This window comes from Littorina saxatilis, linkage group LG15 (assembly GCF_037325665.1).
Source record: "Littorina saxatilis isolate snail1 linkage group LG15, US_GU_Lsax_2.0, whole genome shotgun sequence".
Classification (NCBI taxonomy): Eukaryota; Metazoa; Mollusca; class Gastropoda; order Littorinimorpha; family Littorinidae; genus Littorina; species Littorina saxatilis.
Window position 1 is genome coordinate 24558054 of NC_090259.1, and position 72089 is coordinate 24630142.

Below are 72089 nucleotides of genomic sequence, written 5' to 3' on the forward strand. Positions count from 1 at the left end.
GAAATCTGAAAAAGCAAGGTCCTAAAAAAGAAGTAGTCTTAAATGTTGGGGTCTTAAAAGGGTGGTTCCACTGTTTTCAGTATTGAGTGTGTTCCAAGTACAACAACAAAGTACGGCGAACAAAACTGAAGTATTAATTTTCTTGAGATGAGGCATTTCATTGAGACGGTGTGCTTTTCAAGCACGGTTTGTTGGAGTAAGAAGGGCGACTATTTCTTAACCATTTTTGAGAAAAGAGGGACCAGTGTTTAGGCAGTGCATGATCATCAGGTATTTAAATATATATATATATATATTGTGTACTAATTCATTTTTGGAATTTTTATGACACGTTCATGTGAGTTTGTTCTCATGTCCGCAAGATAGGCAATATGAAAGGCATTATTGACAACACACAAAAGAACGTTATCACATCAATCAGATCATATATAAAATACATGTCTTATTGTGTACATAAATGTATATTTGTTGTTGATAATCAGAGTGTTTTTCCACTGTGATTCGTTGTATTTTACCAACCTTGACATTTATATTGTACAGCTGATATATTATAATATTTTTTTTTATTGTGTAAGCACAATAAATTGCCACGTCAGAGATAACTGTCAGGGTTTTGTGTACTACAAACTGAAGCAAACACCATACTGTTGCCTGACGCTGTCTCTGCATTTACATTTCATTACATTATTGTATACTCTTCATTATAGAGGTTGTGGGGAGAACGTCCAAGAAATAACGACGGAATCGAGACAAAAATCGTATTATTTTTCCCAGTCTCAGACTGCGTGCGTTACACCCGTTAAGAACCCCAACGGAACGGCGCCCTGGGGGACAAATTGGTATCACTTACCGATGTTTATATCATAATAATAATGCTGATGATGGGGATGATGATGATGATGATTGACGACGACGACGATGATGATGATGATGATGATGATGATGATAAATAGCTTTATTTGGGTGTATTTTGTGGCGCAAGTCCCAATATTCAGCTCCAAGCGCTTTACAATGCCAAAAAAATAAAAATTTAAATACATTTCAGGGATGTCGTTAGGCGTCGGACATCGGACATAGACCGATTAAGAGGCTCAAATGTCCGATTCACATAGCCGCATGGCGGTCAGATGTCCTATTGTTTTGAAATGAGCGCTGGCATTGTCCAATAAGAACTCAATTCCTTCGGACAGCGCGATATTCGTTAATTTTCCTTTCAAGATACACATTTTCAAAAAGCGACCAAGCACTGAAGTTGCACAGTGTGGATCTTGCGTTTGGGTGACACCCGTCTGCAGCACATTAAACTGTTAGGAGTATGGAAGACAACTCCAACTGACTAAGTCTTGTTTCTGCTTTTGCTTTCAGTTCGAGACATTTTGACGAAGCGCACTGAGTTATGCCACCGAAAAATAAAACTTAAGCCTACACTTTTTTCTTTTTTTGTTAAAGCTGAAATTGAAAGTTATAAGATAAATAAATTGATATTTATTTCGAAGTAATTTCAGATTGTTATATATTTTTTGTTAATCTACTTTGATTTTGTTTATTTTAATTAAAAAAAAAACATGTTTCAACACTAGCTCAGAAAGCCAGCACAACACATCAGAGACACACTACAAATAACTCGCATACACTGTCAAACCGTAAGTAAGCAACGAAAACATTAGCAGACGACGCACGGCATTCCGCCGGAACGCTACACGTTTTGACACGTGACTTGTTATAGCCAATGGTGCGTAAATGTGTGTAACTTTCAGTCGTGCTTCTGCAATGGCGAAGATCGCGGTGTCGTGGCTGTCACGAGCGGTTGTAAACGCGGCAGTATTGCCATACTGAGACAAAATGGACACTGAGGTTGCAGGATGATCACAAGGAAGTATTTGTTTTGACGTATGTGTTTGTATTTTTGTTGTTTTTGTTGTGTTAGATGGTTGCGAGTGGTTGTGTGACTGTGAGTGACACTGACAGGGAAACATTCATCCAGACACATGAGAGTCAGTTAGGAGGAGCACATGGTGTATTCAAAGATGGTCGCCAAGTACAGGAAGTCCGAATACCAGAAACTATGTAAGGTGTCTTATTACTAGAATACAGACTAACACAACATCCCCCTTTCTGGGTTTCTAAAGATTTAACATTTACATATGACTAGAAGTATTGTAATACTGCCTTATTTAAGTACTACTTATTTAACAAACAAACTGTCAAACCGAACATAAATTATCGCGTAATACTGCCTTATTTAAGTACTACTTATTTAACAAACAAACTGTCAAACCGAACATCAATTATCGCGTTTTCTCGAAAAGAACGAAACCGAAAACACCGAAACACGATCGCGCTTTGTCACGAAAGTCATTTCACAGGTCGAGTCTTTCGCGAGGTTTGACGAGGCGTCCAGATCTTGTTTTGATCATTCCATCTGTAGCAGCAGCGTTTGGAATGTCACATGTCTGCTGTCTGGTATCGCTGAAGCTGGACTCCTCAGACTGCTGTACAGGCATCTGTGGTGCAGACCAAGGAAGTGTTGACGTGGACCTGGGGATTCCACCTTCAGGTTGTGGCTGGTTTGAGCGGCGGCGGAGTTGACGTCGGTTTCTCCTGGTGTTGGTACCGGCGTTCGTTTGGACTGGGTACGAACGAGGTGATGATGGAGATGGTGTAGCCGTCACTACAGCCTGGTTGGTTCCCGGAGTTCTCATCCACACACGCTGTCCTGGGCTGAGGTGCACGAAGCCAAAGTGGGTGACAACCAATGGGAGATCTGCCCAAGTCGGTCCGCTCCCTCCCGGTCGGGGTGCACGAAGCTTTTTTCACAGGGTTGCGTACCGAATGGGAGGCTCCCGTTTGGACCAGCTAGCTAGCAGCCCCACTCAAAGAAGTTGGCACCCCAAAAAATGACATTTTCGGAGATTTTACAAAAACAACGCCCAAACGAAAAGGTAGAATGGTGCCTTCCGTTCGATTTCAAGTCATGCTTTTCACATTTCCAAGCAAGATAACCGCTGAGAGTGCAGAAACGCCGCTGTTCGACTTTGAAATCTCGAATCGCAGACGACCTTCGCTTTCACAGTACAATCATAGCAGGTGAGGCAGTGTTACTCATTTCGATCAGCTCGTTTTCGTATTTTTTGTGCAGTACGATCATGTAGAATTATTGGAATCAAAGCAGGAATGACTAAGGCATGCAAATGCGTTGATTTTGTCGAAAGCTGTACAGTAGTTAGCTAGATTCTTTCTGTTGAGTTTGTTTGTATGACTGAATTTCGTCTTCAAAATCTTACCACTTTTGTGATTTTCATTGTTTGTTTAGCTCATCGGCAGGCAGGAAAATCGTCAGGCAAAATATCAATCTGTTGAATGATAACGTTAAGATAAGGGATGTTCAAACATGTATCTGCTTGCAAACACAAGCGCAAGGCCAGATCTATCTGCTTCATTGACTGCCAGATTTTCATTGAATCTTCAAACTGACTCGTTTGCAGACTCTCAAATTAGATCCAGTGTTTGTATTCTTAGATTCATGATTGACCATTCAGGCTGTTTACGATGATGACGTTGTGTTTGTTTATGCTGATGCAATCTGCAGATCAAAGGGGACTGACCACAGGCTGACCCAGTGATCAATACAACTTGTGTTTACCACTCAACATTTCCTTCCACCTATAACTCAAGGGCAAAAATAAAGGTACATGCTTGTGGATTCATTATGCAATTCATGTCTGTGAAGATCAAGATAGTTGTGAGCTTTAACTGATTATGCTTATTAATATCAGCACCATCCTCACCCCATAACACTCTCATGTCCAACTAGCACTGTAACCAACCTTCAACCCTGCCCCCACCCCCCTATCCTTGCCCCCTCTCTGCATAATTATGTTCAATTTTTCAGAATGACCTTGTTATCACTCCAGCGTCTGACCATGGAGTCTACAGGCCATAGTCTCAGATGTGATGGGATCAAGATGCCACAATGATCAAGGTAACTTTGCAAATACTCAAACAGATCTAAATGCAGAAGGTGATCCACAAATATGTTTGCTTAAACATTACAAGGTTACACCCAGAACAACAGCTGGCCTTAGTTGCTTATTAACTGCAAGCAACAAAGACCCTCTCCCCCTCCCCTCTTCCACCTGCAACATATATTTTCATATCCATATCCAACTTTTCCATTGCCTCTTATGTTGCATAACTGTTGATATTTATCAGTAACAAGGTTTTGTTTCCAATCAATGGCTCTGGTCTGCATTTACCCTGTACACACACACACACACACACACATACACACACACACACACACACACACACACACACACACACACACACACACACACACACAAATATTCACAATCTCTCTCTCCCTGTTTTAAATTCAGTCATTTGAATCACTAACACTTAACTGGGGTTCAGTTACTGAATCTGTGATAGTGTTATTTGGAGTAAGATTATTGACTTTTTTGCTGCGCCTGTTCTTCTTACTGTTTTTCCTATCCACATAATTCGTTCTGTCCATTGAAATGCCTGTGTTTTAATCACTACAGTATGTGTCCATATAGTTTACGCCTGAGATGTGATGGGACCAAAAGGTTTCCATAATGAAACAGGTAACTTTTTTTTGTTTACCTGATCTTTGTCATGCAGAAGTTGGTTCACATTATACATTGCAGTGTTGTTGTCTACCAAATACATTAAACATTGTACCAGTCATTACATTTAAATGACAATGTTGACTAATATCAAACCTCCCCCGGTTCCCCAACTAGCCTTCTCACATCCAACCCCCCACCCCGTCCACCCCCCACCCCGTCCACCCCCCCCCCCCACCCCGTCCACCCCCCACCCCAACTCATTAGATCACGAACACCACACTAATAAAATCATATATACTGTTGCTGCTGCTAAAAGTTGTTGTGACTTGTTCTTCCTCTGTGTATATGTTTTGTGTTTCCACAGAATGCAGTTCTTCCATGCGCCTCAACGTCTATAGATCTATGGAGTCTACAACATTGTCTGAGATGTGATTTGAGCCACAGCATGTCAGAATGATCAAGGTAACTTTTTAAACACATATAGCTGATCAAACTGAAGAATTCAAACACACAGTTTCAGTGGGTTTTTTAATGCATAAAACATTGCAACAGTCAGGGGCTTTCTCCCAATAAAGATTGTGAGGTTTTCTTTGCAAGTTGTTTCGCTATGCAGAGTGTGATGTTTTTGTTTGTTTGCTGTACTAAATGAAGATGCACAGATAAAAGAAAGTCTTGCATGTAGAGGAAGGAATATGCTTTTGGTTTTTGACAAGACAAATTTTACTCATTAGAGCTTAAGTATAAATTCCTTACATTTTGAACCAAAATGTCAGACATCACAGATCTCTCAAATTAAAAAAAAAATGAGGGCATCATTCTGACTTGAACATAGACCACACATTTGATAGCCTGGTTATGTTCTGTGTATAGTGAAAACATTTCGCTTAATGAATTTCACATGTTGACACCAGTGCCTAGTAGGAAATGAATCGCACATCCTCCAATCTCCACCAAAAGAAGTCAGACGTATGTGCCCATGTTAAAATAAAGTTTTATTTTTTCCATGTAAAAACCTGGACAAACATGACAATGTGGTGTCTGATATACTGGGTAATATGATGAGGAACGTACCTTTAAAGGCCCAGTCCTTATTGTGAAAGCAGTTCTGCTCAGCTGGAATTTGGTGAATTTGGTTTTTTTTTACAAGTTTTTTGTTAATGAAGTGAATTCGCCAAAAAAATAAAGGATAACAATTTGTTGTGCACACAAAGCTGAGCATTCACTGATTCAGGCTGTTGAATTTTGTCATGTGTCTTGGGAAAGGGGAAGTCTTATTCTACGTAAAAGCATCGCCAGGTTTGGGTTGAGCCAAATCGTTTGCATGGAAAGGACTGTGCCTTTTAAGGACGCATGGATTTTTCATCTATTCAATTGCAGGATAACAACACAACACCGAATAGTTTCTAAGCTATTATTTCTTTTCCTTTCTCGAGTCCCACGAAGTTCCCAATGCTAGGGCATACTTTTGTATAGAAGCTGTTCGTGGAAATGTCATGTAAGTTTTTACACTGGCGAACATGAATTTTTCAGACTGGCTAAAATGAAAGAAGTATGCATTCTTGTGTTTTGTTTCTGCAAGCGGTATCATTTTCCTAATGTTATCTGATTTTGATCTCTTACAGTTTTTACCGCTAGGATATGTACAATGGGCTAATTAAACATATACACCAGCCCACATTGCAGAACAGGATATGAACAAGGTATGTAGCGCTGTTTGCATCATTCGTTTAAATTCAAAAATCAGACTACTTTGCCTTCTTTGGCATTATGCATAAGAAAATTCATCTTTATTTTTTGCAATGCTGACTGTAATTCTGTGTGTGTGTGTGTGTGTGTGTGTGTGTGTGTGTGTGTGTGTGTGTGTGTGTGTGTGTGTGTGTGTGTGTGTGTGTGTGTGTTTACTGATATATTGTAATTTATTAATCGGCTGAAGACGACACAGTTTCCAACTCCCCAGTGAGACTTCTTGAGTCAGTTGCATGCATGATAGCTAACTGAGGTGTCTGCAAGAAAGTAAGGGTATTTCGTATACTTCATACTTGGTGTACATTAATTTCAGCTTCGGCATGACTAGTCCCGAAAGATGCTATTTTGTAGGTGAAATGGTCTGACTTTGGTTGTCTTTCGAAAAAGAATCCAAATTCGGGGATGGACTCAACAGTTCGAGGTTTAAAATGGAGCGGTAGACTAACGAACCCGATTTAATTCTTCAAGATTGATATTTTGGGGTTATTTGAAGGACGTAGTATACCATAAACAACCTTAGACAATCAGTGACTTGAGTACAGCCATTACAGGCAGGAGGAGGGCATCCCCATAGAGGATTGCGTTCCTGTCATCGGTTAATTTTGCGCAAGTGTGACTCTACCATGAAGGGGTCATTTTTCCAGTCAATCGTGTTCGGCGAATATCTTCATGGTTGTTGTGCATGAATTTCACTTTGTTCATCACCATTCCACGAAGTTTCCTGTTTGTAGGTTTCATGGTCCGATTTTTTAGCTTCTTTCAAAAGTGTTCCAAAGTACCCCTCCATTTAACATGTAAACTCACAACTTTGTTGACCTTCGTCATGCATAAGCTGTAGTTAATAAACACCAAATGATAACTAATTCGGTCAACGGATGCAGAAATTATAAAAAGAAAATTGGGTTGAATTTTGTGTGTGTCACCATCTATGTTTGTATTTTTGCAGGCAGGCAGGGGTGGAGTTGTGATCCTGCGGCGCCGGTTGACTGAAGACACACGAACCAGCATTTTCCGGAAGTGTTTGGATCACAAATCAATATTATTTCACATTGAATGGCGGCAGACATTCATGTATATATTCTCAGCTCAGACGTGTGCTTTGAATTCGGATGTTTAAGAACAAGAGACAAACTTGAATAAAGCCTTACATGATTGTAACTGGAGCAAAAGTGTGTGTGTGTGTGTGTGTGTGTGTGTGTGTGTGTGTGTGTGTGTGTGTGTGTGTGTGTGTGTGTGTGTGTGTGAAGTGCAACAGTTAACAATGACGATGAGACAGAATGCTAAAGCTCAGATCCTTTTATTTAACATTCTATATCGTCCTCCTTTTTTTTTTAAATGTTGCTGTGTTGACAAACGTTCTCCGAGCAAACGTCTATCTAATGTTTTTGTCATCACATTGAAAGAATTTCTTCTGAGTAGAATGAAGCTGAATTAAAATGTAAAGAAAAAAAGACCCATTGCTCAAAACATTAAGAAACAGGATGATTTTGGTTCGGTCGTAGACCAAGGGATTCATTCGAGGCCAGTGTATCAGTGCACATTGAAAATCTGTGAAACCTCAGATATAACTTTATAAAACAAACAGAATTTTGATAAAAATAACCAAAATTCACAGTAGTTTTTTTTTGTTTTTCATCTCCCTCTTCACCCAACCCCAACCCTAATTGATGTGCCGTAAAAGCGCTCAAAAACAGACACACGTTAGTTTTTCGCCTCGGTGCTTATCCACATTTACAAATATTGTATCATTTATTTTTGGTCACTGCCCGTCCCTTTTCTGATAATTATAGTCAAGTTTTCTTTTATTTCCATTGGATTCCCGATGGCTCCACGGTAAACACCATGATCAGCGCATGCGCACTAAGGCCACTGAAGTCACTTTCCCGAATCTATTTATAACCTCCGACACAGTAGGGTAAATGACCGAGACGGCTTCGTGCACCGCGACCAAGTGGGAGGGAGAGACCCAAGTCGGTTAGCCCCCAAGAAGGTGACAACTCTCACCAAGTTACCACCCAATGGTTGTCACCCGCTTCGATCTTCGTGCACCTCAGCCCTGGTGGTAGGGGTGACAGTGCTCTGGCGCGGTGACGCTTGTCATAGTTGTCTTTCTGCTGCGCCTTGAGGCGGGCGTCCCTCTCACGAAACTGGATTCGGTCTGGCTGGCAAGGAACGTAGCTGGACGGATGTGTGGGGATTTTAGTCCTCAGCTTTCTTCCCATCAGGAGCTCTGCTGGGCTTTCGCCCTGTTGCAGTGGTGTTGCTCGATAATTAAGAAGAGGCTTTCTTCAGCAGCTTCTTCACTGTTTGCTCTGCACGCTCTGCTCTGCGGACTGCTTGTGATGTGAGTGAAGCCATAGGATTCTGCAAACTTAATGAAATCTCTCGAGTCATATTGCGGGCCGTTGTCTGAGACTACCACTTCAGGTATACCTTGGCGAGCAAAGATGGACTTGAGATTTTCTATGACTGCAAGTGATGTCGTCTGTTTCAGGTGAGCTATCTCTACCCAGCGTGAGTAGTAATCAACTACTGTAAGGTACTGCTGACCATTCAGTACAAACATGTCTGTCCCGACACGTTGCCATGGGTAGTCTGGTGTCTTGGTGACTCGCAAAGGTTCTGGATTCAGCACTCTCTCTTTCTCACAAACTGAACAGTTTTTGACCTTGTTTTCTAACTGCTTCGACAAACCTGGCCACCATACGCTGTTTCTTGCCAGAGCTCTACACTTGACAATTCCCAGATGTCCTTGATGGAGTTTCTCGAGGATGTCGTCTTGCAGTTCTTGTGGAATGACAATCCTGCTCTGAAACAGTAGCAATCCCTGCTGGACTGTCAGATCACTGCGAGCTGCCCAGTAAGCTTTCAGTTCTCCGTCTGTTCTAGCTGTTTCTGGCCAGTGATCCATCTTGCAGTAATTTATCACCTTGCTGCAGATGTTGTCCGTAGTTTGCTTGTTTCTTATCTCTGTCATCCGTTTGTCCGAAGCAGGGAGTCTCGATAACAGACTGAACGAACATAATTGTCTCGTTCTCCATCAGGCGATCCTGTTCAGCAGGAACACCACCAGGAGCCCGAGACAGTGCGTCCGCTGTCACCAAGTTCTTTCCCGGTGTATAGATGATGTCGGAGGAGAAGCGCATAGTTCTCATGCGGAATCTTTGGAGTCGAGGTGTGAGCTCATCCAAGCGTTTTGTCTTCATGATGACAAGGAGGGGTTTGTGATCAGTTTCTATAACGAAATTTGGTAGTCCTACCAAGAAATCAGCAAACTTTTCACAGCACCAGGTTATGGCGAGAGCTTCCTTCTCTACCTGGGCGTATCTCTGTTCTGTGCTGGTCATTGATCTTGAAACATAAAACACTGGCTTCCAGTCCTCCCCTTCTTTCTGCAGAAGTACGCCTCCCATACCGTAGGAAGATTCTTTCTTTCTTTATTTGGTGTTTAACGTCGTTTTCAACCACGAAGGTTATATCGCGACGAGGGAAAGGGGGGAGATGGGATAGGGGAAAGGGGGGAGATGGGATAGAGCCACTTGTTAATTGTTTCTTGTTCACAAAAGCACTAATAAAAAAAATTGCTCCAGGCAGGTTTCACAATCTTCAATCACAGACTTCCTTTTTTTTCAACAAAATCAATCTTGACAGAGACCTTTGAAATAATGTTTTTATTAAAGCCTTACATCCTCCTGGATGGAATCAAGACAAAAACTTGTATGCAGACGCATTCTTGTCGACATAATGTGATATCTTGTTACAGTACTCTATCAAACAAAGGGATAGACTTAAACAGAATTGGATAACCATTTATTCAAAGAATATTGTCCAGAGGCTTTAATAAATTAAGCAATAACAATGCAAGCAAAATATCATTTCCGAGCTCAGTGAAAAAAGCAGCAAATAAGGACTAATTATGGGAATTCCGTTCTTCTGAACTGCTATTTCGCTGTGATGCACGTCATGAGCATACCTTCAAAAAGTAACAATGTTAATTGCACTCCATTTCTCTTTTTTTTTTAAAGTAGAATCATTGACCAATGAAAATAAAACGATCTTGGAAAAAAAGTTGCATATTCTTAGAAATAAATACCTGAAAATGTAACCCTACCCTCTAAATGGTGACATCATGACAGCGAAAAAAAATACCGAACAAGTCATGTGAAGCGATAATAAAACATTAAGTTGATTTGAAACTAAAAGATCAACATTGGAACCAGGGACGAGTAATTAACAATGCTAGTGAGATTTGGCTAGCCGAAAGCAGAAGACGGAGACGGGTTGCCTCTGCGATGCATATGAACAAAAAAGGCGATTTTTCTCATTTGAGCAGATTTTCACACTAAGCATGACATATCTGTTTATACATTGGGATCCAGGAAATCGAAAGGATACAATACAATGACTTTTGAATCTGTAATCAAAAGTGTTATTATTATTTGCAATTTTTAGAATGTTATGTAACACATTTAATAATACAATTCTGAACTTACATAACTTGACGAAATGTAAAACAAGTCGCGTGAAGCGATATATAAACCTGTAGTCAATCTATAGGCATCAAATTGAAGGATAAACTAAAATAAACAGTCATCGGCGAGACTAAATTCAGATAGTCTCGGTTAACCATACCCGAAAACCGTCACGGGTCACACTCGTCTCCGCGAAGCATACTCAACCTGTTTTCTTTAATTCTGAACGCGTTTTTAAAGTAAACATTACATATGTATATATATTTTAAATCAGAAAAAGATAAGAAGTACAATGCAGTAATGTTTGAATCTGTAATGAAATATTTGTTATTGATGACAATTTTAATGAGCGAACTTATTCGCTTATTTTCAAGCTACCTTGCTCTAATGCAATATCAAAGTCCCGACTGAGTCAAAGATTACTTGACAGTTCCGCCCCAACTATCACAAAAACGGAAAAGACGTCCTCAAAGACTGTGGCAGAGTACCTTAACGCAGTCCTAGTATATCCACTACAGACTGAACTGTGGCATAGTACCTGGATGCAGTCCCAGTATATCCACTGCAGACTGAACTGTGGCATAGAACCTGGACGCAGTCCCAGTATATCCACTACAGACTGAACTGTGGCATAGTACCTGGACGCAGTCCCAGTATATATACTACAAACTGAACTGTGACATAGTACCTGGACGCTGTCCCAGTATATCCACTACAGACTGAACTGTGATATAGTACCTGGACGCTGTCCCAGTATATATCCACTACAGGCTGAACTGTGGCATAGTAATTGGACGCTGTGTCAGTATATCTACTACAGACTGAACTGTGGCATAGTACCTGGACGCTGTCCCAGCCCACTGCAGACTGAACCTTAATTGGCACAAGAATCAGAGAGGAAGAGGTAACCTTAGCCAATGGTGAAAAGGTGGTTAACAACAACCAAGGGCTGTTCTCTGATTCTGAGTCTTGCCATTTCCACTTGAACATCAGCGCACACTTTGATCTTTTTTTTTTAAATCCAAGTTGAGGAGATGCAGACCATCGAGAGTGTTGGCCCTACTTAGAGCAAGATGAGATCATTACACCCCAAAAGTGTGCACAGTTTTAGAGGTCTAGCTTGAAAAACATCAGAGATAACCCCAACGTTAAGCTTTTTTGTCTACGGACATGGGGACGGACACATGTGAATCCTAATACTCACCATTACATAGGTGAGTCAAAAACACTGCCCTAAAGTTTGGCATTTGGAAAGTTAAAACAAGTCGCGTAAGGCGAAATTACTACATTTAGTCAAGCTGTGGAACTCACAGAATGAAACTGAACGCACTGCATTATTTCACAATGACCGTAGTCCGCCGCTCGTGCAAAAGGCAGTGAAATTAACGAGCCTGTTTAGTGCGGTAGTGGTTGCGCTGTGCTGCATAGCACGCTTTTCTGTACGCTTCGTTTTCACTTTCTGAGCGTGTTTTTAATCCAAACATATCATCTATATAGGGCTTGTGTGTGTCTGTCTGTCTGTCTGTCTGTCACTTCGCGATGCACGGCCAAAGTTCTCGATGGATCTGCTTCAAATTTGGTGGGCATATTCAGGTAGACCCCGGACACAATCTGGTCGATGAAAATTTTCAACACGTGCTCTGAGCGCGGCGCGGTGAACCGATTTTGGTTTTTCTGCAGATCCATTTCCAGTAACTCTTCCTTATCTTCTCCAGTGTTTTGCACGTTTATCTTCCTTCCTTCGTGTGGCGTCAATCTCGTCAACACGTGCTCTAAGCTGGCGAAGCCGGCGAACCGCCACGCTGCATACTCCGTCTCGCGATCATGCCGGCGAAGCGGTGCGAACCGCCACGCTGCAAACTCCGTCTCGCGATCCACCCGACGAAGCGTGTAATCATCTAGTATCTATGTTTTTGGAATCAGGAACTGACAAGGAATAAGATGGAATTGTTTTTAAATCGATTTCGTAAATTTAATTTGAATCATATTTTTTATATTTTTAATTTTCAGAGCTTGTTTTTAATCCGAATATAACATATTTATATGTTTTTGGAATCAGAAAATGATGAAGAATAAGATGAACGTAATTTAGGATCATTTTATAAAAAAACCATTTTAATTACAATTTTCAGATGATTAATGATCAAACTCATTATTAATTTTTAAGCCTCCAAGCTGAAATGCAATACCAAAGTCCGACCTTTGTCGAAGATTGCTTGGCCAAAATGTCAATCAATTTTATTGAAAAATGAGGATGTGACAGTGCCGCCTCAACTTTTACAAAAAGCCGGATATGACGTCATCAAAGACATTTATCGAAAAAATGAAAAACCTGGGGATATCATTCCCAGGAACTCTCATGTAAAATTTCAAAAAAGATCGGTCCTATATGATCGTCACTGGCTGTCTTTCCAAGTTGGAACGGTTTTAATCTGCTGTCTGACGTCATCAAAGTGTTGAAAAACGTACGGCGATGTCTATAAAACTCTCACTTGACCACAACATTCACAATGCCGTGCATTCAAGGATTGAAAAAAAAACACGGGCATTGATCAGACACAGTCATTGAATGTTGTTATTTTACACATTAATCTGCTTAACATTTGGTAAAAAATGATCGTCAATCTAGTAGTGCCGGTGTAGTCGGAAAATAACACTGCAGGAAAAAAACACTACAACAGTGTTTTTTTCCCCAGTAAAATATCACTGGGAGTGTTATTTTCCAAGGAAGATTACACTCCTTCACCCAGGTAAAAATGACTACGCCAAGGAAATTAACATACCCTAAGGAAAAAGACTGCTCTAGTTTAAGTGTGCACTTGCAAACAAAAATGATTAAAATTCTTTAAGAACACGTTTAACACTCGCATGAAACAACCCTTTCGAAGTGCGCACAGAGGTTCACCAAATAAATTTTCTCTTGGGTTTCAGCTCTGTTGTCAGGGTTGTGATCGAGCCACCTTTGAGTATACACGCTGATCGTGGTGTTCAGGTACATGGCAGCTGCCATGATCTCTGTTTCTGTAGCCCAGATACCATTTGCTGCCATCTTTCTCGATCTGAGGTATTCTTCTGTGTCCATACCAATATAACGGCCCAAAATGTCTTCGTTGTGTTTGATGGTTTCTATAACTGCGCGTCGGATCTTTTCATGAAAATCTTGAGACCCTGCGACCTTCAGGCTTAACGCTCTGAAAAAACAATTCCCGTCACCAATAATTGTTTCTGTTTGACGCGGAGCACCCACTTTCGTTTTCGGTCTGAATGGCATTCTTTTAGGTGCGGCTAACCCCAGAGTCTTGCATTTCAGTCTTCTCCATGTGGAGTTCGTTGGGGTAAACTGCTTTGGAGGCGCAGGGTCAACCCTAACAATTTGTGGTTCTGATGAACGGTCAGGTTTGGCTCTGTTCTGTCGCTTTCTCTTGCTTGAGCACAATTCACCTTTCCCGTCTTGCATCAACTGCTGATTGATGTTGACGTCATCAGACGATGAACTCTTGGGAACACTAGCACTGGCACTGCAGGAAGTGTCGAAAATGTTGGCGTCGTCAGTCGATGAACTCTGCGGAACACTGGCACCAGTATTCATTGAAGTTTGTGGACCGCAGTCGTTTGCAGCTTTGTACGGCTTTAGATTAACGCCATGTGCTGTTTGCTTTAAGATTGTGCCGTCAGGGGTTTTCAAAATGTAAGTCTGATTTTGATTGACAGCATGTACCACATAGGGACCTTGCCACGGAGTTTCATTTTCCCCCCTTTCCTATCCGCGCGACGCAGATTCCACAGAAGTACCTGCTCATCCACCACAAACATTCGCTTTTGGCCGTGGCGCTTTTCGTAGTCACGTTTCTGTCTGTCTTGCGCCTGAGTGATGTTCTCAGAAACTGTGTCTTCCATGACAGTGGACAGCTGCCTGATACTGTCCAGCCTTTGCTTCATATCATCAGGACAAGACGTGTCTTCACAACCTTCGAAGACGCTGACATTAACGTCTTTGCCATCGGTGCTAGATGAGCAGATGGGGTCAATTTCGTCCCCAATCGGTAGTCGGGCTTGTCGGCCATACAGCAAAAGGAAAGGGGTGTACAGTGTGCCTTTCTGTGCGCTCGTTCTGAAGGCAAACAACACACCTGGTAAAGCATCAACCCAATCTTCTTCATCACGCAGAGTTTTCAGCAGCGAAGACTGGATTGTTCGGTTGTTTCTCTCAACAAGGCCATTGGCCTGTGGACGATAGGCGCTTGTTATATTTTGTTTCACTCCACTCAGCCTGTGAAGCTCAGCAGACACTTGATTCACGAATTCTCTTCACTGGTAATTAATCTGTATCTTGGGACACCCGTGACGACAGATCAGTTCATAAAGGAACCTTGCAGTGTCTTTTGCCGACTTTGATGGCAGGGGCTTGGCTTCCACCCCGGCCATTTCGTAAAATAGTCCACAGCAACAACGATACTGCTGAAACCACCTGGAGATTCTGGCATTGATGTGATGTCGATGCCGATCTGAGTCCATGGGGAGGATGAACAATTCACGCAGTGTTGTTTTCCTGGCAGTCTTATTTGCCGCCGTAGTGGCAGTGTTATTTTCCTGGCGCCAGTGTAATTTTCCTGGGAAAATAACACTCCCCTTCCGAGATTGCAGTGTTTCTTTCCTAGGAAAAATACACTCCCAGTGTTTTTTCCTGGACGTCTTTTATGCCTCCTACACCGGGCGGTCGTGAGAATTCAAGGTTTTCAGAGACAGACAGTAAATAACGTGTTCTGAAATAAACACATGCCGAAAAATTCTTTAGTCAGCCAGTTGATCATCTGCCTGACAACGGATAGGAAGTGTAAAATTGGTCGCATCATGACAATTTGCTGTGTATGGCGGTTATAACAGACGATTTGTCTGCAGGGCGGTCGTGAGAAAAAATGAGACGGACACCTTGCCCGAGTGACAAAATGACCAAGCGCAAGTAGAACAAGAAAAATGTTCATTCAAAATGAACAGCGTCGATGCAATGTCCACCAAAGATTTATTTTGGGAAGTGTTAAAGGTTAGGGTCAAAAGTTAATGAATTGCATGTTGTGCTGGATATATAAATTGTTTATTTCAGTCAATGCTTGATTCATAAGTACATTTTTCAGCATGGTGCATCTACAGGAGGGTGCTCCAACAATGATGCATAGTGCCAACATTTAGCGCAAACTTTTCACAACAGTGCATTATTACCACAAAGCGCATACAGCGATTATATAGTAGCAAGTTGCACTAAACATTTGAACAAAATGCATTTTGTTCAAATGTTAACAGCACAGCACCAAGTTTTGCATAAGTGCACAACAGCACTGACCATTTCACAAAAGTGCATAACAGCTGTGACAATTTTACAAAAGTGCATTGACCATTTCAGGCAGATGGCTAACATGCAGATTTCGCTTTTGTCTGTCTTTCTTTGAAAAGTAGGCATGTTCAAGATCGATGAAGTCATGAGCAATTGGGTTAGATGACAGAAAAGATTCAAAAACGTCAGATTCAGTTAGATGACAGAAAAGATTCAAAAACGTCAGATTCAGTGTTTTGGGCACTGTTGAACAAGAACATTCTCTCCTGTTCAACAAAATTTAATGTGGGTTCAATTCAAAAGCAACATTGTCACAGATAGGCTAGTGTTACATTTCTGTAAAGTTTCAACAACATCTTCCATGTTTTGGTTACTGTTGAACAGAGGCATATTTTCCTGTTCAAAAAAGTCTGACACAAATTGTCGTAGTTGTGGGTTAAGGTTCGATCTATACTGTCCTTCAAACGAGTCGTAGAACCGTCATTGTCACAGATAGTGTTACATTTCTGTTTTACATTCAAACGAGTCGTAGAAGTAGTAGTACATTTGCGTTTGGTTGTTTTTTCTTTTAGATTCCTGTCACTCATACTAGCAGTATTGATTGAGGTACATAAATCTGTTGATGTACAGGGATGACTTGTTTGTAATGAATCCTTGTTTCCTCCACATTGAGTTTGCATTGCAGTTGGACAGAAATGAACAGGTGTTAATTGATAAACACATTGATAATGGCTTTTGAGAAAATCAATCAATTCTGCAAAGGAATTAACTTGATGACATCAAAACTGCAGCGCCATTTGAAGAATGGTTACCATTTTACCATTTCTGTTTCTTTGATGGGAATCAAACAAATAAAAACATTGACTATCCAAGTTACCATGAATGGCAATAGTTGACTCCTGAAAAGTAGCAAGGATATAATTTGAGACGATAAACGCCTGATGCAATCCCTCCTCAAGGTCAGTCAACTCAAAACCTTCATCGATCGCAACATCAGTAGGCAACACAGCGGGATTCGTATGTCCAGAAATCATGTCGAAAAAAATATTACATTTCAAAAGCATGTCCAACCACAGTTGTTGGCAAGTGTTCGTGTCCGAAGTAGCCTTCAGTGTGTGTATATGTATTCATGTGACAGAGAACGTGACCTCATTGTTCAATCCTCTCTCTCTCTTCTTTCTCATTCGAACGCACACACGCAAGAACGTAGCCTACGCACGCATGCACGCGCACGCACACACACACACACACACACACACACACACACACACACACACACACACACACCCCGCTGACGCACACGGCAAACCACGCACACACACACTGACTGTCGGCAAGCATCTCTTTTTGTTTTCTTTACCTTTGTTTATTGTGTTTTCGATATTTGTGTTTATTTTTTGCTTGACTTATCTGTTTTATTTTAATGTTTGCTATCCACATCGTGTGATAAATGTTTCTTCTCAGTCTCCGAGTCAGTTTAGTTTCTGCACGCCGCTTTGGTACTCCTTGTTTTTCTAACTGGTGTATTGTGCGCGACTGATTTGCGGATTTATTTTTATTCCTTTCATATGCAGTTGAAGTGTTGTGGGTGTTATTGTCTGTATATGCTATGTTGCGTCTGTGTATGCCTACAAGAATTTTGGGTGTAATGTGCCTGTGGTCTGCTCGCAGTCGAGCACAGAAAACATGGCGGCGCCCTGTGGCAAATTCGTGGAAAGTCTTCCCGACCGCAGATACCAGCGTCGTCCGCGACGCTGGAATAAGCCGTAGTTAGCCTTTCAAAACCATTTCATGTCGTGATTTGATGGAAATTCCTACTTATTAAAAGCATTTTACGTCCAAACCTTTTGACAGCCATTCAAACTGAACAGATTTGTAATTAATGTTTTTGAGACGGACACATTTAGAAAAAAGACCGTTTACTTCGCATGCGATTGTATCGAATAAATATAAACACATTCATTGTTTTTTTTAACTAAGTGTGTTCATCTATCTCTGTTCTTTGGTTTCTAATGTACTTTTAACTGGATTTCTTTGTGTGTTTTTGTACTGGTGCCTTTGTCTATTGCAATGTGGCTAAAAAGGGAAATCGTGTCCGTCTCATTTCTCACGACCGACCTACCTCTTTCGCAGGTGGGGAATACAAACTTGACTTGAATTCGATCAAAGTTTATTTTTCATATGTAAATTCCGAGGACATTCGACATAGACCAGTGAAAATTCACGACTAAACAAAACGAAACGTTTTATTTAATATCAAAGTCAGGGACATACCCGACTCTGAAGACTGTGAAACCTGTCTCCAGGGGCTTGCAACGTTGTACAATATATGACCTTACTGGGAGAATGCAAGTTTCCAGTACAAAGGACTAAACATATGTTTGACCTAAGGAAAGTTTATCAATTAAAGAACTGGCAAACCGGCCTACTTGATAAAGCAGTCTTAAGGAGATGATCACCACAAAAGTAACTCCAGTACAAGTAGCAAGCGTTTTCAATTAAAACAAAACAAATGTGATAATTTTCAACAATAGTGTTTGAAATGCAAGGGAGCTGTTGCAAGGTACCGACATTTGCAGAACCGTGTTGGTGCGTTGAAATTGAAGCAAAATTCAGGTAAAAAGCAATACTTAATGTGAGTTAATGTATTTATAGTCCACCATCATGTTAACCACTGTAATGTACTTACCAGGATTACTTAGAATAAGCATTATATGCTTGAGTTAGTAATCTTAAAAAAACATGTATGATAAAAATTGAACAAAGCAATACTTTTCAAATGTCAAAACATTTATTTTCATGTTCAATGGACATTTTTTCTCGGGAAAATGTCGACGGAAAACCGTGAAATGTGGACACTATTTTTGAAATTTACATTAAAAACTTCTGTATACCACTTTTAGTGCGATGATGATACAACATTTAGTCAAGTAGCTGTCGAACTCACAGAATGAAACTGAACGCAATGCCATTTTTCAGCAAGACCGTATACTCGTAGCATCGTCAGTCCACCGCTCATGGCAAAGGCAGTGAAATTGACAAGAAGAGCGGGGTACTGGTTGCGCTAAGAAGGATAGCACGCTTTTCTGTTTCTCTCTTTGTTTTAACTTTCTGAGCGTGTTTTTAATCCAAACATATCATATCTATATGTTTTTGGAATCAGGAACCGACAAGGAATAAGATGAAAGTGTTTTTAAATTGATTTCGAAAATTTAATTTTGATAATAAGTTTTATATATTTAATTTTCAGAGCTTGTTTTTAATCCAAATATAACATATTTATATGTTTTTGGAATCCGAAAATGATGGAGAATAAGATGAACGTAAATTTGGATCGTTTTATAAATTTTTATTTTTTTTTACAATTTTCAGATTTTTAATGACCAAAGTCATTAATTAATTTTTAAGCCACCAAGCTGAAATGCAATACCGAAGTCCGGGCTTCGTCGAAGATTACTTGACCAAAATTTCAATCAATTTGGTTGAAAAATGAGGGCGTGACAGTGCCGCCTCAACTTTCACGAAAAGCCGGATATGACGTCATCAAAGACATTTATCAAAAAAATGAAAAAAACATTCGGGGATTTCATACCCAGGAACTCTCATGTCAAATTTCATAAAGATCGGTCCAGTAGTTTAGTCTGAATCGCTCTACACACACACACACACACACACACACACACACACACACACGCACAGACACACACACATACACCACGACCCTCGTCTCGATTCCCCCCTCGATGTTAAAACATTTAGTCATAACTTGACTAAATGTAAAAACACTTTCATCTTATTCCTTGTCGGTTCCTGATTCAAAAAACATATATGATATGTTTGGATTAAAAACACACTCAGAAAGTTAAAACGAAGAGAGGTACAGAAAAGCGTGCTATCCTTCTCAGCGCACTGACTACTACCCCGCTCTTCTTGTCAATTTCACTGCCTTTGCCATGAGCGGTGGACTGACGATGTTACGAGTATACGGTCTTGCTGAAAAATGGCAAGGCGTTCAGTTTCATTCTGTGAGTTCAACAGCTACTTGACTAAATGTTGTGTTTTCGCCTTACGCGACTTGTTTTTTCTCCAATTGACACCGTGTATGAGAGATAAAACAGAAAAACCTGTTGTGAAAATGCAAAAATTTGGAGGAAAAAAAGAAACAAAACAAAAGTAACTGTTTTCATGACAACGGCAAACAACGACATATGTTCACCGCCCTCAGCTAATTCAAGAAATCACCCCCCCCCTCCCCTCCTGCTAGGGACACGTGCACTCAAGTTAACCTCTGCTTTGAGACCGTGACATGTTCACCGCCCTCACCCCCTCCTGCTAGGTACACGTGCACTCAAGTTAACCTCTGCTTTGACCTGTGTGCCAAGAGTCACTGAGAGAGAGAAAGCGAGAGAGAGAGAGAGAGAGAGAGAGAGAGAGAGAGAGAGAGAGAGAGAGAGAGAGAGAGAGAGAGAGAGAACAAAAATGTAACTGATCTCGTGAGAACGATTGCGCCGTAGACCAGATTAATAGGTGCTTGATTTTGGTATTTTGATTTTACATAACATTAAACCTTTCTTGGGGTTCATGGTCATGGCAACAGCCATAATAATATTATATCATGTATAATATTACATTTCAGCATAATTATGTGAATTACATGTCATCATACCAAACTGGCATACATTTTTATTCCCACATCATTCTGATTGATCACAACCAAACCTATCAGTAAACACATCCAAATGCAAGCGCCTGTTCTTGACAGCTTGCCACTGATCTAAAAATATAGATCAGTGCAACTTGCCGCCAGAGACACTGTTTGGCCTGTAGGTAAAATGTACCATGTATTTTCTGATTTGTGCACAAAAGCTTTTTTATTTTTTTTTATTTTTTTAACATAACAATGTTTAATGTCACTGTATGTTTGAAAGACCATGGTCACATTTGTAAAACAAATGTTACATTAGAGAATAAATAACATTTTGGTTCATGATTTTTTCTACACCTGTGCTGAAAATAAGAAATAAAAAGGTCGGTATATAAGTCACTCCAATACAGGAAGGTATGAATGGTTTTGAGATTGTTGCGGTTGACCCTGCACAGTTCGACCAATGATGTTTTTGTTGAACAATTTTGCCGTCAACCCTCCCATAGGGTGACGTATTTCACAACTTCCTGTGTTACTCAAACTCAGTGATAACCAATTTTGCCTTCACCCCTCCCATAGGGTGACGGATTTCACAACTTTCTACTGATGAACAATGTTGCCTGCACCCCTCCCATAGGGTGACGGATGTCACAACTTCCTGTGTACACAAACTGATGACGTACTTCACAACAAAATGGCGCTGCCCATGGTCAAAACTATCAAAACTCGAAACTATCCGTATAATTGGGAGCCTCCTGGCTCCCATAACAACTGAAGGGTTCACAGATTAGTAGGCAACCGACTTACATTGGTCAAGGCTGAGGGGAAACAAGAGTATCTTGTCAATGAAAGAGGTTACACACAGACACACGATGCTGAGAACTGTGAAGGCTGTGGCCGGGTTTTCACTCTCTTTCGCTCAGGACCTTCATCGACTGTGATTTCTGTTGTTTACGTCCAACAGACAAGAATAAAGAGCACAGTGCAGTTTCATGTTGGCATCTTCGCATGTACTCCACTCCTGACCAAAACTATCCCCCCTCCTGATGGGTACACGTGCACTCAAGTTATCAGTGACTGCCATCACGCCATTGCGGCTGTGATCTTTGTACCAAGAGCCGGACTGCTCTGTTATCGATTTTGTTGTGGTGAAAATTTGACGATGGTTTGTCCGTACATTGGAGGTATGACCTGCTGTTGGGACCGAAAATGAGTGTCCGCGTCCACGTTTTGCAGGTGTCCGTTTCAGGGCCGGACTACCGGGGGGGTTATGGGGGTTGCGCAATCCCCCCCCCCCCCTAGCCTAAACATGTACCTCACTTATTTAAAACATTTTTTACTATTGTTCATTTTATGCCGTTTCATGCAAGGAGCGACCATTTTCCTATCTCAGAATATGACCTACCCATCAGCTTCAGGGGGCTTCGCCCCCTGACCCCGCCCCCCTGGACCACCACTCGCAACCCCCCCTCCTCTTAGCCTAGTCCGGCCCTGCGTTTAAGGGGGGGGGGGGGGGGGGGGGCGGCAAATATAGAAGGAAAACACTCCGTGCCGAGCAAATGTGTCCGTACATGTCAGGTGTCCGCTCACGCCGGGGGCCGTACATTGCATGCAGGGACTGCTGTATTTATATTGATGTGGTAAGTATCGCCTTTGGTACAGATATCTACAGCTGATTAAATGCAAGGTCACGAACTATAAGAATAAGAATAAGAATAAGAATACTTTATTATCTCATAGAGAAATTCAGGCGTGGTACATAACAATAATACAAACAAGACATTGATTTTACATAAGGCATACAGCACTATATAACAGGGCAGGTTATAAACACACCTCCCACTATCGTTATTGTAGAGTATCTGTATCTGTAGGGTACGTCGCTAGCATCCAGATTGCTGGCTTTGGCGCGACGGGTGGGTGTGCGCAGCGACGTCGTTTAGCGGTAGTTATTGTTTGAAGCGTTACTCTTGCATACAACACTATTCCCTTATGTGAGTACAATTCTTTCTTACGTTGAATTGACCGTGTTTGTTTGTTTGTTTGTTTGTTTGTTTGCTTGCTTGTTTGTATGTCAGCATGTATGGTTGGTTGGCTATTTTTGTTTGTTTGTTTATTTGTCTGTGTTTTTGTGTGTGGTTAAAACAGCGGCTATAAGCTCTGCGATCCCGTGTTTGGTGATATTTTTAATTCAAACAAAGGAGAAAAAGCGTTGGTTTAAGCGTGTTTTATTCATTACATTTAGTCAAGATTTGACTAAATGTTTTAACATAGAGGGGGAATCGAGACGAGGGTCGTGGTGTATGTGTGTCTGTGTGTGTGTGTGTGTGTGTGTGTGTGTGTGTGTGTGTGTGTGTGTGTGTGTGTGTGTGTAGAGCGATTCAGAGGCTAAACTACTGGACCGATCTTTATGAAATTTGACATGAGAGTTCCTGGGAATGATATCCCCGGACATATTTTTCATTGTTTCGATAAATACCTTTGATGACGTCATATCCGGCTTTTTTGTAAACGTTGAGGCGGCACTGTCACACCCTCATTTTTCAATCAAATTGATTGAAATTTTGGCAAAGCAATCTTCGACGAAGGCCGGACTTTGGTATTGCATTTCAGCTTGGTGGCTTAAAAACTAATGAATGAGTTTGGTCATTAAAAATCGGAATCTTGTAATTAAATTTTTATTTTTATTAAACGATACAAAAATAATTTCATCTTATTTTTCGTCATTTTCTGATTCCAAAAACATATACATATGTTATATTTGGATTACAAACAAGCTCTGAAAATTAAAAATATAAAAATTATGAACCCCTTGACTGCCTTATGACGGATATACCCGTCATGCGCTTGTGCAGCCGCAGCGCCTTAGGACGGGTTTACCCGTCTTCTCCGTTCCGGGATTTTCCAGAAATGCTACGTCACTGCTGACACACAAATAGCAGCCAATGGCTTGGAAGGATACCTCATTCTCATAAATAAGCATAAATGGTGACGCGGTTTTGCGTCTGAAGGCTATTTTCGGCCTTGGCGACAGGGTTGGGGAGAGATGAAATCTCGACTCGTCAAAATGGCTAACGGTGACAGTCGACTGGGCCCAAGTAGGGAAAAACAAAGCCGGACTGACGCTACAGGCGGTGCAAATGATTATGGATACTAACAGGGGAAGGGGGAGATCTTCTTTCGGACGATTCGTTGGAAACAGGTAGATGACAGTGATTATAATCCTTTCTTGGAGCAAGCAAAACAGCCACCTGTGTTTGATCCACAGCCACAGGCACCGGAAGATGCGCCGGACTGATTTTTCAAGAGTTCATATTTAAACATCATTATAAGCCAAACTAATTATTATTTCCATGATTAGACACTAAAAACAGATTATTGGTTCAATTTCCTTTAAAAATAACATAGGTTTTACTTACCTACCTACTGCCAGTTTGGAGCTAGAATTTTTTGTGAATTATTACACCCCGAACTCCAATATTCCCTGGCAGTCAGGAATGCACATACGAAAGTTTTGATTGGCAGCGAAAGGGAATTAATTCGTTGTCGGTTCCTGATTCCAAAAACATATAGGTATGATATGTTTGGATTAAAAACAAACTCAGTAAGCTAAAAAGAATAGACATACAGAAAAGCGTGTTATCCTGCTCAGCGCGACCACTACCGCACTATTCTGCATGGCTTGTCGATTTCACTGCCTTTGCCACGAGCGGTGGACTGACGAAACTACGAGTATGCGGTCTTGGTGAAAAACTGAGCAGTGCGTTCAGTTTCATTCTGTGAGTTCGACAGCTTGACTAAATGTTGTTATTTCGCCTTACGCGACTTGCTTTTTGTACACACGGTTCAGACCACAGGAGCTGGTTCAGACCAATTTACATATTGAACATCAGTCACTCAATCAGACTACACAAGTGCAAAATGAATAAACCTATGTGGAGGACGGGAGGTAACCTCGTCAAAGGCGTATAGACCAGAAGGTTCCGAGTTACTTCCCTTCTTAATTTCCCTTTCGATAGTTCCCAGCATTCTTAGCGAAGGCCCTTTTTGTTTTTGGGAGAAGACCAGGGGTGCGTTGCATAGGCAGAGCGCCACAGAACGTTTGCGAACGTTTTCTAGGCAACGCATAGTTTTGTTGTGGCGCTCGCGAGCGTTAGCAAGCGCTCGGTACGAGTACCATTGTCTGGGGTCACTGAAGCGTAACAATGGCGACCGCTCGCCGAGAATGGTCTTGGCAACGGGTGTTTGCGGGGAGCATTCTGTAACGTACCTGAGAGGTGGCACGCCAGAAACTATTGCACTGTACTGAGCTTGCCGGTTGACTCTCTCTGTCTCTTTCTCTCTATCGCAGTCTCTCTCTCTGTCTTGCTTGCTCTCTCTCTCTTTCTCTGTCTCTCTCTCTCTCAGTCCCTATGTGCCTGTCTCTCTGTCTACGTCTCTGTCTCTCTCTTTTTCATTCTTTCTTTCTTTCTCCCTTCCCTCTCCCTATGTCTTTCTCTTTCTTTACATCTCTCTCTAAATCTGTCTGTCTCTCTTTGTGTCCGTATGAAAGTCTCTCTCTCTTATCTTTCTATCTCTCTCCCTTTCGCTCTCTCTTCCCCTCATCATATATTTTTCTCACTCTCTCTCTCTCTCTCTCTCTCTCTCTCTCTCTCTCTCTCTCTCTCTCTCTCTCTCTCTCTCTGGATGGATGGATGGATGGATGGACGGAAGGATGACAGAGCGACATGAGTGAAGTGCGACAGAGACTGGATTTTGTGCTGATGCATACTGTCCTTTTCCAAACGTTTTGCTGTTGTAAATGCCTGTTTCCACTGTCGTCATGTCGACTGTCATTACGATGATGATGTTTTTTTTTAATTATGATTATTATTACTATGATTATTTTTCATGAAGCATGAATGTTGAAACTTTGTACACCCCGAATTGAAATGGGCCCAAGGCCCAATCAATAAACCATCCAGACTCCAGACTCTCTCTCTCTCTCTCTCTCTCTCTCTCTTTCTTTCTCTCTCTCTCTCTCTCACTATCTCACAAACAAACACACACACACACACACACACACACACACACACACACACACACACACACACATTCACAGATACAGAAGCACACACACACACACACACAAACACACACACACAGGCAAACATAGACACGTATAAACACACACTCGCAGACACGCGCGCACGCATACGCACGCATGCATACACACTCACACTCACGCACACATACACGCACGTACACATACAGACACATGTTGTACATACATATACACACACACACAAGCACACACACACACACACACATATACACACACACACACACACAGACACACAGACAGAACGTGTGTACATGAGTGCGTGTGCGCGCGCGTGACTGCAAGTGTGTATGTGTGTGTTTGTGTTATGTGTGTGTGTGTGTGTGTGTGTGTGTGTGTGTGAATGTGTAAAGCACCTATGTGTTTGTGTGTGTGTGTGTGCGTGTGTGTGTTTTATGTGTGTGTGTGTGCACGTGTGTGTTTGTGTGTGTGTTTGTGTGTGTGTATAAGGTTGTGCGTGTGTGTGTGTGGGTGTGTGTGCGTCTGGGTGTGTGTGTGTGTCTGTGTATGTGTCTGGGTTTATGTAAAGGCATGTTTGTGTGTGTGTGTGTGTGTGTGTGTGTGTGCGTTAGTATGTATGAGTGTGTGTTAAGGGTGGTTTGTGTGTGGTTGTGTTTGTGTGTGTGGTTGGGCATGTGCGTGTGTGGTTGTGTGTATGTGTGTGTCTGTGTGTGCTTGTGCGTGTTTGTGTGTGTGTGTGTGTGCACGTGTGCATGCTAATGTGTGTGAGTGAGTGCGCGCGTGTGCATGTGTGTGTGTGAGTATTTATATGTGTGTATGTGTTTGTAAGTGTGTGTGTGTGTGTGTGTGTGTCTGTGTGTATTTGTATGCGCGCCACACGCGTTTGATTGTGTGAGTATGTATGTGTGTGTGTGCGTGTGTGTGTGGTGTGTGTGTGTTCGTGTTAGCTTGTTTGAGTGCGTGTGTGGTTGTGTGTGTGTGTGTGTGCGTGTGTGTGTGGGTGCGTGCGTTAGTGTGTGTGAGTGTGTGTTAAGGGTGGTGTGTGTGAATGTATATGTTCGTGTGCGTGGATGTGTGTGTGTGTGTGTGGGGGCTGTGTGAGGTTGTGTGTGTGTGTGTGTGTGTTTGTTTCTGGGTGAATGTATGTGCATGTTTGTGTTATGGTGTGTGTATGTTTCGCGTTTTTCACGAGATCGAACTTATGATTGAAAAGGCTGACGACCACAAACATTCACAGAGAGAAGAATGCGTGCAAAAAGTGACTCATGCGGGTTATTGTGATGTCTCTCTCTGTCTCGGTCTCTCTCTCTCTCTGTCGCTCTCTCTGTCGCTCTCTCTGTCTCTCTCTCTCTCTCTCTCTCTCTCTCTCTCTCTCTCTCTCTCTCTCTCTCTCTCTCTCTCTCTCTCTCTCAGGCAGGAGCGCTTCAGGCGGAGACCCACGGGACCAGCGCAACGCAGGGGAACCTACCCCCAACCGCCAGGTCACAGTAACCCCCCACGCACTTTGCAAACCCCGCCCCAACGCCCAACACCTTCACCGACCCCGTCCCTACCCCAACCCTCACCACCACGACACCACACTGAGCCACCAGGCACTGAGCCACCAGGGATGCAGCCGACGACGAAGGAGTTCACGAAGGAGTTCCCACCTCAACAGTCATCGCGGATGGGAGGCGGCCACAGAGCGCCGCCCCCCGACCGCATGGAGCCCGCCCAACCCCACGCAGACGGAGGACAGCGGAGTCCAGTGCAGCGTGCAGACGGCGACCCACCCTACGACAGCCAGCGGGACTCGGCACGGGACTCACCCCAACACGCCCTCTCGTCCCACGACTTCCCAGCGCTGCCCCATCGGCCGCCCCAGTCCCCTGTTGCCAGCCCCTCCACCTCCAGCGCAGATGGCTTTACCCCCCTTTGGCGTGACGCTGACCATAGGGACCCCCTTGCGGGCAGGGGGCGGGGTAGAGGCTCTCCGACGACCAGCAGCCACCCTCACGACAGTGGCGGGCGCGGCGGGGATCTGGGTGGCGTACCGAGGGCACGGCTGGACGGCGGTGACGGAAACACGGCCACAGCCGAACCTCCAGGCGTGAAGACGCGCAGCAGGCTACAGACGGGCCCCACCTCTGGCCACGGCACCAAGACGCAGCGCCAAGGTCGTATCGACATCATGCTTGGCGGCGGCAACGGAGCGCCTGCTCCTGGGACGCAGGGTGATCCTGACCCCGGCACTCACCGGCGTCAGGGCCGCAGCGCCGACAAGCAGAGAGACAACAACAACACGTGACGGTGCGGCAACGATAGGCCAAACAGCGCACCGAGAGATAGTGCAAAGGGTATCATTCGTTTCCTGAGTTGGAACATCGATGGACTCGCAACGAAAATAGCAGACCCCGATTTCGTGAGTTATATACACAACTTTAACGTCGTTTGCCTAGTTGAAACGTTCCTGGATAAATCGTTCATTTTGAGTAACACGTTCTGCGACTTTGTAGTATTTTCGAGCTCGGCTGTCAAACTGACTGACAAAGGCCGTAGGTCAGGTGGGGTCGTTATACTGGTAAAAAAGGAAATAGCTAAATTATTTGATGCGATTGAGGTAACGTACGATCACATGGTTTGTCTCAAAATATCGAAGACACTGTGGAATCTGGACAAAGATGTTATATACCTAGCTGCGTATATCCCTCCCCAAACTTCACCGTACTATGATACCTCCCAGGCCAAATGTCACATTGAACAAACTGAACTATGTATGTTAGACATGTTAGAAAGATATGGAGAAGCTTACATCATCCTATGTGGGGACATGAACGCAAGAACTGGGTCCTTGCAAGCTATTGCTGACTCAGAAAATCAGTTAGACGACCCGTGCAACCATCAAGTTCTGTATAGTCCTTCTCGATTGTCACAGGATCGGACAATTAACACGTTTGGCTGGGAACTCTTGTCGTTATGTTCTAGTTTTGGTCTGTGTCTGCTGCGCTAAATGGTTTTTGCACGCCCTCTTCGTCTAAGCATTTTACATACATATCCAGACATGGAAATAGTGTAAACGACTACTTTATCATCTCAGAAGAGTTATCATCCCTCTGCCTGGACTTGACCGTCGAAGAGAGAATTGAATCCCCCCATATGCCGCTATGCTTAACACTTATAGGCCCCACCAACAAGAACACAGGGCAAACAGAAAACGAAACAAAGAAAGGGGTACGAGTTAAGATGTCATGGGATACACATAAAGAACATGAGGTAAGAGAGCTTATTGACTCGGAATCATTCGCTGGTAAACTCGAAGAGGCGGGGCAGATGATAAGTGGGGATATCGATGGATCAGTAAAGTTGTTCACCCGTGCCCTTAAGGAGGTAACTAAGCCAATGGAAATTACTGTTAAGAATGGTTCTGTTTCGGTCGGTGAGAAAAACAAATGGTTTGACTTTGAATGTCAACAGCAAACAAGGTTGACACAAAAAGCTCTTCGAAGGTACAAGAAAAACAAGACAGCTCTTGACATGGAGAAGAGAACAGATAAAATCAGTTTTAAAGAATGTGAAAAAGAAGCAGAGCGATGTAAAACGGTATTATTTAGATGAAAGGAAGCAGTACAACCAGCTGCTGAAAAATAAAAAGATTACATTTAAACAGAACAAAGTGTCACTTTTACTTGCCAGCATTCATGACCCTCAAAGCTTTTGGAGGGAAATTAGAAAATTCAAGAGAAAGGGAAGAAGCTCGCCTAGCATTAGTAAAGATGACTGGTTTAACCATTTTAACGGCGTGTTTAATAATTTAGCTGCTGGAGCGACTCCAGTTCAGCAAACCGAGTTACCTGCGGAAGAGGTTCCGGACCTCGACATGGACGAGCTAAATAAAGATATATCTGAAGGAGAGGTAAGAGAAGCCATTAGAGGGCTGAAAAAAGGCAAAGCAACCGGTATAGATGAAATCCCAAACGAGTTGCTTCGCATCGCAGGTGATGATGTTACTACTTACCTGGTAGAGCTTTTTAACAAACTGTTCCGCACAGGAACATACCCAGCTGAGTGGGCCAAAGCCATTATTCACCCAATCTTCAAAAAAGGCAACGATGAGAACCCTGACAATTACAGGGGCGTGTCGCTGCTAAGCTGTGTCAGTAAACTGTATAGTGCCATCATTAACAATAGATTGACTAGAAGTGGGCTGAAATGAACAATGTCATGTCTGAGTCCCAAGCTGGGTTCAGAAAAGGGTATACGACAGTGGACCATATTTTCACGTTATACGCAGCTGTAAGCAAGCAACTTAAACAACACAAGAAACTGTATGTGGCCTTTGTGGACTTCCAGAAGGCGTTTGACACCGTCAAAAGAGATGTACTATGGAATGTACTGCTCAAGATCGGCATTGGGGGCAAAATGCTTCAAACACTCAGAGCAATGTACTCAAACGTATTATCTTGTGTTCGGTGTAACTCTGACTACACGGCCTTTTTTGAGTGTATGCAAGGTCTCAAACAAGGATGCTTGGCAAGCCCAAGCCTGTTCTCTTTTTTGATTAACGAACTTGCGTCTGAAATGATTCTAAAAGGGAGGCATGGAATTCAACTTCTTCCGGGTGAAATTGAACTATTTATCATGATGTTTGCTGACGACATAGCATTGCTCTCAGTGACACCGGTGGGACTACAAAACCAGCTAAATATATTGCATGAAGTTGCCAACAGATTAGGTTTAAAGGTAAACAAAGAAAAAACAAAAGTGTTGGTATTTCGCAACGGTGGATACTTGGGGAAAAACGAAGCTTGGACATTTGGTCACGACAACATGTACGTTACCAACTCGTATAAATATCTCGGCTTAACCTTGACCACCAAAGTTTCCATCCAACGATGCTTTGAAGACTCTATTGTACGAGCTAAGCGTGGTGTTATCGACATTTTTAGAGTTCTGTGGAATATTGGATGTTATGATCTAAACCTTTTTTTCACACTCTTTGATACACAGATTACCCCCATATTGCTATACGGTTCAGAAATGTGGGGTTGTTTTGAATGCTCTAACATTGAAAAGGTACACATGTTCGCATGCAAACGGATAATAGGTGTTTCCCCTCAAAGTCCCAACTGCATGGTATACGGAGAACTCGGTAGATTTCCCCTATCAGTTCTCGCTGCTACCAGATGCGTTAAATACTGGTTGCGGCTAAATCGCCTCCCCAACACAAGATATGTAAAAATGGCCCATGTGATGATGAGGAACATGGCAGACAGAGGGACAGACAATTGGTCCGCTAGGGTCAGGAACCTCCTATGTGAAAATGGGTTTGGACATGTGTGGACGTACGGCTATGTCGGCAACGAAAAACACTTTATCAAGGCTTTTCAACAACGCCTAAAAGACTGCTTTATCCAGAACTGGCATAGTAAGCTGGAAGACAGTGAGAGGTATGACACATACAAATTGTTTAAACCTGACTTTGGAAGAGAAAGGTACCTTGACCAAATAGACAATCCATATATTCAAAAAGTGTTCACAAAATTCAGACTTGGGGTTTCACCCTTGATGTGCAACAAACAGAGATACTCTGCAAACGGTTCCCATGTTTGCCCACTTTGCAGATACCCTCACGAAAACGAGCACCACTTTCTTTTTAAGTGCCCAGTATACTCGGATATAAGAGAAACTTACTTGGGAAATGTCTTTGAAATTGGTCAACTCGAAAACTCGTCAATGCAGATACTACTAACACAAAACAAAAGTAGGTTGTGGGCACTCTCCCGGTATACATTTTATGCATTCAGGCATCGACAGCAACTGCTAGGCTAAAATGAATGTGTGTAAATGATTTCCGATCGATATGTTTCAACCCTTAGCACTGTATATGCACTTGTTCTTACTTGTCTCTGAGAGAGTATACATTGAAATGGAAACTCTTCTCCCCCCTTGTACAAACACAACAGTGTGGTTTACAATAAAAATTCTGAGTTCTGAGTTCTCTCTCTCTCTCTCTCTCTCTCTCTCTCTCTCTCTCTCTCTCTCTCTCTCTCTCTCTCTCTCTCTCTCTCTCGGTGAATAAGGTGCACCCTCTCTCTCTCTCTCTCTCTCTCTCTCTCTCTCTCTCTCTCTCTCTCTCATACACACACACATTCTTTATGTTCGTCTGTCTCTCCGTCTCCCCATTCTCTCTCTTTCTCTAGCTCTCTGCCTTTCTCTCTCTTTGTCTCTCTCTCTGTGTCACTCTCTCTCTCTCTCTTTCTCCCCCCCCCCTCCCTTCCTATTTCCGTGTAATGAATTGTGTCGGTGTATTTGCTTGTGTGTTTTGGTAGTAACACACGCTACTGCATGGCACTTTAAGTGTGTCATCTTGTATTTGCTGCAAGGTCGCGTTATCTGCTTTTTTCACGAGATCGGACTTAAAGGCACAGTAAGCCTCCCGTAAACCATCACAGAGCTCCCCGAGCGTCTAAATACAGTACAAGCATACTTCCATTTGAACGCTCACCGAACGGGAACATCCTGGCTGCTTTCTGTCGAGCGTGAGACATTTTCAAAGAATTTATTTTCGTAGACTTGTTCCGTTAACAACAACGGCGCCTCGTTTTTGCGCTAGACCTAACTTTTAAAATCTAAATAATAAATTGACAGCTTGTTACACAAACATTCTTTAATCATAAAAGAATTCGTTTTTCATCAAGACAAGATCAGAACAATTCGAAGTTGTGAAAGTTTAAAAAAAAGAAAAGCCCGGAAGCAGGGTCACGCAAGGGTCGTAGCAGACGACGGCCGGTTTATCAGTGCAAATCGCCGTTCCTCTCAACAGTCAAAAGCCATCGCTAGAGTTCTTGTGAACCACAGCCGTTGTTTCGTGCATAAAAAAACCGTGCTATTGTAGATAAGCTCACGTCGAGTCGCATTCAAATGACTAACTATGACGACTGCATTGTGAAAAGGGAAAACTGGATCACACGGGTTCACGATGGCTCAGGGGTAAGATAAACCACGCAAAAATAAATTCTTTGAAAATTGTTCGCTCTTTACGGAGGGCACCTAGGATGTTCTCAATTGGTGAGTGTTTAAATGAAATGGTGTTTGTACTGTGTGTAAAAGCCTGACCGTATCTGTGATGGTTTACGGGAGGCTTACTGTGCCTTTAAGATTGAAAAGGCTGGCGTCCACAAAAAGTCAGAGCGAGAAGAATGCGTGCAGATAGTGACACGTGTGTGTGTGTGTGTGTGTGTGTGTGTGTGTGTGCGTGCGCGTTTGTATTTATGTGTGTTTTACTGTTTGTGTATGTTAATGTGTGAGTGAGTGCTCACGTGTGCATGTGTGTATGTAAACATATATTTGGGTGTGTGTTTGTGTGTGTGTGTGTGTGTGGTGGGGGGTGTTTACGCGCGCGTGTGTGCGGAAGGGCGAGGGGGGCGAGAGAGAGACAGATAGAGAGATCGAGAAAGAGAAAGAAAGGAAGGGAGAAACAGACAGATGAACAGAGAGAGAAAGAGAGACAGAGACACGGAGAGAGAGAGAGAGAGAGAGAGAGAGAGAGAACTCAGAACTCAGAAATCAGAAAGTTTATTGTTTAGGCCAACTGACCCGTTACAACCAGTACATATATCAAACACTAGAGGAATACCCGGCTTCGCCGGGGTAAATCGCGAGACAGAGACAGACAGCGTGGCGGTTCACCACAATCACCTTTGAAGGCGAAGTCCTGTCAAACGGGTTTGAGAATTTTAGAGCTTATTTCTTAGCCCTATATTATCTGTTGTGGCTTCTCAAATGCCAGAACATACAGACAGACAAAAACCGCTAGACCCCATCACAAACAGAACTCTACAATCCACAGGTTTTTGCCCCCACACACACACACACAGAGAAGCCGTATATATATATTTATTCCCCCCTCTGCTTCTTTACCTCTGTAAGCTTGTAGGGGTAGTTATTTTTCGATAATGACCCAGAAACCAAACAAATAACGACCCAGCAACAGCCTGAATCCTCGATAGTGCAATGGGTTGAGAGGTTGTTCTGTTTCGGTACTACTTTTTGCGACTGAAAAGTTCCGAACGCTCTAATGTACGAAGTATACATCTCTGGAGCAAACAATACAAACATACCGCATTTAAATTAACAACTACAGGCCTAAACACATGAATCTCCATATAAAATCCATGAGTTCGGTTGTTTTCTGAATCTAGATCTGCCGTGCTCAAACCGTTCATCACAAGCAATTTCCCAAGGCAAGTAACTCATACTTTGTCTAGCGACAAGAGTAGTTCCCCTTCTTTTCACTCAGTTCCTTCGACAACAGACTGCAATCCAACGGTCAGTTTTCAACAATATTTCATTTAATAAACAGATCACACGCAACCAAATGCACACATCTCATCAATTTAAACAACATAAAGGGGTTTCATACACTATTTTCCCCAGAAAACTGAACTTCATACAGTTTTTAACGTTGAAACACGGGTGCAAAAGTTCGTCTGCTAGTCCCATTTGACGAAAAAAACATTATCCTAAGCGATACCAAAACATATACCGAACACACAATATCTGCCTTTGCCGCCACAGCAGAATAACAGCATATCTGTGTACTTGATTTTAGCCCAAAATAGGAAAACTGACAAGAAGTGTTAACAGAATGGAATGATTTGCACGGAACTATACAACCGCGCATTAATCGATCGCCTGCGCAGGTTGACTGGTTGAGAGAATAGGATTCGATCAAACTTTCGCAAAAAAACTCCTCTTTTCTTTGAATAACTGAAGAAAGGAGGAATAAAGAGGTTACACACCTCGTCTCAGTGATTATAAAAAATAATGGTCTCAGTTCGCGGTCATGAAAAAGCTCGCTAAAGTTCGCATTTTTCATGATCCGCTAACTTCGACCATTATTTTTGATAATCACTGAGACTCGGCATGTAACCTCTACGTATATCTCTATCTATAAATATATAGAGATAGGTGACAGTGTATTTTTCGCGTGGCTATAAATTGATTCGACCTTTTCACTTTGACAGTAAGAACAACTTACGGGTGCAAGGGAAGCGTTGTGGACAGCGCAGTGACATTCTAAAAATAGTAACTTAGAAACGGGAATATGGATTGAAGCCACACGAAGGCGCAAAACACTGGAGAAGATAAGGAAGAGTTACTGGGAATGGTGAATTCGCCGGGGGTGAATCGCGAGACAGAGACAGACAGCGTGGCGGTTCACCACAATCACCTTTGAAGGCGAAGTCCTGTCAAACGGGTTTGAGATTTTTAGAGCTTATTTCTTAGCCCTATATTATCTGTTGTGGCTTCTCAAATGCCAGAACATACAGACAGACAAAAGCCGCTAGACCACATCACAAACAGAACTCTACAATACACAGGTTTTTGCCCACACACACACACAAACACACACACACACACAGAGAAGCCGTATATATATATGTATATCTATATCTATAAATATATAGAGATAGGTGACAGTGTATTTTTCGCGTGGCTATAAATTGATTCGATCTTTTCACTTTGACAGTAAGAACAACTTGAGATTTATAGAGCTTATTTCTTAGCCCAATATTATCTGTTGTGGCTTCTCAAATGCCAGAACATACAGAATGACAAAAGCCGCTAGACCACATCACAAACAGAACTCTACAATACACAGGTTTTTGCCCACACACACACACAAACACACACACACACACACACAGAGAAGCCGTATATATATATCTATATCTATATCTATAAATATATAGAGATAGGTGAGAGTGTATTTTTCGCGTGGCTATAAATTGATTCGACCTTTTCACTTTGACAGTAAGAACAACTTACGGGTGCAAGGGAAGCGTTGTGGACAGCGCAGTGACATTCTAAAAATAGTAACTTAGAAACGGGAATATGGATTGAAGCCACACGAAGGAAGGGAGATAAACGCAACACACTGGAGAAGATAAGGAAGAGTTACTTGTAATGGTGAAATGAACACAAAAACCAAAATCGGTTCAGCGCTGCGCGCTGAGAGCACGTGTTGAAATATCTCATCGATGATATTGTGTCCGGGGTGTAGCTGAATACGGTGTCCAAATTTGAAAAAGATCCACCGAGAACTTTGGCGTTGTGATGTGGTCTAGCGGCTTTGGTGTGTCGGTATGGGGGCCCGGGTAGCTGAGGTGGAACCAAAATCGGTTCAGCGCTGCGCGCTGAGAGCACGTGTTGAAATATTGACCAGGTTGTGTCCTGTCTCGGGTGTACCTGAATATGCCCACCAAATTTGAAGCAGATCCATCGAGAACTTTGGCCGTGCATCGCGAACACTCACACACACACACACACACACACACACACACACACACAAGTCGTATATATATATAGACTAGAGGAATACCTGGCTTCGCCGGTTTTTATCCACCAGTTTGTGCCCGGGGTCCACCTGAATATGCCCACCAAATTTGATGCAGAATATTTACGATATCACAAACAGAACTCTACAATCCACAGGTGTTGCTTTGCGAGCTATAAAGAGCTATAAATATCTCACAACTTCTAAGGCGCACAACTCTGCAGAGTCTACTGTGAAGGGCGGCGGTAGTCTCCCTGTCACACCCACCCCCCGTTTGAATGAACCGAACCATGGATCCTCCAAGCTTAGGTCCCTCCCAGATTCGTGGAATGGGAACAGCACGAAAATGATTCAGTGACCATGATGCCATTCATGATCATATCATGTCGAGTCCCATTCATGTTGACGACGCCGAATGTAATCGAGTGCCGAATCACCATAATCATCTTTGGGGGCGAAGTCCACTCACACAGGAATGAAACATTTAGAGCTTATCTCTAAGCCCTTTTTAGTCTGTTATGGCTTCTCAGAGGAAGGTCAGAACATACTGACTCAGAAAAGCAGCCATACCACATCACAAACAGAACTCTACAGTCCACAGGTGTTTTCTACAGACACACACAAACACACACACACACACACACAGAAGCCGTATATATATATATATATCTATATGTATAAATATATAGAGATAGATTACTTACATACTTACTGCCTTTCACGCCTGGTGGCGTGTAGGGCAGCGACAAAGGACTTTTTGTCGCTGTTTCTGTAACTCACTCGGTTTTACCAGTTAGAGTTGTTGGCCCTAAGCTGAACCCCCAACCTGGAGGACCAGGGTACACATTTTAGTCTGGCCTCTACCTCACGCGGATCTGTTCGGCATGGTTGGACCTACCAGGGACACGAGGTCCCCGCCGACATAGCTCCGGAGGTTGTCAAGGCACACAAGCCCCCACACCACGATCAAGGTAAGTGCACCAGGTGGGGGATAGAGATAGATGACAGTGTATTTTTTGCGTGGCTATAAATTGATTCAACCTTTGCACTTTTACAGTGAGGACAACTTACGGGTCCAAGGAAAGCGTTCTGGACACTGCGGTGACCTTCTAAAAATAGTAACAGAACGCCGGGAATATCCGAAGATGCCCCTAATACCGTACTGCACCATACGAAGGAAGGGAGGTAAACGTTGAAAACATGGAGAAGATAAGGAAGAGTTATGGAAGTTGATCCCCCAAAAAACACCAAAATCGGTTTGCGCTGCGCGCTGAGAGCACGTATTGAAATATCTCATCGACCAGATTTTGTGCAGAGTGTATCTGAATATGGACACCAAATTTGAAGCGAGAGAGAGAGAGAGAGAGAGAGAGAGAGAGAGAGCGCACGCGGGCTTTTTTCTCCTAAACATTCCCCTTTAATCAACCTTTATTGACTGACATGAAGACCACAACACTTTTCCATGGACTCGACAAGAAATCCAACTGTCAAATCTGACCACCAAAAAAAACAAGTCGCGTAAGGCGAAAATACAATATTTAGTCAAGTAGCTGTCGAACTCACAGAATGAAACTGAACGCAATGCCATTTTTCAGCAAGACCGTATACTCGTAGCATCGTCAGTCCACCGCTCATGGCAAAGGCAGTGAAATTGACAAGAAGAGCGGGGTAGTAGTTGCGCTAAGAAGGATAGCACGCTTTTCTGTACCTCTCTTTGTTTTAACTTTCTGAGCGTGTTTTTAATCCAAACATATCATATCTATATGTTTTTGGAATCAGGAACCGACAAGGTATAAGATGAAAGTGTTTTTAAATTGATTTGGACAATTTAATTTTGATAATAATTTTTATATATTTAATTTTCAGAGCTTGTTTTTAATCCGAATATAACATATTTATATGTTTTTGGAATCAGCAAATGATGGAGAATAAGATAAACGTAAATTTGGATCGTTTTATAAATTTTTATTTTTTTTTACAATTTTCCGATTTTTAATGACCAAAGTCATTAATTAATTTTTAAGCCACCAAGCTGAAATGCAATACCGAACCCCGGGCTTCGTCGAAGATTACTTGACCAAAATTTCAACCAATTTGGTTGAAAAATGAGGGCGTGACAGTGCCGCCTCAACTTTCACGAAAAGCCGGATATGACGTCATCAAAGACATTTATCAAAAAAATGAAAAAAACGTTCGGGGATTTCATACCCAGGAACTCTGATGTCAAATTTCATAAAGATCGGTCCAGTAGTTTAGTCTGAATCGCTCTACACACACACACACACACACAGACACACAGACACACACACACACACACACACACGCACATACACCACGACCCTCGTTTCGATTCCTCCTCGATGTTAAAATATTTAGTCAAAACTTGACTAAATATAACAAGTCGCGTAAGGCGAAAATACAATATTTAGTCAAGTAGCTGTCGAACTCACAGAACACGTGGAATTGACAAGAAGAGCGGGGTATTCGTTGCGCTGAGAAGGATAGCACGCTTTTCTGTACCTCTCTTTGTTTTAACTTTCTGAGCGTGTTTTTAATCCAAACATATCATATGTATATATTTTTGGAATCAGGAACCGACAAGAAATAAGATGAAAGTGTTTTTAAATTGATTTCGAAAAAAAAAATTTGATAATAATTTTTATATATTTAATTTTCAGAGCTTGTTTTTAATCCGAATATAACATATTTATATGTTTTTGGAATCAGCAAATGATGGAGAATAAGATAAACGTAAATTTGGATCGTTTTATAAATTTTTTTGTTGTTGTACAATTTTCAGATTTTTAATGACCAAAGTCATTAATTAATTTTTAAGCCACCAAGCTGAAATGCAATACCGAACCCCGGGCTTCGTTGAAGAGTACTTGACCAAAATTTCAACCAATTTGGTTGAAAAATGAGGGCGTGACAGTGCCGCCTCAACTTTCACGAAAAGCCGGATATGACGTCATCAAAGACATTTATAAAAAAAATGAAAAAAACGTTCGGGGATTTCATACCCAGGAACTCTCATGTCAAATTTCATAAAGATCGGTCCAGTAGTTTAGTCTGAATCGCTCTACACACACACACACACACGCACGCACGCACGCACGCACACACATACGCACATACACCACGACCCTCGTTTCGATTCCCCCTCGATGTTAAAATATTTAGTCAAAACTTGACTAAATATAAAAAGGAAAGGCCCTGCTTCTCCACGTGGGGTACGAAACTCAAACGCACACACATCCTGAGGCCCAATGCATAGCGTCACCCCTAAAATGTACTCATGGACTGAGCTGTAAGCGATTGGACTCGTCTACTTTGGTCAGTGCGGGTAGGGAGGGCTGTTCCAAGTACAAAGCGACTGTTCCCATGATCGCCCCTAATATGCATGCATGGACTCGGCCGTCAGCGAAGAGATGGGTCCATTTACTTGAAAGTGGGTAGAGAGGGTAGAATTGAGTTCCCTGCGAACAGTTCGCCGCGAACATAGCGTTGCTTACAACATGAAAACTTTTTGTCTCTTCGCGAACAGAACGTTCCGCTCTATGCAACGCACCCCAGCTGCTGATGTAAAGTTGTTTTTGGGCTTAGAACAGGGCCGGACTACCGGGGGGGTTATGGGGGTTGCGCAACCCCCCCCCCCCTGGCCTAAACATGTACCTCACTTATTTAAAACATTTTTTTATTATTGTTTATTTTATGCCGTTTCATGCAAGGAGCGACCATTTTCCTATCTCAGAATATGACCTACCCATCAGCTTGGACCACCGCTGGCAACCCCCCCTCTCCTCTTAGCCTAGTCCGGCCCTGTAGAAGTCCAACTCCATGGTGAGTGGAAGGGTTTTATTTGGCAGGGTTGTTTTTAAGAACCTAAGTAACATATTCCTATGTTTGGTTTATTGTGTTTGTTGGATTTTTAGCAAGAAACCACGCCCACTCAAAAATCCGGTCGGCGATTTGGCGCCGGACCCCAGGGTCAGGTTACGGCAAAGTACGTCGTTTTGAGTGGTTAGTTGTGAACATAGACCAAATAGCCTGGACCGCCAACTCGTCACGTGACCCTTCGAGGTTACGACGCTCGACTTTCAGGGGCGCTTAGCGTCCGGTTTGAAAGGCCAGCGATTCGAAGACAGTGAAAAGAACGCTCCAGTTATTTGTGACAATGGGAGGTGACAATGAACTGGATTTTCCAAAACTCCAAACTAAACTTAACAAAACTCATCGAAAAACATGTTCCAAATGCACTTTAGCTGAGTTTATTTTAGCATTTTCAGAACTTACCTCGGCAACTTCGTCCATGTTTACAATCGACACCGGATATGACATCCCCCTGATTTCTGAAAGGCCATGTAAGCGTAGGTTCCTAAATGCGAGAGGCCGCTACCTCGTAATAGAGAGAAAGAGCGGAGAGAGAGCTAGTTGGCGGTCCAGGATAAATGGTCTATGGTTGTGAACGATACTGACCGGTAACACTAGCAGATACATAGGGTTAGAGGTGCATCGAAATTTTTTTCGCCAGGTCGCGAGAATTCTAAAAAATAAATGCAAGCGAACTTTTGTCATTTTTTACATTTAGTCAAGTTTTGACTAAATGTTTTAACGTAGAGGGGGGAATCGAGACGAGGGTCGTGGTGTATGTGCGTGTGTGTGTGTGTGTGTGTGTGTGTAGAGCGATTCAGACTAAACTACTGGACCGATCTTTATGAAATTTGACATGAGAGTTCCTGGGTATAAAATCCCCGAACGTTTTTTTCATTTTTTTGATAAATGTCTTTGATGACGTCATATCCGGCTTTTCGTGAAAGTTGAGGCGGCACTGTCACGCCCTCATTTTTCAACCAAATTGGTTGAAATTTTGGTCAGGTAATGTTCGACAAAGCCCGGACTTCGGTATTGCATTTCAGCGTGGTGGCTTAAAAATTAATTAATGACTTTGGTCATTAAAAATCTGAAAATTGTAAAAAAAATATGTTTTTTATAAAACGATCCAAATTTACGTTTATCTTATTCTCCATCATTTGCTAATTCCAAAAACATATAAATATGTTATATTCGGATTAAAAACAAGCTCTGAAAATTAAATATATAAAAATTATTATCAAAATTAAATTTTCCAAATCAATTTAAAAACACTTTCAGCTTATTCCTTGTCGGTTCCTGATTCCAAAAACATATAGATATGATATGTTTGGATTAAAAACACGCTCAGAAAGTTAAAACGAAGAGAGGTACAGAAAAGCGTGCTATCCTTCCCAGCGCAACTACTACCCCGCTCTTCTTGTCAATTTCACTGCCTATGCCGTGAGCGGTGGACTGACGATGCTACGAGTATACGGTCTTGCTGCGTTGCATTGCGTTCAGTTTCATTCTGTGAGTTCGACAGCTACTTGACTAAATGTTGTATTTTCGCCTTACGCGACTTGTTTCTTTTTGCGATAGGGCGAGTGCACTACCGAAATTAGTTGACTAGAACGTAGTCGGGTGTTTCATCTTTCATTAGCAACTGAAAAAAATAAGGGGAAAGTTCCGTAAAGGTTCCCATTTTAACGGAGAAAACTACCTACCCCCCTCTTCGACAAGTAGTTACGGAGAATGCCGAAGGCTTCCGACCGAGAGTCACGTGACCCGAAAGTATAATTTTGGCGGCTGTCTGCTATTTTGTTGTTCCGACAATGTGGCACATCTGCGCTTTTTCGACGCTTCACACAGCAATTCTGCGTAAGGATACTTTTTTTCAGAAAGATGAAAGTCTAAATCGCCGAAACTGTTCTTTGGTAAGTACAGAATCCAACAAAAGAAATGGCTGGCGACGATTCGAATGCATTCGCGAAAACAAAAATGAGAAGATGCCATCATGGCAGAAGACAGCGAGTCGGATAGCGTGTTGTAATGATCAGGCTGATTCGTTCGCGCTGATATTTCTCAATCTGGCAAACGAAAGAAACTGTGCGGATGGAATTTTAGTTTGAATTGAAAGTGAAGCATGTACGTAGTGGTGATGGGGCGGGGGGGGGGGGGGGGGGGGGGGCAGCAGTGTTGACTCTGACACAAACAAAGTACACAGTCAAATTGGGAAACAGGTGTGATATTGGATCAAGTTACTACTGTTTTTATATGCCCTTCAAAGGATTTTTTTGGGTAGTCTGGGTATGGTCATTTTATCACTTTGATATTTCATATTTCATTAAAAGTACCCATTGTGTTGTATTGTAATTATTACAAATACAAGTTACAACAGACATTTTCTTCTGTTATATATGCATGAGTTTAAAGTGGGAAAAACATAAGAACAAGTCGCGTAAGGCGAAAATACAACATTTAGTCAAGTAACTGTCGAACTCACAGAATGAAACGGAACGCAATGCAATTTTTCAGCAAGACCGTATACTCGTAGCATCGTCAGTCCACCGCTCATGGCAAAGGCAGTGAAATTGACAAGAAGAGCGGTTTAGTAGTTGCGCTGAGAAGGATAGCACGCTTTTCTGTACCTCTCTTCGTTTTAACTTCCTGAGCGTGTTTTTAATCCAAACATATCATATCTATATGTTTTTGGAATCAGGAACCGACAGGGAATAAGATGAAAGTGTTTTTAAATTGATTTCGACAATTTAATTTTGATAATAATTTTTATATTTTTAATTTTCAGAGCTTGTTTTTAATCTAAATATAACATATTTATATGTTTTTGGAATCAGAAAATAATGGAGAATAAGATAAGCGTAAATTTGGATCGTTTTATAAATTTTTATTTTTTTTTACCATTTTCAGATTTTTAATGACCAAAGTCATTAATTAATTTTTAAGCCACCAAGCTGAAATGCAATACCGAAGTCCGGGCTTCGTCGAAGACTACTTGACGAAAATTTCAACCAATTTGGTTCAAAAATGAGAGCGTGACAGTGCCGCCTCAACTTTCACGAAAAGCCGGATATGACGTCATCAAAGATATTTATCAAAAAAACGAAAAAAACGTTCGGGGATATCAATCCCAGAAACTCTCATGGAAAATTTCATAAAGATCGGTCCAGTAGTTTGGTCTGAATCGCTCTACACACACGCACGCACGCACACACACACACACACACACACACACACACACACACACACACACACACACACACACACACACACACACACAAACACCACGACCCTCGTCTCGATTCCCCCCTCGATGTTAAAACATTTAGTCATAACTTGACTAAATGTAAAAAGCACTGGCTGGTAACACAACAGAAAGCCCACAACACTTTGTCTTGTAAAAGAGTGGGGGGGGGGGGGTGTAAGGCAGCAGCAGCTTGAGTGCATATGAGGTAAGTATAGTAAAAGGGATCAAAACCAACACAAATACAAAGACAGTATTTTAGTTGAAAAGGTACTGAGTGGACACAACAACAAATAACTGATCATAAATATATATGTCACAGTGGAAATGAGAATCCAGTGAGATTCCGAATCGCACTAGTGGAGATTGGAATTCTAGTTTGCACTAGGGCAAACTAGAATTCTCATCTCCACTGGATATTTGTTAGTGAAGATTGGAATTCTAGTTTGCCCTAGTGCAAACGGGAATCCAGTTTCAGTGGAGATGGGAATTCCAGTTTTCACTAGGGGAAATGGGAATTGGGGGAAATAATGTGTTTAAAGGTTTACAATTGTTGTTAAAACCATTTCATCTTGAGTCATTCATGACTTTAAGGCTTACTCATTGCAGGTATTGAAATGCAGAAATGAAAATAAATATTATTGAATTGATATAATCGAACAACACACAATAGTTTTTTTTTATCAATATCATTAAATCATATTACTTTTTTGAAGATGCATAGTTTTGTATGGTTGATGTTACTTTATGTTGCTGTCTGATGTTGATGTCGTGTACCAAAAAGAAATAAAAACGTGTTAAAAAAAACAAAACAAAAACCCGACAGTATTATTGTATTGTATTGTAAAACCACGGTGTTGAACTTGTGGACATGCGCTCTGTAGAGTTTTTGGAACTTAACAGTGTTGAACCAAGCAATATAAAAGAAATAACTCTGATACAAGAACAGTCTGCAAATGCAAGGGCAACTGTCCAACGAAACGGTGCAATTGCCTAAAAGCAAACATAGACTGCTGTACAAAATGTCACCCAGAAAGCACATTTTGCAAGAACTGTTGATGGATTTCCAGTGAAAGGAAAAAAAGCAAAAAAGGCATGTTTGTGTGCGTGCGTGAGTGCATGCATGTGTGGGAGTGTGTGTGAAGGCATGTAGCATAGATAGGCCTACCTTTCATGCTTCATCTTTTATAAACTTTTAACTTTGTAATATGATTTAATGATATTGATAAAAGAAAAACCACGTATTGTGCGCAATTACTCTGTGTTGTTCGATTAAATCAATTCAATAATATTTATTTTATTTCTGAATTTCAATACCTGAAATGAGTAAGCCTTAAAGTCATGAGTGACTCAAGATGATATGGTTTTAACAACAATTATAAACCTTTGAACACATTATTTCCCCCAATTCCCCCCAATTCCTATTTCCCCTAGTGAAAACTGGAATTCCCATCTCCACTGAAACTGGATTCCCGTTTGCACAAGGGCAAACTGGAATTCCAATCTTCACTAACAAATATCCAGTGGAGATGAGAATTCTAGTTTGCCCTAGTGCAAACTGGAATTCCAATCTCCACTAGTGCGATTCGGAATCTCACTGGATTCTCATTTCCACTGTGACATATACATGTATATCAAAATTAATATTTAAATTTTATCATGGATGGACCAGTCATTTTGGTCATACAGCTTTTATTTCAGTTCAGCATGTTCATAATTATGCAGCAGTAGGGAGGTTGACATTGTTAGAAATTACCTTGAAGTCAGTTTTGTTTTTTACCTAAGGCCAACGACATCTTTAGATGTCGTTGCCCAAGGCCTAAAATAAAAATAGGTGTGGTTACGGTAACCCGACCTACCCTATTGTTAGGGGCCGACCTTATAACGTTTTATTACATTTGTCAAAAAAATAAAAAAAATAAATGAAAACAAGAAAACGAGTGCAGAAAACGCAATGAAAGCGAAAGCGCTCGAGTCGTAATGCAGACGACAGACGATGCAAGGGAAATTACTAAAAAGGCCCAACAGACGCTTGCCATGACAAAAATGGCAGCATCTTCTTTGGTTGCGAGTGCTACACGCTTGATTGCTCTGCTATTAAGAAAAAAAAGTATATAAAAAAAAAAGTGATTGCCTACCTTCCTACCCTATTTATTTTGGCTATGTTACCTTAACCACACCTATTTTCTTTTTGGCCTAAGAGTTTTTGGAACAAAGAAATGCGTCAGACTCGGTATGTGCCCAATAAATAGGAAGATTAACCAGATCTTAATTTTCCATATTTGGAAGATGATCCTGATTCAGATGTGGAGCAACCATCAACAAAAAAGAAAATAAATTAACAGCAATATCTGGACATAACAGCCAGAAACAATAACGTTTGAAGGTTCACTAAATACATCAAAATTCAGAATTTCACGCAGATAAAAAGGTCCTGCTACACTTTTCTGTGTGACTTCCTACCCTGTAATCTGTTCTGTTGTATAGTATTCATGACAAGAAAGCCCTTTAAATCTATTACTACAGGTTTTAGCTGAAATTGTGTGCAGGACAGGTTGTAAAGGGCGCCGGTCACTTTTTCAGCAGAATTTTTCAGCAGCCCTAAAATCGCAATTTTTAAAAAAATCATAAAAAAAATCAAATATGTACCGATCTTCAAAATGTAAACTGCTTTACAATTCTGATGGCTTGGAGAATGTACATGTAGTTACATATGAAAAATTCGAAAAAATTCCACAGAAAAATATGGTTGCCCCATGCTAGTTACTGGGCCCTGACAGACCCAGCCCTGAAAGTCAAACAAATGATGTACTCGCCTTTGGCTAGTGATTCTGAAAATTTACTAGGCAGAGCCAGAGAGCAAACTTTACTAGCCAAACCACTAATTTGTTTCAGGAACTTTTCTTTACTTGCATTTGGCGAGTAGATGAACATTTCTACTCGCTACTGATTTTCAGGCCTGATACCTGAATAATCATGATTTTGTCACACACAATTCCTTTTCTGGTATATGGCACTACCATTAAGCACGTGACTGAGCCTTGGAAACCTAAACTTGCGTAAAACAAATAGCTGGCACTGCAAATCCAGGTGGAAATGATCGTCGAAATATAATATAAAGTAACTGGGATACAATTTCGATTGCCGTTTCACTGCTCCGATTCGGAAATGGAGAATTCAAACGATAGGATCTAACCTGATGAGAAGTAGTTGTCTGTAAATCTTTTTAATCACTTGTGATCCCTAAAAGACTACTAAACACAATAAAAAGACTTACCCTTTCAGTTTGCCGACACATGGTAGCCATTACCGGAAGTACAAAAAAAATTAACCGGAGTGACGTCCCTTGTGGAGTGTTAGCGCATCTGCCAAAGGCAGACAATTTCACACACCACGGTGTGTGAAACGGCAAACACTCAAATCAGGCCAAATGTCGAAAGTGGGATTTTTACGAGATAATGCTTCAGCGACGTTTTGGGGTCATTTGTCACTCTTTGTACCATGTAAAAAAAATGGGTTCATCAAAAAGAACCCACTTATTTTGGTGAACCCATTTGTGGTGAGTGTTTCCAACAAAAAGACCCCACTTGGTCATATTAGAACACACACACTGACTCACACACTCACACACACACAAGCATAATTATCAATATTTAAAATCATGACAGGTTAAGTGTTGCAGTAAGTCACAGGGCGACATATCAAGTAAGATTATTTGTTTATTTGCGATTAAACTTGATCTCGCACGCACAGTTTTACATTTTGGCATTCTCAACCAAGTTCCATAGCAGAGAAGCAAATTCAAAATGGCGTGCGAAAACACGACTTTCATCCGCAGAAATCATTCTCGCCTTTTTCACAACACGTCTTAACAAAATCAAATTCATAATACATGAATGTACCGAGACAGACACAGACACAGACACAGAAATATAGACAGACAGACATACAGAGACTGTGAGACGGAGAAACCGACAAAATTAATGTCAAGCACCGACGGCAAACACAGGGTTCCTAATACAGGTAGAAAAGCGTGATATTGTATCATTTCCAAATAAATATACCAATGAAAATGAAAAAGCTCCTTGCTACGTATACTTTGCAAACAAACCTCTCCTTCAAAGCACACATATGCGCTCGGAATTTGTCCTTGAAACATGTTTAAATACACATAATTACGCATCAAAAAGCATTCCTCATCACAGCATTTTTTTTTTATTGTTGTTACATGCAGTTCATTTTTCCCACATCGCCTTTTTCCATGGAGCATCATGTTCTTTCATTTTCACCACCTTTCCTGACATACGCTCTTTGGCAGACATCATTATTTTTTCTGAAAAAGTTTTAGCTGCAAAAGTGAGCGAATCTAAATTTAGTTCAACCATACTGGGCTGATAAACACTACCTGATTCATGCCAAAATAAATGAAATAACATCAATTTTGGAGAAATGATGCAAAGTTCGCTAAAAAACCAACAAAAAACACCACCAAAAAACGTCAAATGGAATTACGATTATTGGGCTGTGCACGCTTCGCCCGGCGACAGTTAATTTAAAAGCTGCGTTTAGCACACTTAGATATATTCAATATCATATTTTATTAGTGAATGGATGTACATGTAAGAAGCATTAATGTATCTATGTATTCCTTCATTCTTTCATTGATTATTTTATGTCTGTATCATCGGCAGTGCTTGGTGCCCAGAACCATGAATTGTAGAAGGCGCTGCCTTCGACCACGAGTTCTAGGCATTGCTCTTCTCTCAGTCGGGATCATTCTGTCGCTTCTGGCTTTTGGCTTTTCGCTGCTGTATCGGCCACTTTATTTCGATGACGTCAGCCAACATCTGTGTTGCGTGGATGCTGAGGGTGTGGAGAAAGTACAGGATATCCTGTGTATGGTAAGCTATTTCAGAAAACAAATTCTGTCATTTTATTCTAAAGATTTGCGTTTGACCGTGTATCGGTTTAAAGACTTTTTCCTACGGATTATTTTAGGCAATCTGCGGGTGTCCTGTGTATGCAAGACATTGTTTTTCACACATCCTATCAGTTTAAATGAAGTCTTGCGTTTCAAGTTTTGTGTGGAAACTATTTAATAATTCTACGGTGTATTTTAGGCGATCTGCGGATGTCCTGTGCGTGCAAGTCATAGTGCTTCATGTAATTATCTACTTTGATTCTTATTGGATTAGAACTAGAACTAGTTTAGTTTATTTCTTCTTTAAAAAAAAAAAACACCACAAGAATAATTTCTTGTTGGTTAGAAACGTCCAGACTACCTGACCAGATACAAGAACCCATGTTGGGTGGACTGGACGGTGGATCTTCAGATGCTGCGCTGTCTTCCCTACTTCCACATACTGGGCGTGGACAAGTGTGGCACCACTGACCTATATTCCCGTATTGCGCAACACCCGCACGTGCTGCTCAACAGCGGGAAGCTGGGAAAAGAGACAGGCTATTGGTGCTGGCGTAAGTACGGTGAGTATACCGATAATGGTTTTGAGTGGTACTCTGTGTTGCTGCCCGAAGTGCATTCTTTCGCCAAAACCGGTATGAAAATATTGATGGGAACGCCAAAAGATACTTCTTAAGAGTTGGAAGATTCCGTGGAACGTTCTTGTCCATGGGAAGGCTGGTTGATCAAAGTCAACTTTCAAGGTCATCATTTTCGTGATCGTTAATGGAGCTAGGGCAACAGATACCTTTTTTGGTCATTCATATCAGGTGTGACGAACGTCATGAGCACTAGCTCTTCTTGCTTTGAAGTGGAATAGCAAAGCCACACAGCAGCAACAGATTTGTTTGTGGCAAGTCTTCCTTCCCACACACCTTAATAACTATGGACTCGAGTCATAAGCAAAATTAATTATCATTTGGCAGAACTAACTAGACTTTGGATAGTCACTCCGCTGCATGCTATTTACAGTATTCACTACATGTGCTATTTCTCCCCAGGTCAATGGATGAAGAAAACGGTGACTCCCAAGCCGTTTTCTTACTACCTCAAGCTGTTTCAAAAACCCGCCGCCACCATTGCTGAAAATCCTGACCCTCAAGGCTTTCATCCTCTCATCACAGGTGTGCTAGCAGCTTCTTGGTTGTTGTTGTTGTTGTTGTTGTTGTTGTTGTTGATGTTGATGTTGTTGTTGTTTACACCTTCTGTTTATTCATTTTTCACAAACATTAACGAGATGATGATGATGATGATGATGATGATGATGATGATAATGATGATGATGATGATGATGATGATGATGATAATGATGATGATGATGATGATGATGATAACGAAGATCGATGACACTATTTAAAGAAGAAGTCGACGACCGTGATTAGGATGGTGAAGACGATGATGACAGCGGCGACGTGGGTAAAAACAACGAGAAGAACATTAACGCGTATGTCGACACAGTGTTACATCTTTCTTTCTTTCTTTGGTGTTTAACGTCGTTTTCAACCGTTCAAGGTTATATCGCGACGGACAGTGTTACAACCGAAAGCGTTATACATTTAGTGTGTTGTTTTTCGAGCTTCGCCTACCATCTCCCTCCCTCCCACCCCTCTCTCCCTCCCTCCCTCCCACCCCTCTCTCCCTCCCACCCCTCTCTCCCTCCCTCCCCCCTCCTCCTACCCTGATCGCAAAAGTCACAAGGTTGAAACCGGGTCAGCTGAAGGCCACTGGATTTTACAACTGTCAGAACCAAAGTACATGCCATAGTAAAGATTTGCAACAAATATCATAAGCAGATAGATATACCTGCGGCACAATTAAGACTACTTACTTTGCACGCAATTCCAAAGAAAGGGGATCTTCGAGACTGTGGAAACTACCGAAGGATCATGCTGCTGTCCGTGCCAGGGAAGGTTCTCAACCGAATCCTTTTGGATAGAATGAAGGAGGCAGTTGACACCAAGCTCAGGGATGAACAGGCAGGTTTCAGGAAGAACAGATCCTGTCCTGACCAGATTGCCAGTTTACGCATCATAGTGGAGCAGTCGCTGGAGTGGAAGTCTCCTCTATACATCAACTTCATTGATTATGAGAAAGCCTTCGACAGCGTGGACAGAGAGTCACTGTGGAAACTCATGCGGCACTACGGCATTCCAGAGAAATTCATCTCCCTCATCCGGGGCACCTACCAGGATATGAAGTGTAGAGTCGCACATGCTGGCCAGCTATCCGACAGTTTTGAGGTGAAAACGGGGGTACGACAAGGATGTATACTGTCACCATTCCTATTTCTTCTGGCTATCGACTGGATCATGAAGACCACAACAGCAGGCAGGAGAAATGGGATACAATGGACACTCTTCGATCAACTGGAAGACCTCGACTTTGCGGATGATCTTGCCCTCCTTTCCCACAACCATGCCCAAATGCAAGACAAGACTACTCACCTGGAGACAATATCAGCCGGTGTAGGACTCAAGATCAACAAGAGGAAAACCGAATTGATTAAGACCAACACCACAGCCGACAATCCGGTGATGATCAATGGGGAGCCCATCAAGGAAGTGGAGTCCTTTGTTTACCTGGGGAGCATCATTGACGGACAAGGAGGCTCGGACAGGGACGTCAAAGCAAGGATTGGGAAAGCACGGGGAGCCTTTGTCATGCTAAAGAAGATCTGGAGTTCCAAGGAGATTAGCCAAAGGACGAAGCTTCGGATCTTCAATTCAAATGTCAAGTCTGTTCTTCTCTATGGGTGTGAGACATGGAGGACAACAGAGACCATGCTGGGAAAGATCCAAATCTTTGTCAACACCTGCTTGAGGCGCATCCTAAACATCAGATGGACGGACAGAATCCGAAATGAAGACCTTTGGCAGAGAGCTGACCAGAAACCAGCGGCGCAGCAAATTCTCCGGAGGAAATGGGGCTGGATAGGGCACACCCTGAGAAAGCCAGCATCCAGTATCACGAGGCAAGCCCTGAAGTGGAATCCACAAGGGAAAAGGAAGAGAGGCCGGCCGGCCGTGCAACAGCTGGAGACGAGACACTGAAGCAGAGATCAACAGGCAGGGGAAGACCTGGAGCCAGATCGAAAGGGCAGCCCAGGACCGTGTCGGATGGAGAATTGTCGTCGATGGCCTATGCTCCCCCGGGGGTTCATAATGGCCTAAGTAAGTAAGTAAGTACTTTGCACGCACTGCTGACTACCGCACCTGATGGTCTGTCCGCGATGCCTGACTATATAAATTATGTATAACGAGGAGTGTGTGCTGGGTAGTAATTACGAACTTTTAAACTAACCCTTTGTAGGTAGGTCGGTCGTCGGTCATTACTCCTCCGAAAGCGGCGTATGGCTGCCTAAATGGCGGGGTAGAAACGGTCAAACACGTAAAATTCCACTCGTGCAAAAACACGAGTGTACGTGGGAGTTTCAGCCCACGAACGCAGAAGAAGAAGAAGAAGAAGTCAGTCATTACGAACTTTTAAACTAACTCTTTGTTGGTAGGTTGGTCGTCGGTCATTACGAACTTTTAAACTAACCCCCTTGTTGGTAGGTCGGTCGTCGGTCATTACGAACTTTTAAACTAACCCTCTTGTTGGTAGGTCGGCCGTCAGTCATTACGAACTTTTAAACTAAACCCCTTGTTGGTAGGTCGGTCGTCGGTCATTACGAACTTTTAAACTAACTCTTTGTTGGTAGGTTGGTCGTCGGAAACAGGGGGCGGGAGGGGGGGGGGCGTATCCATTCGGAGGTTGGTGAAAGTGTGCTAGGTACCTAGAAAATCCACCGGAAAACGTGGGGTGTCGTTATTAGGAGGGATCCTTATGGGAGGTTCCGCTGTATCAATATTATCGATACATTCATTTTAATCATAGATGTAATAACTACGCAGGTGACGGGACGCCGATGGATTTCTGGGACTTCCGAGCATGGCCGTTGATCCCACAAAACAGGGGACTGAAGGAACCTGTAGTTCTAACTCCACACCTGATGAAACACATGTACAGAGACCCCAAATTTATCGTCATCCTCAGGAACCCTGTGGACAGGTGAGTAATCTTACCAAGTAGTTCTGACTCCACGCCTGATGCAAAGAGACACCTGTACAGAGACCCCAAGTATATCGTCAATCCCGTCAACAGATGAGCTGATTTTACAAGTACTGTGATCAGAAACGGCCCATTTAGGACCGCCAAAACAATCTCAAATGTATTTCCAAACATCGTCCTGTGTAACAAAATTAATTGAAACTTCACAACTCTCTCTTTCCACAGACTCTACTCTGACTACATCTTCCTGGGGTACGGCTTCACCCCTGAAAAGTTCCGTACAGACGTGCCTAAGGCGGTGGACATGATGGAGAAGTGTCTTAAGGTCAATACCACGCGTCAGTGTGTCTTCAGTAACGACACCTATGTCAACCTCCCGGTGAGTATAAACTGCATCGATCTTAAAGGCACTGTCCTTCCTGCCAACACAGTCATGTTTTCTGTCACACTTTGATCTGCCCAACCTTTAAATGTACATGGCATAAGAGCGGAGTATATGTGTGTGTGTGTGTGTGTGTGTGTGTGTGTGTGTGTGTGTGTGTGTGTGTGTGTGTGTGTTAAATTAAAAGGGAACCCACTTATTAGAAACCCGGATATAAGAAACATCGCATACAGTTAAGCAACTCTCTCCTTGCCCTGCCTGTTCTTCCGCTAAAAATAATCCTCGGATAAGAAAAAACCGGTTATAAGAAAACCTCTGTTATAAGAAAGGAGTTAGTCTTCTCCTGAGCGCTCTTGTTCCCGGATACAAAAAATGACCAGTGTAACAAGTTAAATTAGTATCTGATTCAATGTTGTAACCGGATGTGCTCAAGACAGACTCGAAGGCTAAGACAGGCACCTGAATCGAGAATCGGAGGTTTGCCGCATGACTCTTCAGTATTATCAGAGACTGTTGTGTAGTCTTCAGTCTCTGGTACACTCCCTCACTTTACTAGATGTTTGTACATGTACTTACAATATTTACAATTCATTCGCTTGCGGCTTCGTGGCAGGCGGAAGAAAAAATCAGCCAGATAAGTTTTCGTTATTGTTTGTCTGTGCACTTAAAAGACCGTTGGGTCGATATAGTTGAGGATGCATTGTTTCGTCAATAACAAACGTATCAAATAACCAAAGGGAAGTAATCGCTCTTAATGCATACGACATGTGTAATAGAGTAAGCGAGAGTTGTACGGAACCTTTTCTCCTGACACCTGAGAGAATAACAAGCATTGAAATGAACAAGCAACGTTCCAACAACCTACCTTTCTAGTTTTTTGATTCTGAATTTTGGAACGTTGACAGTCTCTTTGTTTTTGGATTTCCATGTTTGTACATTTCTGACAGATGCGGATTCACCTGGGGATGTACTCAGTGTTCATGAAGGAGTGGCTTGCCGTCTTCCCGAGGTCCAGCTTCTACATCCTGCGCACAGAGAATTACCACGATAACATGACCTACCACCTCAACAATATTTACACATTTCTCGAACTAGGCAAGTCTATTTGTAACGCAGCTTTCCGCAATATTACATTTTTATTGTGTCTTTTATTTATTCTTGGTGTTGTTTTCGTGTTGTTGTTGTTGTTGTTGTTGTTGTTGTTGTTGTTGTTGTTGTTGTTGTTGTTTGTTGTTGTTGTCGTTTTGTAAAGGCCAACATTTTCAGATGAGTGTTTTGGAGTTGTTTTTCTTTTTGCTTTGTTCTGTTTTGTTTGTTTAATTGTTTGTTTTGTAATGGCCCCAATTTCCTGCCGATTTCCTGTACTCAATTTCTACAAACGAGCGATAAAACTTGACTGGCATCAAACAAGTATCTTACCTCATGTCAAAATTATCCGTTGTTTGTTTCAGACCCGCTTCCAGAAGAAACATTACAAGACATTTTGGAAGCAGATCGCAAACATGAGACAGAGATGAAGAAGAAAGTGCATGACATGTTTCCAGATACCCGTGAACTTCTGCAGAGTTTTTACTCCAGATACAACCAAGAACTCGCAGTTATGCTTGACGATGCTGGCTTTCTCTGGCCGGAACAAGACGCTCCTTCGTAGCAGGAAACTGTGCTCGCGAATCTGTAAAAAGTTAGGCAAGAATGTTTCAAGATTCAACAGTTCAGCCTGTTCTTACAGCCACCTTCCTTTCGCTGTGGACCAACCTGTCAGTCGCCATGAGTCATTTTACATGTGATAAGAGCATCCTGCCACTTGGACACATACCAAGAATCTACACCCTGCCTGCTTTCTGAGCAACGTCGGTTTTTCTTGATTTTGTCTTTATTTGCTGAATGTATTTTGCAATGGACACGTATGACAATGTGCTAAATTGATTCAACAAAACAATCCGTTTTACACAAAAAGCAGCGACGCTGTTGATTTTTGGTATGTGTCCAAATGAAAAAATTAATTTATATATATATGTAAAAGGCTGAACAGATGTGTTGCGGTGATCATAATAGTGAAACGAAACTAAGCTAAGCTATGCACAGGTGATTTTTAAATGTTTTATTTGTTTCCCCCTCCATTTTCTTTCAAACCTTGTTCGTTCCGTGTTGCGTCTGCTTTTTGTTGTCTTTTGTGTTCTTGTTTTTCTTGATGAAGCTTCCATAAGCGAAAATTCGTACCGTCTTGTCTCGTTCTTGTCAAAACATAGTACAATACATAACAAACCACAGGCTGAACTCGTCAAGTCTTGCAAAAGACGTGGGTTGTACACGTGGGCTGAACTGTGTTTCAGCATAAAGTTTTCAATAGCGGGGTGCACAGGTGGTAAACCAAAACTATCGAAATATTCCGCTTGCCCAAGTCCATCAAACCAGACACACACCCAGTGTTCCCCCGGTCCTGTACTGCGATCTGTATTGATTACAAAAGCACTTGGACGTCGCGTGTTCACCTGTCGTGGGAGTCTGTCTCTAGGAAACACACCTCGAAACACACGTCGGGTATGAATGTCTCTCCCCAACACTCGACTAATGTCTTTGCTGTTCATAGTGCAAAATCAGTTAGGACCTGGCGAGAGCGATCAATCTCGATCATACTGTCCATTTCACCATACACAATCACCATCACAGGCGCTGGAAGGGCTTGGTTGAACTTCAGCTCCAGACGCAGGGCACCGCTTTTCACCAGTTCAAACTGATCTCCATCCAGAAGACTAGGACTCAGGTCAAAACTGTAGATAGCATACCCCAGCTCAAAATCACGCAGTTCCATGTAAGACCCCTCATTGCTGTTGGCGAGACCCGTAGACGTCATGAGACTGAAGAAAGATCTCACATACTGGTGTTGTTCAAAGTTCGGTGTCAGGGGTTTGCTGGGGATCTGTTTTCCGTCTAGGTACAGGCTGAGAAAGGATAATCCTTGTGTCTTGAAATGGTAGGGATTGCGTGAGGCTTGTCCGTTGAAAGCAGCGCTTTCCACCAATCCAATCACCAGGCGGTTGGGTGTCTGACTCAGAAACAAGTTGTCCTGCACAGCACTGTGGTTGCCTGTGGGAATGGAAAAAGTCTTCACCACGACCCTTTTCAAAGGATACTTGGCCGTACCTTTTTCTAGAGCTTTGGCGTGAGCGAGGCTCACAGCGGGGTTTAACTTGACTTTGCGAACAAATAGGGAAGCATGTGTGATGACAGTGCGGAAACCCTGAAAGGGGTCAGGAGACATCAGGTGGAAGAAGTTCTTGGAGGGAATGAGTCTGATCTTTACGTCCACGCCGTTCATCATGTAGCGTTCCTGGTGCATGATGTCAGCATGAAGTCGCCCCATCATGTCTGCCTCTCTGCTCCTCGTGGTTTGCTCACGACGCACCTTCAAACCCCAGTTGTTATCTCCGTGTGTATCATCCAGATGGTTGGAGCTATCTCGGGAATACATGGCACTGGTGAGGTGACGTTTCTTGGCTTCTCGTCCATAGTTGAGGGTGGCTTCAAGGTAGGCACGGTAGGGGTAGGTGTTCTCTGAATTGGTCACCAAGGTATCATTGAGACTGATATCCACCTGGGAGAACAGGCTGTGCAACCAGTAGTTGACAGGAGCCACATGGGAGTCAACATCCAAGTTTGTTCCGTCTGCTTTGGTGATTTTAGCTCCCACATGGAGATACGTGTTGCTTAGATCCAGGTACTCGGATGTGGCACCACTGATGGTAAACTCAATAGGGGCTCCTTGGGCCAGAGTAGCCAGAGGATGATACTCTACAAACATTCCCTCCTGCACAGCTGTCTGTGTTGGGGGTACAGAAAACAAATCCAGTCCAGTATGTACACTTTCACATGACTGAGGGTGGGCAAGTGCCATGATGCTTATCCAAAAATATCGGCTGCCGTCGCCCTCCTTCTCTTCTTCTTCTGTCTCCCAGTCTGACCTTGGTGGCGTGGTGTGGATGATTTTATACGTTTCCTTGCAGGTTCTCCAGGCGGCGCGGCTGTTGTACCTGTCACTCGACCCACGGCTTGGTGAAACAAGCGCTTCCCTGCATTGCTAGCTCTCTGCTGAAGTGACGACTTAACACTACGCCCAGACAATACATCCTGAGCCACCTGCATACCTGTCCTAGCCCCCTCTTTCAGCAGAGCTTTTCCACCACTTCTCAAAAGAGGCACAAGGGCTCGACCAATACCCCCTAAGAGATTGCCAATGCCATGACCTCTGTAGTTTCTTCCTCCTACAAACACGGGGAGACCGTGACCGACCTGGTTGCAGTAATGCAGTAATAATCTTCATAGAGTTTTCCACTACCCTGGAAAGGAGTTAGACTAACCATCTTCTACAAATGGTCGGTGCGTCTACGACGAAAATGAAGCGTCACGATCGTGTGCCCACTGTCAAATGAAATCTCTTTGCCCGTGTCCGTCGTTAAAAGCATTTCCACCGTGTTGAACTGAAAGCGAGTCAGAGGGATGTAATGGGGTTTTTCAAACATATAATGCACTGTCTCCTTGGTTTTGTCGATGGGAGGAAGAGTTCGCAGTAGAGGAACCATGACGTCTCCCACGGGTCGGGGGCTCACCAGATCACAATAAACAAACATACTTTTAAACTCTTTGTTCAAATCCATGAAGCGTGTTGCAGCAAGGTGCGCAGGTCCTCTTATAATCGGTGAAGGTAGTCCGAGGATATCCTGCAAACTATGACTCATGTGAAAGGTAGCACCCTCCTCATAAAGAGTCACACTCGCTTTTTTGGAGGCTTGGTTGTAGTAAAACTTCATTCTTCCTTTGTTATTGGGTTGGTTTCCAATCAACGTTTCCACTAATTTGTTCAGCGTATGGACAAAGTACTTATTGGACTCGTACAGTCCCTCCTGTAATGCCGCGCGTATGGTTTGACTTTCATCGAATGCAAATACACATCTCTTTCCCGTACATTCCAATAGTTGTTGCTAAACTGAATTTCAGCCAGTCCTACTTCGTACTCTCCATTGAGATCTACAGCCTGAGGAAGCTTGGTAAAAAAAATGACTCGCGTTGTTGTCAGGGTAGTGCTGCAAGGAGCTGTTGCTGGGGAGTGTCAGGTAGAACATGATGAATGAAGACGTTGTTACTGTGCCAAGGGTGGATCAATGGAGGGATTAGGAAGCACGTAGCCGAGACAACTTCCCAGTAGGGCCACCCACAAATTGTCTGTCCCGTGTCCACGCGTCAGATTGAACAGAGACACTCCAATCACCACATAAATAAGGAGCATCTGGCAAAGGAAGACAATCTCGCTCCGAGGGACACGACGTCCAAATACACGCCACAGCTTGGATGTTCTTGGTCGCTTAACAACACTGTCTGGTTCATCCAGAGGCGTATTAATCTTCTGACCTTCCGCCTTCAGAGCCACTGAAGCTAGTCCGTGTAGTGGGTCAGTGCCGTCTGTGGAATCCAAGAATTGAATGACGGGTCATAGCCGAGCCATTTGACTAAATACTCTTTCTGTTTGCCTTTTCCAGGGCGTTGTTCCAAAACAGCTTCAATGCGGTATATTTCTTTCTCCCCCACTTTCTGTAGTTCCTGTTCATAAAAAGTCCCCAACAGTTCTTCTCCGTGATCATCTTTCAGCACATAGGTCACGGGTGTGGTTGTCTTGACTTGACTGATGGTAAAGAGTTCCTCTGTCCAAGAAGGCATATAACCTTTCTTAAAGACTCTTCTCGTCTTGCTGATTCGCACACGGTCTCCTATATTCAGTTTAGGTGGTTTGGAGAGAGTTGGACCACCATACAACCGTTGCCACACTTCCTCCTGATTAGCGATGGTTACGTCAGCAGGAGCTTTCTTAATACTGCGGTGGTAGGAATGATTGTAACCACGCACCAGCTTAGACAAGACTTCCACATACCTCACTGAACTTGTTCTGGTGAAATACCTCCACAGTTTGTCTTTCAAGGTACGGTTGAAGCGCTCCGCCATTGAGGCTTTAATGTCATCATTTTCTGTCACAAAAAAGTGTACCTTTGTTTTGTCCAAAAAAACCTGGAACACCTTGTTTTTAAATTCGCTACCCTTATCTGTTTGCAGTCTCAGGGGTTGACGACCTCGGGCAAAAATGTCTTTGAAGGCTGTCACCAGAGAGGTCCCTGTTTTGTCCTTCAAAGGCACCGCACGCGTGTTTGCTCAGCACATCAATACATGTGAGTAGGTAGGTAAACCCGTCATTGTCTTTTCTCAGCGCTCTCACATCAATCAAATCTGCTTGCCACTGGTGATCTATGCCACCCACGATAATACGACGACGAGTAAACTTTCGCCGCACAGGTTTGTGTAGTGTATAGGTGTCTTGAAAAGTCAACCACTTTTTAACTTGTTCCAAAACCTCCACACCACCCAAACTTCCAGGGAGTTGACTTCCATAATATCGACGTCGCAGCTTCTCCTCGACTTTTTTCTTTTCCACTGGCATTCTGCTCAAGAATAAGATAGCCACGTCCTCTTCTTGGGGGATGGAGAAGGGAATAATACTCTTTCTGCAGAAGGAGATGCTGAGGAAGGACTCACAATTCTTCTTCTTCTTCTTCTTGTCCTGGTGGGTGGTCTTCCTCTATCACCCCCCTCGCTGTGCATTGGCACTCCCATCGCCCTGTGTGACAAATGAGTTCACGAGGGATATTAACCGCTTTTAAACCTCTTGCAAACACTTCCCACCCTCGAGGATCAAGTGTATTTTTACGGTAACGAAGAGCATCATTCACCAGATCAGTCATGTTGGTTCCTTCTACTGTCTGCCCCTGGTAGACGAGCTGCCCTTGATCATTCCATTTGATGTCAGAACTGTCCTTGGTTATATCCAAAAGCAACTGAGCCTTCTTCTTTAAGGTTTTCGGGGCACTCTCCAACACTCGTTTTTCTACCCCAGATAGGTCCTGAGCTTTCTCGGCCTCATTCAGTTCTGTCAAAGGTTGTTTTGCTGGTTGTGATATCTCCACTCTTCCAAGAGGTTTGTCTTTGTAGTGACTAAAACGATTCAAAAACCGCCACAAGACTTGTTGGTAGGAGTCGGCTTTTTCATGTTTTTCCACATCCTTATCGTCTAAAATACCCCGCATCACTTGATCCATATCCTTCAAACTTTGTGAGGTTGCATCATGTACTGGCGGTCCACCTGCAGAGTCCCGCAAAGAATCCAACACGCGTGGCTCAATCAAAATCATCTTTTTGGTATGCTCCATCGCATCAGAGACCCAGGGTCCCGAGCAAACCAGATACAATTCCCAGCACAGGGTTCAAAAGAGCCTGAAGAAAGCCCCCTTTCTGTAGGATTTGCTTTCGATGTTTGACAGATGTTTTTTTGGTTAAGATCCGTAGGCTCTGTTTGTGTCGAGACAACCGTTTCTTCTGTGCGGGCGTCAGCTGCACATGTCCTTTTAAGATGTTCAAGGAGCACTCGCACAACGCATGGATCAAATCTGGAGAAGCTCCTTTCAATACGGCCTTAATCACGGCAGGCTTAGCCCCACACAACAGCCGCAACATGGGTACATTTCTCTTCAGGCGTGTAGACATGGTTATTTTTGAAGGTACACCACGGGGTGCTCTGGCGGGAAAAGTTTTGTCCTCAGACGAAGATGATCGGGTGTCTCTTGTCGCAAGTCAAACAGCAAATAACCGTGAGGCATAGAAGTCGCATCTTTAAATGCCTCTTGGACATACTTTAGCTTCCCAGGGTACATCTGCTAGGCCAGATGGGTGATCTGTGAAGCATCTCGTGGGTTTTTAAACACCACCAGGTAGTGACTGTTCAAACTGATCGTCCTCTGCTCTTTGTTTTTTCCAAACAGGTTCTGTACAATATACATTACACTCAGATTCCGATGATGACTTTCTTTGGTGAATAGTTGTGTAACCTTGTCGTTGGTCTCACTCATCAAATCATCAATGATGACCAGTCGCCTTGTGGCCCCTGTCCACTGTTCCACGTCGGGTAAACCCCCCACAAACGTCACATGTCGCATCTCATTGTAACCAGGCTGCCACGCTCCATAACACCAAATCAATTCCTCTGGAGGGGGTGTCATCATATCTTGTAAGTGATTCAAATATTGTTTGACAAAATGAGTCTTCCCACTCCCTGTGGGACCGGCAATCACACAGGTAAAAGGATGTTTCCACCTTGGATCCATTTTCACATACTAAACTAAGATCCTATCCTTATCTTTATTTATTAATTCAAAAAAAACCATCTACTTTGAATTTTATATTCAAAACTAACTAGTTATGTTAGGTGTTTTTTTCTACCATCCAAAACACACACACACACACACACAAACAAACACACACACACACACACACATACACACCACACACTCATTCACACACACACTTTCTCTGCGCTTCGCGGAGCCCTCTCTTTAATAGCTATGTAGTTTGGTGCCCTGTCAGGGGGTTGTGTCAGAGTAAGGCAATTAAACGGTATTCCTGCGCTTCGCGGAGCCCCCTCTCCGGTAAACCTCCAGAGGGGGGTCATTGGGTGCTTACGCCTGAGTATTGCACCACAGAGACGCAAGACCTAAACATGTTAGAACTTGTTGATTGGTCAGCACTAAAAATAGAAACGCGTAGTTAGAATACGGCGGTGACGCGGGCAAAGAGGGGTATAAATAAGCTTCTTCTGGGGCTAAGTCGCTGGGTCCAAAAGTCTTGAACCAACTCTTGTCCCAAATAGAAATAGTTTCTGAGAGGACGTAAACTCCCCCCTTCTAGTTCTAAGTCTTGAGTGTCTCTTCGACTTTACAAGTGGGTGGTGGTGAACAAAAAAAAACTATGGCGACCAACAGCAGCAGCAGCAGTGACGCTGACTCAACACCGCGACCAGACTCAACAGATTTGGTAAGTTGATTTTGTTTTGATATCTTGTAAAGATAAAAAATAAAGGTAGCGTGTTACTTTTTTTTCAGGCATAGATTTTTTTAAATAATTTTTTATGTAAGATGTTTTTGATATTGTTTTCGTAGCTCAGACATAGTTCTTTTTTTTTATTGCAGCGTAACCAATGCTCGCACTGTGGACAGGTTTTTACACAGACCAAAAACCTCAAAGCTCATGTTAACGAAGTTCATATCAAAGCCAGATCTTTTCTCTGTGCTATGTGCGGCAAGTCGTTTAACAGAAAATACGCCCTTGTTCGACATGAAAAAAACAAAAACTGTCAAGATGCTGCGAGTCGGACACCACCACCACCAGTGCCAACAGTCGCTGGGTCCAAAAGAAAAAGTTTGCCTTCACAGGAAGCCCCTTCCCCCAAAAAAGGGTTAAACAAACGAAGTGTAGAAAAAGAAAAAATCAAAAAGTTACCTTCTGATGGAAGACAAATGTACGAAAAGTATTGGAATTCTGTTAAAACCCATATGCGGCCTGGTAAACTTCAATCAACCTATACCATCACGCTGCACTAAGGCATGAGACGTGCGCTCTTATACTATCTTTTAAGTCCAATTTGAAAACTCACTTGTTCCAACAACATTACGGATAGTTCCTTAGCATAGAGTCTGGAGATGTGAGATGTGCATGATGTGTTGTTTGAATCTGACAGTGATTGTATGAATTTTGTATACATGTATTGTTGTCACGCGCTTTGAACTTCTGATAAGGCGCTTTATAGATGCCCGTTATTATTATTATTTATTATAAGTTGATAGTTTTATTTATTTTCACTTTGTTTTTTGTTAGTTTCTTTAGTTTCCTGTTGTGTTTCAAATAATGTTCTCATCAACCCAAAACAGGTAAATCTAAAACATAATTATTTGAATTAGTCTGACTTGCACACTAAGTCGTATCATGTTATTTTGAAGTAAAGGGGGCTTTTAACAGTGATTCGTGAAGGCCTCTTCACTGGTCCATCAGTCGTAGGCGCCAAGGATCCTAATATGGACCATTTGTTAATTTTCCTGTATTTAATGTTTCCTGAATGTCTATCAAAGCTAGTTCACTTTAATTAGGCCTAACGGTAAACCTGAGAAAGAAGGACTACCAAGCACAAAATGAAATTTCTTCGCAAGAAAACAAACTAGTTACCCTCAGCAAAAAACAAAAAGGGGTCCATATTAGGCACCCTCCCCCTACTCTCTTATCCACCACAACAACAGTTCTGAGCGAACATGAAAAGAAGTCATTGCTAATGGCCCCCACTCCAAGCAATGGGGAATACAAATACATTGTTATCAAATTTACACACTCCAAAGATAATCGGGACACCTACGATAAATTAAATCAGATTTCATCTTGTTCTCAAGAAATTGAAGGGAAATAAGTCCGCGAAGATGGTGAGATTGCAGTTGTCTCGCTTGGATTACAAAAGCAAAATTATGCATGCAAGACACTTAATTTGCTTATTCTACAGAACACATACGCACGTACACAAAGGCTCACACACACACGCGCGCGCACACACGAACGTATGGAAAGCCGTTTGGCTCATAACCAATACACGTGTAAAAAATGATTAATACACGTGTAATAAATGATTAATACACGTGTAATAAATGATTAATGCACGTGTAATAAATGATTAATACACGTGTAATAAATAATTCATGCACGTGTAAGAAATGATTAAATACACGTGTAAGAAATATTTCATGCACGAGTAAAAAATGATTAAATACACGTGTAAGAAATGATTAAATACACGTGTAAGAAATGATTAAATACCCGTGTAGTAAATGATTAAATACACATGTAATAAATTAAAACTTGAATCAGAAAATATACGACTTGCAAAGCAACAACTCTCGTCTATACTACTTCCGGTTCGCGCGCGATTGATCTCTCAAAATGGGATTTTTGCCTGGGCAATGGCGTTGAATTGTACTAGCAAACCTTCTGAAACAGTGACGTTTGCCGCTCCCGCCATCTTGAGCTGTTCCGGCAAAAGGCAAAGCGAGGCGATGAAGACGCATAGGAAAGGCCCTAATTACCGGACGGGCGCCTAATAAGGGACACGCGATATCTCAGAAATGGTAGGTCACAAAAAAATTTTGTTTGCGCGAAACGATTCAGTGATATCCCCTTACACTTCGCACCAAAATAACATGGCGACTGAACGCACGCATTCTGCACGGGAAGTGGTTTTCTGTTTTTCGCACTCTCACTGTAATTTTAGACATTTGAAAACTAAGTGCAGCAAGAAGTTACGACTTTCTAAGATGAATTGATTGGTTGAAGTAGATAGTACATACACTCTATTAGTAAATACCATGCAATACGACGTATTAAATTAACGCATTTTTCAACAGCTGCATTGTAACTCCAACTAGTGGGGTTTGCCAAATACCGTCCACCACGTGCGCCCAAATAACGGACTATGTAATATGTGTAAAAAATATAGGTCCCTGGCAATATGTAATAAATATGTGTGTGTGTGTGTGTGTGTGTGTGTGTGTGTGTGTGTGTGTGTGTGTGTGTGTGTGTGTGTGTGTGTGTGTGTGTGTGTGTGTGTGTGTGTAGTTGAACGTGCGGTTAATTCGCTTGACTAAAAATAACGCATAACCCTCTCTCGAGAAAAAGATACATATCTTCATAAAAACTTGCTTTTTGACTGACAAAAGTTGCAAAAACCAACATAATAATTAAATGTAAAAATACATGAACGTTCACAAAAAAGAAAACGGTTGCAATTGTTAATTAAAACATGGTTTCAGCAACTTTTGTTACTCTATTAAGCAGCGAATTTTGTGTCCGGACTTTGGTGACCCCCTGTCCGGATTTAGGCAGTAGGTTCCCCAAAACCGGACAATTTGCCGAAAAATTCAAACCTTAATAACTTTTAAAGTATAACAGATTTTTTCACTTTTTTTCAACATGAAGATAAAGGTAGGTTAGATCTACAATAATCCGTTTTCAAAATTGCGCTATGTTATATACTTTGTGAGAAAAATGGGTTTAACCTTAAGTGTCCGTTAATTGGGGCCTTTCCTGTTTTTCATGTGGATTCCCAGTCCGAGTTTCTAAGTCGCTTAACCACGTGACTCCTGCATTTTAAACGCTTGTACGAAATGATTCTTACACGTGTATTTAATCATTTCTTACACGTGCATGAAATATTTATTACACGTGTATTTAATCATTTCTTACAAGTGTAAGAAATGATTAAATACACGTGTAATAAATATTTCATACACGTGTAAGAAATGACTAAATACACGTGTAATAAATATTTCATGCACGTGTAAGAAAAGATTAATACAGAGTGTAATAAATTAAGAAACGATTAATACACGTGTAAAAAACAATTTATGCACGTGTAAGAAATGATTAAATACACGTGTAATAAATAATTACATGTGTATTTAATCATTTCTTACACGTGCATGAAATATTTATTATACACGTGTATTAATCGTTTCTTACACGTATATGAAATATTCATTACACGTGTATTTAATCATTATGCTTTTCCATAGCATAAGAAAAAAGATAAATTACAGGTGCAATAAATAATTTATACACGTGTAAGAAATAAATACACGTGTATTTGATCATTTCTTACACGTGTATTTATCATTTATTACACGTGTAATGGTTATGAGCCAAACGGCTTTCCATACGAACACACGCGCGCGCACACACACACACACACACACACGCACGCACGCACGCACGCACGCACACACACACACACACACACACGCGCACACACACACATACACACACACACACACACACACCCAAACACACACGCACATACGCGCGCAAAATGTACATGTCACGAGTATTCATTTTTCAAGCGTTTATTTGCGCCTTTTCAAGTACATGTACAGATTATCAATGATACAATCAACAGTAGAAAATGCGTTATATACTCCTTTACAAATATACATGTTTCCTGTACAAGTAATTGTCAATATACACTAAATACAAGTAGTATGTTACATAGAGATTGGATAGAAGATAGGTGAAAACAAAGTTTTGCGACATTGAAACAACTGTAGAAAGCATTATCACCACATACTAGAGGAAGTAGATGAACATAAGGCCAAATAAAAAATATATGTTGGTTTAGGGTAACCCAACCGACCCTATTTTTTCCCGCCGACCCTAAAACTTTTTTTTCATTTCTAAACAAAAACCCCACATTTGGCACATTTTGCGAACCATGCCGAGACTAAGGGAAGTAACCTTCTTTAAAATCGACTGAATTTAAAATAAAAAAAATAAAAAAATAAAAATAAAAAGCCGACCTACCGACCCTATCTTTTTGTTTACGTTACCCTAAACCAACATTTATTTTTGTTTGGCCTAACAAACACAAACGAACGAAAAAACAATCAGACGAACAATCAGACAAAAAACAAAGAACTCATGAAGTTAATAAAACAGAAATAAACTTGCAAACGGTGTACTTTTATATCAGACATGAATCATATATTGAAAAAAATTGTGCTAAAATCATTTTAGAATAGAATAATGTAGTAGAACGAAAATCGATTACGTCAAGAACTTAATAGGATTCAATCAAATATTTAAAGTATATAAAACTTTATACATTTTAATATAATTTCATACCTTCCCAAAACATTCGATATTTGTTTTTATAAATTGTCAGCGTATTATAGGATATTCCCCTGCAGTTAAACAACTTTGAGAACAACAAAAATAATAAAAAAATCTCACACACTTTTTCTGGTTTCTAATGCAATCTGTACAAGTAATGTATAGCCAGTGAAACGTTAATACATCAATGCTGCACGCTGGGCCATTGGTATACACAATTACTGGTAGTAATTAGTACAAATGTATAAATAATATAAAAACATCAATATTTACAATCTATACAGTTCATTATTTACAAAGGACATTCAACGAATATCCCATGAGCACATTTCATTCAAATACATGTATACTCTGAACACACACACACACGCACACACACACACACACACACACACACACACACACACACACACACACACATTCACACACAAACACACGCACGCACGCACTGCACGCGCACGCACACACACAGACACACACACAGACACACACACACACACACACACAAACACACACACACACACACTCGCACACACGCACACACACACACACACACACACACATTAACCGCGCGTATACATGCACGCACGCACGCTAACAAACTTACATACATAGACAAATGTGCACGCACTGATCTACAAACAAACACGTTTGCACGCACGCACGCACTCTCATGCGCATGAGCAAACGCATGCTCTCTCGCTCTCTCTCTCTCTCTCTCTCTCTCTCTCTCTCTCTCTCTCTCTCTCTCTCTCACATCCACTGAGATCACAAACCAAATTATCTGTTACAGCAGTGAATGGCAACAGTATAGGAAAGACACACACAAACATGTCACTAGTACATAATAATCTTATTTACATTTTAAACCGAAATAATGCGTCACCTGAACACAGCTCTGTATTGTCTGGTATGGTCTTTCTTAACCATTATTTTTCTTACCATTCAAACCTCTTGAAAACAGCGCAACTACTTCCAAACTTAACAAACACAACATCAACATTCACACATTCCTTGTGTTAAACCGCTTGAAATAACTACATGCAGTTTAAGTTTTCTTAATTCTTAATTGTACTGGCCAAATCCTTCCGGAATTCTGATCTGATTAAAACGGCAACTTACACCGTAGGCTTTAAACTGCGGTGGGCTTCTGATGTAATATGTTCAGAAGACGTATACCTTGCAAAATAAACTTGCGCGTTTTTTTAGCTTCTTAAAGCGAGTAAGGGTTTTAATGTCTCATATCACATTAACCATAGAAATCACAGGTTTTACACATGGTGTTCTGGACGCAGCAGCGTACAATGTCTGAACCGAGTGTATATCACTGGATTGTCTCAGAAATTGCTGTATTTCTTTAAGTTTCCAACTGCAACGATTTCTTTCACTTTTCTGTGCCAGAACAGCTGCATGTCCCTTATCACACGACATAAATATACTGCTTGCATAAAGTGTCTTTTCTGTGGAATGCACGCTAGTCAGTATTGTGTTCGTTATTGTATAAGACAGCCGTTCTGCACATCATTTATCTCACGATGACCACACACACGAATGGCATTGTTCCTGTTGCAGTTACATTTTGCCTTGTTTTTAAGAGCATTATTGTTCTGTGGTTTGGAGTAAACACTGCTTTTTCTGTAGTATTTCAGAACAGTTTGACGTTTCTTGCCCACGCAACACATCAGTTGGTTCCCCTGCATGCTAGAAATTCATTTTTTTTCTGAAAATGTTTAGCATTTAAAGGGCACATAAGCGTTAGATTACATCAACGTTTTTCACTGTTTAGTTGAAAATGTGCGTTACGGTTCTTTTCTCACGAGGACACATCTTTTATGGTTCACATTGCCGGAAAACAAACGACGTTCACTGCCGTTGGTTTCACTGACAAGAGGAAAGTTTGTGTGTTGTTCACAAGCTATGAAATTCAGATGGTTTTCATTGGTTTTGTTCATTCAATGCTGATCATTCCGCTGCCGCTCTCAGTTCATCAGTTCATTGACACTGGGATGAATACAGCATAGCTTGCATAGGGGTGAAGTCTCACCAGTCCTTTGGGCTATTCGTGCTTTCTCAGTGCAGTGCTGCTTGCTGGTGAGCTTTCTCGCAAAACCAGCAGAAAGGAATGATGACATTGAAGCCGAGAATACGTTAACAGTATCTGCCTCGTAGAAATCCCCAGGGCAAATCAACATTGTAATTAGCACCTTGTTGACGAATGCATTTCACTCATCAAAGAATGTCATTGTTTTTAATGCCGCACAGCAGGAAAGTGGGATCACAATCTTCGCGCTATTATCACATTTCTCTTTTTTCTTGGTTTGTAGTTGTAGCTTTTATTGTAGCCTTTTTTTCTCTTACAGAAGAATGCAGAACGATCTAGACGAGTATGTCGGTCATCTTCTAGTTGTAGCGCCACCATTCGTAGAAGTCCAACTTCTCGTAGATCCAGTCGAGATAGCTCGTGACTCTCGTGAACACGTTGGGGAATCCTCGCGCCGAGCAATTGTTGATCAACCAACTCATCACCCCCGAGATGTAGTATCGTCCCTCTTGCTCGCACATCAATGGACCACCGGAATCGCCCTGTAGGGGTAGAGTGGGTTGTAGGGAGGAGAAAAGAAAACGAGATTGGTTAGAATGGGTCACAGTTTTGATCGAGTCGACTTTAAACGACCGTGCTTGCATAAGCATTCACACTGGTAAGTACGTGCACGCGTAAACTCATGACTGTGACAAAAAGGTATGCACGTCCGTACACCCGTCAGCTCGCACACATAATATACACACACGTATGTCCACGCATACACACGACCACACACACGAAGTAAAAGTAAGTGGCACAAACAACTTCAGATTTAAAAAAGGAAGAAAAGAGATCCGTGAACGTACTCCCGAAGTAGGTCCCTGCCAGACTAGTTTGACACGACCTCATTTACATAATATACCAACGTTTGAGTGAATGGTTTTGTTATGTCATGGGTGGTCTCTCTCACGTATGTAGGATAAAAATAACTATATCCTACCATAGCCTCGAAGTGTATCTTAAGCAAAGGATATACAATTAATAAATCCACCAGGTTCGAACCCACGACCTCCCGATCACGGGGCGGACGCCTTACCACTAGGCCAACCGTGCCGGTAGATGGTTGGATGGTGGGTTAATATTTGTATCGTCTCTTCAGCTGATATTGCTATTCAAGACCGATGCAAGTTTGCTTCTTTCTTCAGTTCACATGGCAAGCTCCATAGTTAAAATTATTTACAATCAGTGGAGATAGCTCTTTAACTCGTCGACACCGGTCTGTGTTTTTATTGTTCGTCACGTGTTTCTGGTATTGGTGAGTACATTTTCATAGTTATCTTGTTCTTGTTCTTCTTACCTGCAGTCTCTTGTTCATATTCTATTTACAATCAGGTCTATCACAGTGAAAATCTACGAGAAGAGTTCAATGACTTACATAGCAGGCGCCAGTGTCACCGTGTCCAACACACAGCTGATCGTCGAGCACGTGGATGCCGACACGAAGCCACATGGAAGCACAGTCCTGGTTGTCTAAGATCTTGACAGGGAGCTCGTTCATGGCGTTCTCGTGACCTCCAGAATCTGAAGCAGGTCATATCAAGTTAGCACACATTTGCAAACGGAAAGAGCAGAGAAGGTGTTGGAATGTTAGTGATTTAGAAACAATGAATTTAAAAAAAAAAAGAATCAAAGCCGTTGAAATTTTGGTGATTTTGGGGAAAATGTACTTTAAAAAGAATCAAAGGCGTTGACATTTTAGTGAATTGGGAAAAATGTACTTAAAAAAAGAATAACAATGACGATAAACCGACATGACGCCAATGAAATTAAAAGAAGTTTAATGAAATTAAAAAGAGAATCAAAGGCGTTGAAATATTTGGGAAAAATGTACTTTAAAAAGAATCAAAGGCGTTGAAATATTAGCGGTTTGGGAAAAAATGTACTTAAAAAAGAATACAAAATACGACAAACTGACATGACGCTTGGCGAAGGCGCTGAGGCACGGAAATAAGTAAAGGATTTACATTTTAGTGTTAAACAGTTGGTCCCGCCCCTGGAGATCAGCTAGGGTTTTACATTTTGAATGTGTGAGCAATGCATTTAGAGCTGCGAGAACGAATTACAGTAGTCCAGTTAAACTGCAAAATATTGTGCTGTATCGTTACAAATGGCACAAAGAACATTGCTGGATAGCCACAAATACATGCTTTGCTAAAACTGAATTTCACTATTGCAGATGTTAAGGCCTAAAAAAAAATAGCTGTGGTTACGGTAACCCGACCTACCCTATTTTTAGGGGCCGACCCTATAACTTTTTATTACATTTGTCAACAAAAAACAAAAAAAAGACAACAAAAAAGAAAACGAGTGCAGAAAACGCAATGAAAGCGAAAGCGCTCGAGTCGCACACTTATTTCCCTGTCAAGTAGGTTTAATTTGTGCACATTAGAAAAAAAAGTTATAACAAAAAAAGTGATTGCCTACCTTCCTACCCTATTTTTTTTGGCTATGTTACCGTAACCACACCTATTATTTTTTTTGGCCTAACATAAAATTAAGGAAGTAACACTCCGAAGTAACACATGTATTATACAGCTCCAAAATGAAGTTACGTTGGTTAAAGCAAAAATATTAGTGTACAGTACAGAGATACGTTGCCCGTCTAAAGTTATAAACTTCTTACGCACCTCTGGTCTCTCCCCATCCGCTGATCCAGCAGTTATCGAGGTCGGGTGGCGGGGTGTTCTGGTCGGGTAGACAGGCTACCCGGACCTCTCCGGAGGTGAGATCCACCCCTTCATCCAGCTGCAGCAGCGCCACGTCGTTAGGGAAGTTGCTCGTGCGGATGTACCCGGGGTGCTGTCAACAGGGAGCAAATAGTCAAATTTAAATCAGTGAACTGGGAATTGTTTTAATTTTTAAAAAATATTTTTTTATTAGACATTTCTTTATTTCTTTCATTCTTTATCCTTGTGTATTTTTCCCTCTCCTGTTAGTGCATTTTTTTTAATCATTTTTGTTTGTTTGGTGAACATGGAATTTAGACTGTGTGCGTGTGTGCACAGAAGGGGCAGATGGTCTGATTGCATTGTCCAATGATCAAACCAACAAGCAAATGGTCAAGTTTTAGTCAGGGAACTGGGAATTTAGACTGTGTGCATTGTCCAATGATTAAACCAACAAGCAAATAGAAAATACTAACACTGTTTTTGTTTGTTGTTTTTTGTTTGTTGTTGTTGTTGTTGGTTTGTTGTTGTTTTTAATGAAGGCGAAGGGATGATATTGTGAAGAGCACAGAATGGGTAGAAGAGGTCGCTTTTGATCAGTTCAACAATTCAAAGGACGAACACTTGTACGTATGTCGAAAGGTGAAGAAGTTGAATGGATTAGTTCGCTGTTGTACGATTTGTAGACTGTCTAGGATTATCTTACCCTTTCTGAACGTGAAATATTTCATTGTTTATTTCCGCCCCATCAACGCCTTGAACGTTTTATAGTGTGCTTGATTCAGATACCTAATCAATCCATCCCCTCTCCTTGACCTCCGCCCCCCGCCCCGCGCCCCCCTATCCCGAATAAAAAAAAATAAAAAAAATAGGAGACTGTAAAAAGTGTCCACCACTTCTGTTCTCGTGGTGCGTGTAAAACAACATAAGTCCTGCGAGAAGCGACACGAACTATCGCAATGCCGTACTCCTGCATCTGTGCAAACAATACCTGTAATTGAATAGAGTTAGTATACATGCTCAACTATTTACTATCAAAAATGATGCAAATATCATCGAAAAGCTGAAGTTTCTATTTATTAAGTTTAAAGAAAAGGTGTA

The 72089-nt window shown here is 42.0% G+C and overlaps 2 protein-coding genes and 1 long non-coding RNA gene across 4 annotated transcripts in view; 2 read left to right on the forward strand and 1 right to left on the reverse strand.

The window, feature by feature from the left end:
* Window positions 1–2901: 2901 nt before the first annotated feature.
* LOC138948899 (uncharacterized) lies at window positions 2902–3966 on the forward strand. The gene is made up of 3 exons (XR_011450126.1): window positions 2902–3087; window positions 3590–3688; window positions 3893–3966. It is a non-coding gene; the product is annotated as an uncharacterized lncRNA (long non-coding RNA).
* Window positions 3967–22656: 18690 nt separating this feature from the next.
* Window positions 22657–54378, forward strand: LOC138948900 (carbohydrate sulfotransferase 15-like). 2 transcript variants are annotated; one of them, XM_070320535.1, is made up of 8 exons: window positions 22657–22778; window positions 47970–48179; window positions 48546–48762; window positions 49240–49362; window positions 52132–52288; window positions 52514–52667; window positions 53618–53765; window positions 54122–54378. In XM_070320535.1, the coding sequence occupies exons 2-8, from the start codon at window positions 47988–47990 to the stop codon at window positions 54319–54321; spliced, it is 1191 nt and encodes a 396-aa protein (XP_070176636.1). In that variant the 5' UTR covers window positions 22657–22778; window positions 47970–47987; the 3' UTR covers window positions 54322–54378. The 2 variants fall into 2 exon arrangements, with proteins under 2 accessions (XP_070176636.1, XP_070176634.1); XM_070320533.1 differs by lacking the exon at window positions 22657–22778 and adding an exon at window positions 28121–28247.
* A 12279-nt stretch (window positions 54379–66657) lies between these two features.
* Window positions 66658–72089, reverse strand: part of LOC138948932 (elastase-1-like) — a 6627-nt gene continuing 1195 nt past the window's right edge. The window contains exons 3-5 of the mRNA XM_070320595.1: window positions 70950–71121; window positions 69698–69843; window positions 66658–68822 (exon numbers count right to left, since the gene is read on the reverse strand). Coding sequence (XP_070176696.1) covers window positions 68640–68822; window positions 69698–69843; window positions 70950–71121 — 501 coding nt within the window. The 3' untranslated portion in view covers window positions 66658–68639. The remainder of the gene's footprint in view (window positions 68823–69697; window positions 69844–70949; window positions 71122–72089) is intronic.

Excerpts from the sequence above, each read along its gene's own strand:
- LOC138948900 (XM_070320535.1), top strand. The coding sequence starts at position 47,988 with ATGAATTGTAGAAGGCGCTGCCTTCGACCACGAGTTCTAGGCATTGCT. Across the intron at positions 49,363-52,131 it reads CTTTCATCCTCTCATCACAG|GTGACGGGACGCCGATGGAT; the intron begins GTGTGCTAGCAG and ends ATAACTACGCAG. Across the intron at positions 53,766-54,121 it reads TTACACATTTCTCGAACTAG|ACCCGCTTCCAGAAGAAACA; the intron begins GCAAGTCTATTT and ends TGTTTGTTTCAG.